The sequence below is a fragment of the Arachis hypogaea genome, chromosome 9 (genome assembly GCF_003086295.3).
Source record: "Arachis hypogaea cultivar Tifrunner chromosome 9, arahy.Tifrunner.gnm2.J5K5, whole genome shotgun sequence".
Classification (NCBI taxonomy): domain Eukaryota; kingdom Viridiplantae; phylum Streptophyta; class Magnoliopsida; order Fabales; family Fabaceae; genus Arachis; species Arachis hypogaea.
Genome location: NC_092044.1, coordinates 81,269,407 through 81,341,495, shown reverse-complemented (window position 1 = coordinate 81,341,495; position 72,089 = coordinate 81,269,407). Strand labels below are relative to the sequence as shown.

General features: G+C 38.6%; 1 protein-coding gene and 1 non-coding gene across 2 annotated transcripts; one reads left to right on the top strand and one right to left on the bottom strand.

Moving 5' to 3' along the window:
- Positions 1–21,874: 21,874 nt before the first annotated feature.
- LOC112709250 (protein FAR1-RELATED SEQUENCE 5-like) lies at positions 21,875–22,471 on the bottom strand. The gene has a single exon (XM_025761146.1). It carries the CDS (start codon positions 22,469–22,471, stop codon positions 21,875–21,877), a length of 597 nt encoding a protein of 198 aa, XP_025616931.1.
- Positions 22,472–42,037: 19,566 nt separating this feature from the next.
- Positions 42,038–42,141, top strand: LOC112713871 (small nucleolar RNA R71). Its single transcript, XR_003158832.1, has one exon. It is a non-coding gene; the product is annotated as a small nucleolar RNA R71 (small nucleolar RNA).
- The last annotated feature ends 29,948 nt before the right edge of the window (positions 42,142–72,089 follow it).

Here is a 72,089-nt window from a genome sequence, read left to right as displayed (position 1 = left end):
GAGAAATGAGAGTTAATGATAGAGAGGATCATTAGGGATTAGAGATGTTAGTTTTCATGAATTGATGTTAGTCAAATCCTTCTCAATCATGGGTATAGATCCATGGCAAATGGGTGATTGAATCCCAATCTCTTGGTGATTCAATCTCTCTCAACATAGCCAATTGCCACTCTCGTGATCTAATTGTTCATGAGAAGAGATGAAGATCAATTTTAATCCAGCCACACAATTTCCAAAATCTCAACCAAGGAGAGTTACATCTCACATACTAACCAAGGTATGTTGATTGAGGAAATCATGAGAGGATGAACTCTAAACTGAATTATGTGGCTCATTCATCAAATTCACCACATAATTCATATAGATTAACCCCTCTCTCGATGGTGGTTGAATCTTTGAAGAACAAGAGTTCCCTCTTTAGATCAACCACTAAAATTGAGAAAGAGAAGATGGGTTCACCAATTCATTCCAACCAACAGAGCTCCTCCCCCTAATGAAAGGGGTTTAGTGAATCATAGCTCCAATTTCAACAACAATTGCCATCAATCAAAGTTAAACTAAATTGCAAAGAAAGATGAAGAAGAAGAGGTAAATGCTTGAAGATTAAGAAAATGAAGAAGAGAAGTTCCAAGATGAACCAAGAGTAGCTCTCTGGGTCTCCTCTCGAAAGTACCAAAAGAGTTTTCAAATACAAGTGCTAAAAAGTGTAAAAATGACTAAGTGTAAAAAGTAGAGTAAAAGTGTAAAAAGTCCCCTAAAAGTACAAACTCAATCTCTATTTATACTAGTCCTAAAGATCTTCAAGTGGGTTAGCAAGATGGGCTTCCTCTTTGTTGAATTCTTGGCTCAATTGATGAAGTTTCTGGCCTTTGTGAGGAATAGGGGAAGTAGAGCAAGTTGGCACCAATTCTGGCCCATTGAGGGCGTTATTGGCACTAACTCCAGGCCAAATGCACGTTGGCAACGTGCAGGACAATTTCCTGGGCATGAAGTATGAGACTTGGGCGTTGCTAGCCCAAGTTGTTGCCAACAACTTGCTTTTCCTCTTCTTGGCCTTACTTTCATGCTAAATGTAGCCCAGAATTTGAGTGTCAACCTTCAGCTTCAATATGGACTATCATACATCATTGGAAAGCTCTTGATGTCTATTTTCTAATGCCACTGGAATCACCTCAATTGGACTTTCCTAGCTCAAGTTATGGTTCCTCAAAGAAGGTAAGGTCAAGCTGCCAAGTTGTTGCCAAGTTGTTGTGAATAACGCACCCTCAACCCCAAGTTGGCAACGTGCCCGTGCATCACTCTCCTAAGGCAAGGACTTGGGGCTGGCGTTGTTGCAAAACACGCCCCCCTTGTGGCACGTTGGCAACGTGCTCGACCCACACCCCAAGGCCAATCTCTAGCTTTCTTGAATTTCACTTCATGTTCTTGTTTTTAGGGCCTAAAGATGACTCTGGTTTGGCTCCAATCTTGTGCTCCACCATGGACTATTATATATGGTTGGAAAGCTCTGAATGTTAGCTTTCCAACGCAACTGGAAGTACTCAATTTGGATCTCTGTAGCTCAAGATATCTTCCATTGAAGTGGACATGTTCAGGCTGCCTTGTTTTGGTAAGTTGGCGTTGGCAACGCCCATCTAGCGTTGGCAACGTGAGTGGTGCGGCATTTGGGCGTTTGGAACTTGGTTGGCACGGCAGGTGGGCGTTTGGAACTTGGTTGGCACGGCAGGTGGGCGTTTGGAACTTGGTTGGCACCAAGACTTGGTGCCTAGCCAAGTATTCTTGTGTGGCGTTGGCAACGCCATTCTTGAGTTGGCAACGCCAGCTCCTTTTCTTCCAGGGCTCCATTTGTTACTTGGTTGTGTGGCGTTGGCAACGCCCATCTTGAGTTGGCAACGCCAGCTCCTTCTCTTCCAGGGCCAAGCTTGATTGTTTGGCGTTGTTAGCCTGCGTTGTCCTCAAAAACGCCCCTCATCTCTAGGCTGGCAACGTGCTCGAGGCTCCAAATTAGCTCTCTAAGATTGCTTGGGTGGACGTTGGCAACGCCAGCTTCAAGTTGGCAACGCCAACTTTGCTTCCTCCAGGGCCAAGTTCCTTGCTTGTGTCTTGTGTGTGGCGTTGGCAACGTGGTTTTCAAGTTGGCAACGCCAACTTTGCTCCTTGGTTGCCTCCAGGGCCAAGCTTGCTTGTTTGTGGCTTGTGTGTGGCGTTGGCAACTTGGTTCTAGAGTTGGCAACGCCAACCTTGCTTCCAGGGCCAAGTTCCTTGCTTGAGTGGGCGTTGGCAACTTGGTTCTAGAGTTGGCAACGCCAACCTTGCTTCCAGGGCCAAGTTTGCCTTGTGTTGTGGTGTTGGCAACGCCAATCCCAAGTTGGCAACGCCAACTTCTTGCCTTGGTTGCCTCCAGGGCCAAGCTTGCCTTGTGTTGTGGAGTTGGCAACGTGGATCCCAAGTTGGCAACGCCAACTTCTTGCCCAGCTTGCATCATTCTTGCTTCCATGCTTCCTTGTTTCATCACCTATCATCAACAAGGGAAATAGCTTCAAAGTCTTACCAATTCAAGCAATAAATTTCATGAGATTCATTCATACTCATTCATATATGCATTCCTTAAATCATTTGCATGAATTTGGCTAGAATTAACATGTTCCTTGATATCATCATGCATGGAAACAAAACTCATAAAATGACTTGTTTATTTAGAGAAAATGAGTGAATTTAAGCTAAAACTAACTAAACTAACTAACTAATAAAGCAAATATGCACTTGCATCACAACACCAAACTTAAACCTTGCTTGTCCTCAAGCAACAAAAGAACTATGCACAAAGATTTCTTTTAATTGGAATGAGTTGAGGAATAGCTTGTAATACCTTGGTGAGTGAAGTGATTAAGTGATAGTGGGGTGAACTCTGAATTATGTGTTCATGCAAGGGTCCCAGTGCTTATCAGTCCTTACATTTTGGAAGTCTTAGATCTTAGGACTTTCATTCAAATGATATCATGGAGATCTCTTTATATGTAATCACCTTGAAGCAGCTTATAATTTTTGTGCTTTGACCTCGACTCTAAGTGTCATGTCTCAAGGCGGCTCTTTAGATAAGCTTTCAATCAATACTCCTAAACCAGTTGGTTTTAAGGTATTAGGTGTTAAAGCACCCCCAAGGATCTACTTACTCAAGCCTCTTTCCTTGACACACTTCAACCACAAGCATTTACTAGGATAGCAACTCTTTTGAGTTTTTGTTTCTTTCTTTCTTTTTCTGCCTAGTAATTGATGCTCAGAGCCTTGGGCCATGTTCTTTTTGTTTTTGCACTTTCTTTTCTTCCTTTTGCTTTGTTTGCTGCTTCTTGGATCAATAGATTTTTGAGAATCTCTACAATACTTCTTTGAACTTTATGTCCTGCCTATGAGCTCCCATGCAAGTTTTCACAAGCATGCAACCTCAATACATGATCATACTACTAGAACCACCACTTCTCCTAATCTTTTGCTTGCCTCAAAAACTGATTTTTATTCCTCAATCCTTCTTTTCAAAGAACTTTCATGTGATGCATTCTTGAAAATTGAGTGCAAACAGGTTTTGAAGATAAGAATGTTGTGAATAATCAAGCATCTTGCTTATTATAAAGAAAGACTATGCTATGAAGGCAGGCGGGAATATAAAAAGAAAAATTATATGATGCAGTCAAACAGAGCAAATAAGGATACAATCCAACTTTCAATCACAGCAACATTTGATGTAAAATATTACTTAACAATACAACCTGTTGGAGTTCACTTGCTTTTCTTCTCATCATCATCATTGCTAGCCTTTATGTTCATCTTTTGCTTCTTTGATTGATGATGCTTAATCCCTCCAAAGGCTTGTATGACATTCTACAATGATATTAAGAGTTGCTTGTTCCCCAAGCACTTAGAAACAGTGGTTAGTCTGCATGATTTATTTGTGGGCTTTTTGAACTTACTTTGGTGTGGGAACACCAAACTTAGTACCTTGCCAATGCATCAAATTAACCATGTGTGAAACTCTTTCTTCTTTTTCTAAGGTAATAGACTAAAAACTGGGAAACAGCAAGATAATTAACTAGTCCGTCTAAATGCATGAAGCTAGCCTTATGGCAGAAAGTGAGAATGTATTTTATGATGGGATTTTTGGTGGAACACCAAACTTAGAATCCTTCATTCTCCCTTAGATTGTTTTGGTGTGCAACACCAAACTTAGCTTCTTGCAATCTAGATGAAACTAATTAACAGTTTTATTGAATTAGATATGAAAAGATGGTTACCTCTGGTTGGGTTGCCTCCCAACAAGCGCTCTTTTATTGTCACTAGCTTGACATTTGTCCCTCTTTAGGGCGGATGAAGATCATAGTATCTTAATCCTTCCCCTCTCACCGTGAGCTTCCTTCCAGTATCATTCTTGATGATTTCCACATGTTCAAGTGAGAGGATTTTGTTCACTGTGTAGTATCCAGAAAAGTGTGGAGATGTCTCTTTTGGTTGGTAAGTTAGCATCACTTTATCCCCTGGTGAGAAGTCTTCAGTGGAGATTTTCTTGTTTCTCCATCCTCTTGGCATTTTCTTCTTGGGACTCTCTTCTTTTCCAGGAGATAGTTCAGGTTTTGGAATCTCAATTTTTGGACAGTCCTTGCTATGAATCTTAAATGCTGACTTTGATTGCAGCTTCTCCTCTATTCTTTGAGCTTGTTGCAGCACCTCCACCTCTTCATTTTCTTTCCTGCATGAGCTTGGAAGTGCCTCATCAGGTGCCTCTTTCAAGTTTGGATTTATGGAATAAATCTTCATACACTCTTCCTCTTGGGTGGAGTCTTGCAAATTCTTGAAGACATGGAACACTATATGCTCATCATGCACCCTTAGCATTAATTCTCCTTTTTCGACATCTATCAATGCCCTGGCAGTAGCTAAAAAGGGCCTCCCTAGAATAATGGGAGTGTTGTCATCTTCCTTTATGTCTAGGATGACAAAGTCAACTGGGAGGAAGAATTTGTCCACCTTTACTAATACATTCTCTACAACCCCGAGTGCTTGTTGAATAGATTTATCCGCCATTTGAAGGGCTATCTTTGTAGGTTTCAATTCATGAATCTGAAGCTTTCTCATCAGAGATAGAGGCATCAGATTTATGCTTGCACCAAGATCACAAAATGCTCTCTCAATCATCATGTTGCCTATTGTGCAGGGGATGTGAAAGCTCCCTGGGTCTTTCATCTTCTTTGGCAACTTTTTCTGGATGATGGCACTACACTCCCTGGTCATCACAACCGTTTGTCCCTCTTTCAAGGATCTTTTCTTTGTCAACAATTCCTTCATGAACTTAGCATATAGGGGCATCTGTTCAAGTGCTTCAATGAAGGGTATGTTGATGTGTAGTGTCTTGAATATTTCCAAGAATTTGGAATATTGCTTCTCTTTGTTCTCTTCTTTAAACCTTTGAGGGTATGGGAGCATTGGTTGGTATGCTTTCACTGCCTCCTTCTTAGCTAATTTATCACTTTGTGTATAGGTTTCTTGCTCCTGCTTTTGTTCCTTCACCTCTTCTTTTAAGCCTTCTTTGATGTGCTCTTCCTGAGTAATGGCTTCTGTCTCCACTTTCTTCCCACTTCTCAGGGTGATTACTTTACACTCCTCCCATTTTATGGCTTTTTCTGTGTCTCTTGGGTTGGGTATCGTATCACTTGGAAGAACATTGGTTGGCCGTTCAGCTTGTTTGGCTAATTGTCCCACTTGTCGCTCAATACTCTTCATGGTGGCCTCATGTTCCTTTTGTCCCTTAGCTAAGGCTTGAGTGGTTTGAGCAAGTGCTTGTAAGGTTGCTTCAAGACTTGAAATTCTAGTCTCATAATGGTCAATTGGGGATATGATGGGGGTGGATTGTTGTTGAAAGTTGTTGGGTGGATTAGTGTGGTAATTCTGTGTGTTGGATGTTGGTGCAGGGAAGTTATTTTGGTGGGTTTGTGAGTTATGATGGGGTGGTTGATATGTGTTTTGTGGTTTTCTATATTGGTTAGTGTTGTTGGCATGGTGATTTTGGTTGCTTGTGTGACGGTTTTGATTGTGGTTGCTATTCTTTTGCCAATGGTTCTCACCCCACTTTAGGTTGGGATGATTTTTCCAAGATGGGTTGTATGTATCTCCATGAAATTCATCATGAGAATTTGAAGTGTTCTGCATGTATTGAACTTGTTCTTGTGGTTGTTCAACCGTGATCCCTTCACCTTGGCTCCATTCAAGTGAGGGTTGATTTGTTGTGTTCACTAACGCTAGCTGGAAACCATCCATTCTCTTTGTCATCATCTCCATTTGTTGTTGGATTTGTTGGTGTATTAACTTGTTTTGTGCTAAGATAGCATCAACACCTTCAAGCTCCATTACACCTTCCTTTGGGGGTGGGTTATGCTGCCTCTCTGATGAGTAATAATATTGATTGTTTGCCACAATCTCAATGAGGTCTTGGGCCTCCTCGGCAGTCTTCATCATGTTGAGTGATCCTCCTGATGAGTAATCTAGTCCCTTCCTTACTTCAAAGCTTAAGCCTTTATAGAAGTTTTGGAGCTTAACCCAATCACTAAACATGTCAGGGGGGCATCTTCTCATTAGTGCTTTATACCTTTCCCAGGCTTCATACAATGACTCCCCTTCCATTTGCCTAAAAGTCTGGACCTCTGTCTTCAACTTGATGATCTTTTGAGGTGGGTAGAACTTTGCTAGAAACTTGCCCATCACTTCATTCCAATCATTGAGGCTTTCCTTGGGGAATGATTCTAGCCATTGAGTAGCTTTGTCCCTCAAAGAGAACGGAAATAGCAACAACTTGTAAACATCTGGATGCACTCCATTTGTCTTCACTGTGTTGCATATCCTCAGAAAAACAGAGAGATGTTGATTTGGGTCTTCAAGAGGTCCCCCTCCATAAGAGCAATTGTTCTGTACCAAAGTGATGAGCTGAGGTTTTAGCTCAAAGTTATTGGCCTGAACATTTGGTGTAGTAATACTGCTCCCACAATGTCTTGGATCAGGGATAGTAAATGATGATAACACCCTTCTAGCTTGTCCACCATTATTGTTGGCCCCTCCAGGAGGGTTTTGCATCTCATCATCCATGACTTGATCTTCTCCCTCTGATTCCTCTGACCCTTCTTCACCAACTATGAACTTTCCTCTTTCTGCTCTCCTTAACCTTCGGCGGGTTCTCTCGTCCTCAATATCACGTCTACTTGTTCATGACATACACAAACAGAACCAAAATCACAAGTGCAACACGCTAGAATTAGAGTGAAATTGGGGTTAGTGAAACAAAGTATCAAACAGTTAGTGGGCTTAACAAAAACACAAAGAAAAATGCTTAATCTAAACCACCTTTCACTTAATCATTGTCAATCTTTCCAATCCCCGGCAACGGCGCCAAAAACTTGATACGTAAAAATGAGAATTTCACGTACAACCGGCAAGTATACCGGGTCGTATCAAGTAGTAAGACTCACTAAGAGTGAGGTCGATCCCACGAGGATTGGTAGATTAAGCAACTTTAGTTAAATGGTAGATTTAGTCAAGCAAACATAGTTTTGATTTCATGAGCATTTTGATTTTTAAACATAATTGCAAGAATTTAAATGGCAAAGAATGTAAAGAACTAGAATAAAGAAATGAAGTGCAAGTAAATGACGGAAACTTAAATTGCAAGAAACTTAAATAACATCAAAGGTAAATGGCAAGAAATTAAAGGGTGCAGAAATTTAAAGAGCATAAAAGTAAATGGCAAGAAGTAGATGAACAGAATGTAAATAACAAGAGTAGTAAATAGACAGAATGTAGAAAGGGATTGGGAATTGGGTAATCAAATAGCTAGAGCAAGAGAAATGAGAGTTAATGATAGAGAGGATCATTAGGGATTAGAGATGTTAGTTTTCATGAATTGATGTTAGTCAAATCCTTCTCAATCATGGGTATAGATCCATGGCAAATGGGTGATTGAATCCCAATCTCTTGGTGATTCAATCTCTCTCAACATAGCCAATTGCCACTCTCGTGATCTAATTGTTCATGAGAAGAGATGAAGATCAATTTTAATCCAGCCACACAATTTCCAAAATCTCAACCAAGGAGAGTTACATCTCACATACTAACCAAGGTATGTTGATTGAGGAAATCATGAGAGGATGAACTCTAAACTGAATTATGTGGCTCATTCATCAAATTCACCACATAATTCATATAGATTAACCCCTCTCTCGATGGTGGTTGAATCTTTGAAGAACAAGAGTTCCCTCTTTAGATCAACCACTAAAATTGAGAAAGAGAAGATGGGTTCACCAATTCATTCCAACCAACAGAGCTCCTCCCCCTAATGAAAGGGGTTTAGTGAATCATAGCTCCAATTTCAACAACAATTGCCATCAATCAAAGTTAAACTAAATTGCAAAGAAAGATGAAGAAGAAGAGGTAAATGCTTGAAGATTAAGAAAATGAAGAAGAGAAGTTCCAAGATGAACCAAGAGTAGCTCTCTGGGTCTCCTCTCGAAAGTACCAAAAGAGTTTTCAAATACAAGTGCTAAAAAGTGTAAAAATGACTAAGTGTAAAAAGTAGAGTAAAAGTGTAAAAAGTCCCCTAAAAGTACAAACTCAATCTCTATTTATACTAGTCCTAAAGATCTTCAAGTGGGTTAGCAAGATGGGCTTCCTCTTTGTTGAATTCTTGGCTCAATTGATGAAGTTTCTGGCCTTTGTGAGGAATAGGGGAAGTAGAGCAAGTTGGCACCAATTCTGGCCCATTGAGGGCGTTATTGGCACTAACTCCAGGCCAAATGCACGTTGGCAACGTGCAGGACAATTTCCTGGGCATGAAGTATGAGACTTGGGCGTTGCTAGCCCAAGTTGTTGCCAACAACTTGCTTTTCCTCTTCTTGGCCTTACTTTCATGCTAAATGTAGCCCAGAATTTGAGTGTCAACCTTCAGCTTCAATATGGACTATCATACATCATTGGAAAGCTCTTGATGTCTATTTTCTAATGCCACTGGAATCACCTCAATTGGACTTTCCTAGCTCAAGTTATGGTTCCTCAAAGAAGGTAAGGTCAAGCTGCCAAGTTGTTGCCAAGTTGTTGTGAATAACGCACCCTCAACCCCAAGTTGGCAACGTGCCCGTGCATCACTCTCCTAAGGCAAGGACTTGGGGCTGGCGTTGTTGCAAAACACGCCCCCCTTGTGGCACGTTGGCAACGTGCTCGACCCACACCCCAAGGCCAATCTCTAGCTTTCTTGAATTTCACTTCATGTTCTTGTTTTTAGGGCCTAAAGATGACTCTGGTTTGGCTCCAATCTTGTGCTCCACCATGGACTATTATATATGGTTGGAAATCTCTGAATGTTAGCTTTCCAACGCAACTGGAAGTACTCAATTTGGATCTCTGTAGCTCAAGATATCTTCCATTGAAGTGGACATGTTCAGGCTGCCTTGTTTTGGTAAGTTGGCGTTGGCAACGCCCATCTAGCGTTGGCAACGTGAGTGGTGCGGCATTTGGGCGTTTGGAACTTGGTTGGCACGGCAGGTGGGCGTTTGGAACTTGGTTGGCACGGCAGGTGGGCGTTTGGAACTTGGTTGGCACCAAGACTTGGTGCCTAGCCAAGTATTCTTGTGTGGCGTTGGCAACGCCATTCTTGAGTTGGCAACGCCAGCTCCTTTTCTTCCAGGGCTCCATTTGTTGCTTGGTTGTGTGGCGTTGGCAACGCCCATCTTGAGTTGGCAACGCCAGCTCCTTCTCTTCCAGGGCCAAGCTTGATTGTTTGGCGTTGTTAGCCTGCGTTGTCCTCAAAAACGCCCCTCATCTCTAGGCTGGCAACGTGCTCGAGGCTCCAAATTAGCTCTCTAAGATTGCTTGGGTGGACGTTGGCAACGCCAGCTTCAAGTTGGCAACGCCAACTTTGCTTCCTCCAGGGCCAAGTTCCTTGCTTGTGTCTTGTGTGTGGCGTTGGCAACGTGGTTTTCAAGTTGGCAACGCCAACTTTGCTCCTTGGTTGCCTCCAGGGCCAAGCTTGCTTGTTTGTGGCTTGTGTGTGGCGTTGGCAACTTGGTTCTAGAGTTGGCAACGCCAACCTTGCTTCCAGGGCCAAGTTCCTTGCTTGAGTGGGCGTTGGCAACTTGGTTCTAGAGTTGGCAACGCCAACCTTGCTTCCAGGGCCAAGTTTGCCTTGTGTTGTGGTGTTGGCAACGCCAATCCCAAGTTGGCAACGCCAACTTCTTGCCTTGGTTGCCTCCAGGGCCAAGCTTGCCTTGTGTTGTGGAGTTGGCAACGTGGATCCCAAGTTGGCAACGCCAACTTCTTGCCCAGCTTGCATCATTCTTGCTTCCATGCTTCCTTGTTTCATCACCTATCATCAACAAGGGAAATAGCTTCAAAGTCTTACCAATTCAAGCAATAAATTTCATGAGATTCATTCATACTCATTCATATATGCATTCCTTAAATCATTTGCATGAATTTGGCTAGAATTAACATGTTCCTTGATATCATCATGCATGGAAACAAAACTCATAAAATGACTTGTTTATTTAGAGAAAATGAGTGAATTTAAGCTAAAACTAACTAAACTAACTAACTAATAAAGCAAATATGCACTTGCATCACAACACCAAACTTAAACCTTGCTTGTCCTCAAGCAACAAAAGAACTATGCACAAAGATTTCTTTTAATTGGAATGAGTTGAGGAATAGCTTGTAATACCTTGGTGAGTGAAGTGATTAAGTGATAGTGGGGTGAACTCTGAATTATGTGTTCATGCAAGGGTCCCAGTGCTTATCAGTCCTTACATTTTGGAAGTCTTAGATCTTAGGACTTTCATTCAAATGATATCATGGAGATCTCTTTATATGTAATCACCTTGAAGCAGCTTATAATTTTTGTGCTTTGACCTCGACTCTAAGTGTCATGTCTCAAGGCGGCTCTTTAGATAAGCTTTCAATCAATACTCCTAAACCAGTTGGTTTTAAGGTATTAGGTGTTAAAGCACCCCCAAGGATCTACTTACTCAAGCCTCTTTCCTTGACACACTTCAACCACAAGCATTTACTAGGATAGCAACTCTTTTGAGTTTTTGTTTCTTTCTTTCTTTTTCTGCCTAGTAATTGATGCTCAGAGCCTTGGGCCATGTTCTTTTTGTTTTTGCACTTTCTTTTCTTCCTTTTGCTTTGTTTGCTGCTTCTTGGATCAATAGATTTTTGAGAATCTCTACAATACTTCTTTGAACTTTATGTCCTGCCTATGAGCTCCCATGCAAGTTTTCACAAGTATGCAACCTCAATACATGATCATACTACTAGAACCACCACTTCTCCTAATCTTTTGCTTGCCTCAAAAACTGATTTTTATTCCTCAATCCTTCTTTTCAAAGAACTTTCATGTGATGCATTCTTGAAAATTGAGTGCAAACAGGTTTTGAAGATAAGAATGTTGTGAATAATCAAGCATCTTGCTTATTATAAAGAAAGACTATGCTATGAAGGCAGGCGGGAATATAAAAAGAAAAATTATATGATGCAGTCAAACAGAGCAAATAAGGATACAATCCAACTTTCAATCACAGCAACATTTGATGTAAAATATTACTTAACAATACAACCTGTTGGAGTTCACTTGCTTTTCTTCTCATCATCATCATTGCTAGCCTTTATGTTCATCTTTTGCTTCTTTGATTGATGATGCTTAATCCCTCCAAAGGCTTGTATGACATTCTACAATGATATTAAGAGTTGCTTGTTCCCCAAGCACTTAGAAACAGTGGTTAGTCTGCATGATTTATTTGTGGGCTTTTTGAACTTACTTTGGTGTGGGAACACCAAACTTAGTACCTTGCCAATGCATCAAATTAACCATGTGTGAAACTCTTTCTTCTTTTTCTAAGGTAATAGACTAAAAACTGGGAAACAGCAAGATAATTAACTAGTCCGTCTAAATGCATGAAGCTAGCCTTATGGCAGAAAGTGAGAATGTATTTTATGATGGGATTTTTGGTGGAACACCAAACTTAGAATCCTTCATTCTCCCTTAGATTGTTTTGGTGTGCAACACCAAACTTAGCTTCTTGCAATCTAGATGAAACTAATTAACAGTTTTATTGAATTAGATATGAAAAGATGGTTACCTCTGGTTGGGTTGCCTCCCAACAAGCGCTCTTTTATTGTCACTAGCTTGACATTTGTCCCTCTTTAGGGCGGATGAAGATCATAGTATCTTAATCCTTCCCCTCTCACCGTGAGCTTCCTTCCAGTATCATTCTTGATGATTTCCACATGTTCAAGTGAGAGGATTTTGTTCACTGTGTAGTATCCAGAAAAGTGTGGAGATGTCTCTTTTGGTTGGTAAGTTAGCATCACTTTATCCCCTGGTGAGAAGTCTTCAGTGGAGATTTTCTTGTTTCTCCATCCTCTTGGCATTTTCTTCTTGGGACTCTCTTCTTTTCCAGGAGATAGTTCAGGTTTTGGAATCTCAATTTTTGGACAGTCCTTGCTATGAATCTTAAATGCTGACTTTGATTGCAGCTTCTCCTCTATTCTTTGAGCTTGTTGCAGCACCTCCACCTCTTCATTTTCTTTCCTGCATGAGCTTGGAAGTGCCTCATCAGGTGCCTCTTTCAAGTTTGGATTTATGGAATAAATCTTCATACACTCTTCCTCTTGGGTGGAGTCTTGCAAATTCTTGAAGACATGGAACACTATATGCTCATCATGCACCCTTAGCATTAATTCTCCTTTTTCGACATCTATCAATGCCCTGGCAGTAGCTAAAAAGGGCCTCCCTAGAATAATGGGAGTGTTGTCATCTTCCTTTATGTCTAGGATGACAAAGTCAACTGGGAGGAAGAATTTGTCCACCTTTACTAATACATTCTCTACAACCCCGAGTGCTTGTTGAATAGATTTATCCGCCATTTGAAGGGCTATCTTTGTAGGTTTCAATTCATGAATCTGAAGCTTTCTCATCAGAGATAGAGGCATCAGATTTATGCTTGCACCAAGATCACAAAATGCTCTCTCAATCATCATGTTGCCTATTGTGCAGGGGATGTGAAAGCTCCCTGGGTCTTTCATCTTCTTTGGCAACTTTTTCTGGATGATGGCACTACACTCCCTGGTCATCACAACCGTTTGTCCCTCTTTCAAGGATCTTTTCTTTGTCAACAATTCCTTCATGAACTTAGCATATAGGGGCATCTGTTCAAGTGCTTCAATGAAGGGTATGTTGATGTGTAGTGTCTTGAATATTTCCAAGAATTTGGAATATTGCTTCTCTTTGTTCTCTTCTTTAAACCTTTGAGGGTATGGGAGCATTGGTTGGTATGCTTTCACTGCCTCCTTCTTAGCTAATTTATCACTTTGTGTATAGGTTTCTTGCTCCTGCTTTTGTTCCTTCACCTCTTCTTTTAAGCCTTCTTTGATGTGCTCTTCCTGAGTAATGGCTTCTGTCTCCACTTTCTTCCCACTTCTCAGGGTGATTACTTTACACTCCTCCCATTTTATGGCTTTTTCTGTGTCTCTTGGGTTGGGTATCGTATCACTTGGAAGAACATTGGTTGGCCGTTCAGCTTGTTTGGCTAATTGTCCCACTTGTCGCTCAATACTCTTCATGGTGGCCTCATGTTCCTTTTGTCCCTTAGCTAAGGCTTGAGTGGTTTGAGCAAGTGCTTGTAAGGTTGCTTCAAGACTTGAAATTCTAGTCTCATAATGGTCAATTGGGGATATGATGGGGGTGGATTGTTGTTGAAAGTTGTTGGGTGGATTAGTGTGGTAATTCTGTGTGTTGGATGTTGGTGCAGGGAAGTTATTTTGGTGGGTTTGTGAGTTATGATGGGGTGGTTGATATGTGTTTTGTGGTTTTCTATATTGGTTAGTGTTGTTGGCATGGTGATTTTGGTTGCTTGTGTGACGGTTTTGATTGTGGTTGCTATTCTTTTGCCAATGGTTCTCACCCCACTTTAGGTTGGGATGATTTTTCCAAGATGGGTTGTATGTATCTCCATGAAATTCATCATGAGAATTTGAAGTGTTCTGCATGTATTGAACTTGTTCTTGTGGTTGTTCAACCGTGATCCCTTCACCTTGGCTCCATTCAAGTGAGGGTTGATTTGTTGTGTTCACTAACGCTAGCTGGAAACCATCCATTCTCTTTGTCATCATCTCCATTTGTTGTTGGATTTGTTGGTGTATTAACTTGTTTTGTGCTAAGATAGCATCAACACCTTCAAGCTCCATTACACCTTCCTTTGGGGGTGGGTTATGCTGCCTCTCTGATGAGTAATAATATTGATTGTTTGCCACAATCTCAATGAGGTCTTGGGCCTCCTCGGCAGTCTTCATCATGTTGAGTGATCCTCCTGATGAGTAATCTAGTCCCTTCCTTACTTCAAAGCTTAAGCCTTCATAGAAGTTTTGGAGCTTAACCCAATCACTAAACATGTCAGGGGGGCATCTTCTCATTAGTGCTTTATACCTTTCCCAGGCTTCATACAATGACTCCCCTTCCATTTGCCTAAAAGTCTGGACCTCTGTCTTCAACTTGATGATCTTTTGAGGTGGGTAGAACTTTGCTAGAAACTTGCCCATCACTTCATTCCAATCATTGAGGCTTTCCTTGGGGAATGATTCTAGCCATTGAGTAGCTTTGTCCCTCAAAGAGAACGGAAATAGCAACAACTTGTAAACATCTGGATGCACTCCATTTGTCTTCACTGTGTTGCATATCCTCAGAAAAACAGAGAGATGTTGATTTGGGTCTTCAAGAGGTCCCCCTCCATAAGAGCAATTGTTCTGTACCAAAGTGATGAGCTGAGGTTTTAGCTCAAAGTTATTGGCCTGAACATTTGGTGTAGTAATACTGCTCCCACAATGTCTTGGATCAGGGATAGTAAATGATGATAACACCCTTCTAGCTTGTCCACCATTATTGTTGGCCCCTCCAGGAGGGTTTTGCATCTCATCATCCATGACTTGATCTTCTCCCTCTGATTCCTCTGACCCTTCTTCACCAACTATGAACTTTCCTCTTTCTGCTCTCCTTAACCTTCGGCGGGTTCTCTCGTCCTCAATATCACGTCTACTTGTTCATGACATACACAAACAGAACCAAAATCACAAGTGCAACACGCTAGAATTAGAGTGAAATTGGGGTTAGTGAAACAAAGTATCAAACAGTTAGTGGGCTTAACAAAAACACAAAGAAAAATGCTTAATCTAAACCACCTTTCACTTAATCATTGTCAATCTTTCCAATCCCCGGCAACGGCGCCAAAAACTTGATACGTAAAAATGAGAATTTCACGTACAACCGGCAAGTATACCGGGTCGTATCAAGTAGTAAGACTCACTAAGAGTGAGGTCGATCCCACGAGGATTGGTAGATTAAGCAACTTTAGTTAAATGGTAGATTTAGTCAAGCAAACATAGTTTTGATTTCATGAGCATTTTGATTTTTAAACATAATTGCAAGAATTTAAATGGCAAAGAATGTAAAGAACTAGAATAAAGAAATGAAGTGCAAGTAAATGACGGAAACTTAAATTGCAAGAAACTTAAATAACATCAAAGGTAAATGGCAAGAAATTAAAGGGTGCAGAAATTTAAAGAGCATAAAAGTAAATGGCAAGAAGTAGATGAACAGAATGTAAATAACAAGAGTAGTAAATAGACAGAATGTAGAAAGGGATTGGGAATTGGGTAATCAAATAGCTAGAGCAAGAGAAATGAGAGTTAATGATAGAGAGGATCATTAGGGATTAGAGATGTTAGTTTTCATGAATTGATGTTAGTCAAATCCTTCTCAATCATGGGTATAGATCCATGGCAAATGGGTGATTGAATCCCAATCTCTTGGTGATTCAATCTCTCTCAACATAGCCAATTGCCACTCTCGTGATCTAATTGTTCATGAGAAGAGATGAAGATCAATTTTAATCCAGCCACACAATTTCCAAAATCTCAACCAAGGAGAGTTACATCTCACATACTAACCAAGGTATGTTGATTGAGGAAATCATGAGAGGATGAACTCTAAACTGAATTATGTGGCTCATTCATCAAATTCACCACATAATTCATATAGATTAACCCCTCTCTCGATGGTGGTTGAATCTTTGAAGAACAAGAGTTCCCTCTTTAGATCAACCACTAAAATTGAGAAAGAGAAGATGGGTTCACCAATTCATTCCAACCAACAGAGCTCCTCCCCCTAATGAAAGGGGTTTAGTGAATCATAGCTCCAATTTCAACAACAATTGCCATCAATCAAAGTTAAACTAAATTGCAAAGAAAGATGAAGAAGAAGAGGTAAATGCTTGAAGATTAAGAAAATGAAGAAGAGAAGTTCCAAGATGAACCAAGAGTAGCTCTCTGGGTCTCCTCTCGAAAGTACCAAAAGAGTTTTCAAATACAAGTGCTAAAAAGTGTAAAAATGACTAAGTGTAAAAAGTAGAGTAAAAGTGTAAAAAGTCCCCTAAAAGTACAAACTCAATCTCTATTTATACTAGTCCTAAAGATCTTCAAGTGGGTTAGCAAGATGGGCTTCCTCTTTGTTGAATTCTTGGCTCAATTGATGAAGTTTCTGGCCTTTGTGAGGAATAGGGGAAGTAGAGCAAGTTGGCACCAATTCTGGCCCATTGAGGGCGTTATTGGCACTAACTCCAGGCCAAATGCACGTTGGCAACGTGCAGGACAATTTCCTGGGCATGAAGTATGAGACTTGGGCGTTGCTAGCCCAAGTTGTTGCCAACAACTTGCTTTTCCTCTTCTTGGCCTTACTTTCATGCTAAATGTAGCCCAGAATTTGAGTGTCAACCTTCAGCTTCAATATGGACTATCATACATCATTGGAAAGCTCTTGATGTCTATTTTCTAATGCCACTGGAATCACCTCAATTGGACTTTCCTAGCTCAAGTTATGGTTCCTCAAAGAAGGTAAGGTCAAGCTGCCAAGTTGTTGCCAAGTTGTTGTGAATAACGCACCCTCAACCCCAAGTTGGCAACGTGCCCGTGCATCACTCTCCTAAGGCAAGGACTTGGGGCTGGCGTTGTTGCAAAACACGCCCCCCTTGTGGCACGTTGGCAACGTGCTCGACCCACACCCCAAGGCCAATCTCTAGCTTTCTTGAATTTCACTTCATGTTCTTGTTTTTAGGGCCTAAAGATGACTCTGGTTTGGCTCCAATCTTGTGCTCCACCATGGACTATTATATATGGTTGGAAAGCTCTGAATGTTAGCTTTCCAACGCAACTGGAAGTACTCAATTTGGATCTCTGTAGCTCAAGATATCTTCCATTGAAGTGGACATGTTCAGGCTGCCTTGTTTTGGTAAGTTGGCGTTGGCAACGCCCATCTAGCGTTGGCAACGTGAGTGGTGCGGCATTTGGGCGTTTGGAACTTGGTTGGCACGGCAGGTGGGCGTTTGGAACTTGGTTGGCACGGCAGGTGGGCGTTTGGAACTTGGTTGGCACCAAGACTTGGTGCCTAGCCAAGTATTCTTGTGTGGCGTTGGCAACGCCATTCTTGAGTTGGCAACGCCAGCTCCTTTTCTTCCAGGGCTCCATTTGTTGCTTGGTTGTGTGGCGTTGGCAACGCCCATCTTGAGTTGGCAACGCCAGCTCCTTCTCTTCCAGGGCCAAGCTTGATTGTTTGGCGTTGTTAGCCTGCGTTGTCCTCAAAAACGCCCCTCATCTCTAGGCTGGCAACGTGCTCGAGGCTCCAAATTAGCTCTCTAAGATTGCTTGGGTGGACGTTGGCAACGCCAGCTTCAAGTTGGCAACGCCAACTTTGCTTCCTCCAGGGCCAAGTTCCTTGCTTGTGTCTTGTGTGTGGCGTTGGCAACGTGGTTTTCAAGTTGGCAACGCCAACTTTGCTCCTTGGTTGCCTCCAGGGCCAAGCTTGCTTGTTTGTGGCTTGTGTGTGGCGTTGGCAACTTGGTTCTAGAGTTGGCAACGCCAACCTTGCTTCCAGGGCCAAGTTCCTTGCTTGAGTGGGCGTTGGCAACTTGGTTCTAGAGTTGGCAACGCCAACCTTGCTTCCAGGGCCAAGTTTGCCTTGTGTTGTGGTGTTGGCAACGCCAATCCCAAGTTGGCAACGCCAACTTCTTGCCTTGGTTGCCTACAGGGCCAAGCTTGCCTTGTGTTGTGGAGTTGGCAACGTGCCAACTTCTTGCCCAGCTTGCATCATTCTTGCTTCCATGCTTCCTTGTTTCATCACCTATCATCAACAAGGGAAATAGCTTCAAAGTCTTACCAATTCAAGCAATAAATTTCATGAGATTCATTCATACTCATTCATATATGCATTCCTTAAATCATTTGCATGAATTTGGCTAGAATTAACATGTTCCTTGATATCATCATGCATGGAAACAAAACTCATAAAAGGACTTGTTTATTTAGAGAAAATGAGTGAATTTAAGCTAAAACTAACTAAACTAACTAACTAATAAAGCAAATATGCACTTGCATCAATGGCTCACAAAAGCAAGTTGTAACTAATTATGGTTGAATAATTTTTTGATAGTATTCATTTTTGTAACTTTAGTTAGAATGATAAAAAAGTTTATTTTGGTTAGAGGTTAAAGCTAGTAATAGTAATTACCACATAACCATAGTTAATTTATTTACCATATTGAGTTAGGTTTTAGTAAGGTTAATTTTCTAATAGCTATAAATAGTGGATAACAATATGTATTCTTATGTACTCTGTGGTTTTTCTTTCAATTTTAGGTTTTGTATTTGTTCATATGACAAATTCACTTTCTCTGAGTCTTCTACTTCCACTTCAATCTTATTTTCTTCATTAAAATCATATCCAGATCACGATTTTATCAATATATACCGATGCTAATTATTTTTTATAATGTATTCTTTATCCAAGAGAGTTGATTAGATGGAGAAAGCAATGTGGATGGCAAAGAAGTCACATGATAAGCTAACCGCCCTTCAACATAAAATTGATGAGAAGCATCATGAGGAATTCGATCATACGGACCTATATGAGATGAAGAATAAATTCTGTGGTGATGTAACAAAGAAGAACACTTGTCCGTTGCAAGTAAAGTCCAAAAATTATGTGTTTACGGATTTATCCGACAAAAATAAGGACGTTGAGATTTTACACAATCTATCACCATCGTTCTGCAAAGGGATGCAAACATGCGTCGATGGAGAAGGAAAGTCGAAGCCAAAGTCAAGACTGAGTTTTCAAACAAATAGCAAACTATAAAACTGTGCAAGAACACGTGAGTAAGTTTGTTAGGCGAAAGGACAAATTGATAAGAGTTAATAATCCACCATCTATCCAAAATATGGCTTTTACACGACCAGCTAAAATGCCAAAACTTGAGCACAAAGTTCAACTATCAAGCAAGATGGCAGAAACTAGAGTAGGCAAAAGGCCTTTAACTTTTAACATAGACAATGCAAAGTTAACGAGCCTGGGGAAAAACAAATAATTTTTTAGCATAATATTCAAACATGTGTATTGTGGATAATCTCTTTATTGTGTGCATAATCTTAATTGTTCATTCAAACTACCACAAGATATGAGGTTGAGTGAGGACTTGGTCAATATGTCTATGTATATCTTTGCTGCCGATATTGATATAGCGTAAGAATTTTTTGGCTATCTTTTATTTTTTATTTTAGTTATATCTTTGTCTAACATGGTGGCTTTGTGTTAGAGAGGATTTGGTTCATATTCACGACACAACTGCAACTAGGGAAGATCTCTTTTGTCTTGTACCCGGAAAGCAAGTGTCTGAACTAGTAATAAAATTGATGGCATTGAAGATAACATCAAATATTAGCATGACAAAATTAAAGAATGTTTAGTCCCTTCCACCATCATTTGTGGTAAGTCAAAATCTTCATTATCTCATTTTAACTAAGTAAAATAAATAACTATTGTACTCAAACATACTTAGGATGACGTGTCATTATATGTGTAGGATCATGACCTACTGAAAAAATATGCACATTATATGCCACCAACTCGTGACCTTCAATTTGTAAGTTCTCGTTAATTATTTGCATATTAAAATAAAAAGTACTCAAATTTGTACTTAAACATATTACATCCTATTTGTTATAGAGATATATGTTCCAATCAAAGAGAATGATCACTGGTATCTAATGGTAATGAGCATTCCTGACAAAATACTTTATCATTTGGACTCTCACTGTAAGTTTGAAGATGATGAACCACGCAAGCATCATATTATAAATATAGTAAGTTCACCTACCATACATATAAAGCAAAACATATTATTACTTCGAATAATAAAGCACAAAATTTTTATTACAGGGAGTGGCTCTTTTTGAAATAATATTTTCAGAGAAGTATGCAGAATGTGGTATACCAGAAATAGTGAGTTTTGTGGGTTGGGAAGTCATTAGGGCATTAGGTATTCCTAGGTGTACAAATAGGTAATTGTTACATGATACGTTTTCACACAGCAATGATTCAGCTGTATGGGTTATGCAATGGATGGATGTGCAATAGGAATTCACTCCTGTGGTTCCCCCAAAGGTAACTCTTAACATAGACAATTGTACTCTTTAATTACACTAATTCATGTGTTAACACTTGGTGCTACATGTGCTAATGCTTGACTAGGCTTCCTGAAATAAAACAAAATTGAGAAGAACCCTATGTTAATGACACACTAAATAAGTGGTTAGTTAATCAACATCAGTTGAAAAGGTAAACCGGCCTCCTGTAAGAAGAGTATTAAAATAATAGTTCGACATATAGAAATTTTGGTCTTGGCCTGTTCACCAGCAGCAATAGTCATGCTTTAATCAACATAACTTTATAAAGCTATGTTCTACTCAGAGGAGGCTAAGCATCAAGCTACTAAAGAGCATCTTAGTGTGATTATTGTTTAGAGACATAATCCTAATTTGTATGTCTTTCCATGTAACATAGGATTACAAGTACAACCCTCCACTGAATAATCATTGGTTGAAAAAGAGCAAAATAAGGAAAACTGCATCAGAATATATTAAATAATCAGAAATTGGCAAGTCATTTGAGTTTCTACATTTAGAACTAGTTATATTGCAGTGGCACACTGACCTTAACCGTGAAGAAGGTTTTGATGGGTCAATGTAGAGCTGAATGGCAGACAAGGAAACATTGTAATACTGCATCATAGATTCACTTCCATTCAACACCAGAGGTACACCTGCTGCATATGCACTATATTCCTTAACAGATTCCCACAAGTCCTCAAGGATTCTTATCATATACCGACAATATAAGAAATATAACAAGTTTAGTACCAGCTAATAAGAAGCAATTAAATCATTGTCGTAACTCATTGACATATATACTTACTACTTGATCATCTTCAATGTTCACCTGATCATCCAAGTCATCCTCAAATATGTCAATTCCACGACCTTCTAACCGATCATTGCCCAATCGAACATGACAAGTTGTTCGATTGTGGCCCTCCATGCCACAATGTCCACATCGATGTTTTCTTTTATTGGATTGTGTAGCACTCCCTTTTGTCATACATATTCTTGGGTACCTTGGCAAGCCATGTCCCATATAATTGGTTCCAAGGCAAGCTCCAGAAGTATTCACTTACATATCATCTCTTGCATTATCTACATCATTGGCTAACTTTTTTTATATAGCATCTTCCTCCTTAAATTGTTTCAACAAATTCATAGTCATTTCCCGTGTAAAGATAAATCTCTCATTATCTTGACAAGCAATGTTAGCAAGTTGTCTAAACCAATCCATCAAACAACTGTATTGACTTAGCATCAAAGAATCCCACCTAAATCCGGTTGGGTTTTGGAAACCTACTTTGGCAGTCTTGGTCTACGTAGGTAAGACTAATGATCTTGGCAACTCATCTATATCTTTATGTACTAAGACACAAACTGTATGTTCACATGGTATGCCAAATGATTCCACTCTCATGCATGAACAATTGAACTCCATCTCAATGTCACAAAAGAATACATGCCACATCTCATTTGTCGTGCAGTCCAAACCAACAGAGTAAATCACATAAGAGCCAATTTGCCTCATATTTATTACCTTCATTGATGCAGCTCGTACAAGAATTTGTTGGAACATATAAAATATTGATAGGGTGTAAACATTTGCAGTACTCCTCTCTAACTGTTCAAAACACGTCTGCATACTGGGTTTCCCATTCACAGATGTGAGGTCAGCCTGGGCCTCTTTCCACCGAATATGGTCAATACATTGATTAAAGTGTTGAATGAACTCAACCAGATTGTATCTTGAATTGACATACTTTTCAATGATCGAGTTTACTCCCTCGCACCGAGAAGTAGCCCGAAAACCAGCAAAAAACTTCCTTCTTATATGTGCAGTTTCCCATGAATGTCTCTTTTTATACATATCTAGGATCCAATTCTTGTTTTTGACTCCAAATTCCTCAACCATTTCAACCTACTTTTGACAAAATACATCAATTTCATAGTCACCTAGCATATACTTTTTAAACATGGAGGTTAATTGGGGTTTGCCAATATTACATGTTGCATTGTAAATCAAATGCCATGCACATAACCTATGATGTGCATTAGGAAACTCTTTCTCAATGGTGAACTTCATTGATGAATCACCATCTGTGATAATCGAAACAGGTGCTTTCTCGTTCATTGCCACCTTCAATTGTTGTTACAACCACCTATATGTGTCTTTTTCCTCATAGCAAATTAAAGCTGCAGCAAAAACAATTGTTTGGCTGTGATGATTGACACCAGAAAATACCACCAATGGACACATACATTTATTCCTCTTATAGGTAGCATCAAAAGCCAACACATCACTAAAGAATGAGTAATCTGCCCTGATGAGACCATCGCACCAAAATAAGTTACGCAAAGTACCATCGGCATCCATGTGATGATTAAAATATAGAGAAGGGTCATTTGTTGCTTGATCTTCCAGATACTTCAAAGCTGCATATGCATCACTCGGTAACTGGCGCCTGGTGGACGAAATTGTGATTCATACTTAAATTGTTATTCGAAATTGATTCCCCAGTAATGGCCCCAAAAACTTGGTGCTCAATACCATGGTCTAAACATAATTTCACAACTTCGTTCAACTAACCAGCAAGTGTACTGGGTCATCCAAGTAATAAACCTTACATGAGTAAGGGTCGATCCCACAGAGATTGTTGGTATGAAGCAAGCTATGGTCATCTTGTAAATCTTAGTCAGGCGGATAATAAATGGTTATGGAGTTTTTGAATAATAATAATAAATAAACTGAAAATAAAGATAGAAATACTTATGTAGATCATCAATGGGAATTTCAGATAGGCGTATGAAGATGCTGTGCTCCTTCAGAATCTCTGCTTTCCTACTGCCTTCATCCAATCCTTCTTACTCCTTTCCATGGCAAGCTGTATGTAGGGCATCACCATTGTCAATGGCTACATCCCATCCTCTCAGTGAAAAAGGTCCAAATGCTCTGTCACGGCACGGCTAATCATCTGTCGGTTCTTGATCATGTCGGAATAGAATCCCTTGATTCTTTTGCGTTTGTCATCACACCTAAAAATCGTGAGTTTGAAGCTCGTCACAGTCATTCAATCCTGGAATCCTACTCGGAATACCACAGACAAGGTTTAGACTTTCCGGATTCTCATGAATGCCGCCATCAATTCTAGCTTATACCACGAAAACTCTGATCTCATGGAATGGAAGGCTTGGTTGTCAGGCGAGGGCAACCATGCGTCGTGCATCAGGAATCCAAGAGATACACACTCTAGCTTTTGCTTGTAGAACGGAAGTGGTTGTCAGGCACGCGTTCATAGGGACGGATGATGATGAGTGTCACGGATCATCACATCCATCAGGTTGAAGTACGAGTAGTATCTTAGAACAGAAATAAGATTGAAATTGAATAAAAAATAGTAGTAATTTCGTTAAAACTTCGAGGTACAGCAGAGCTCCACACCCTTAATCTATGGTGTGTAGAAACTCCACCGTTGAAAATACATAAGTGATGAAGGTTCAGGCATGGCCGAATGGCCAGCCTCCAAAACGTGATCACAAGATGAAAAATACAATTCAGGATCTAGGATCGGTCAAAAGACCCTGAATATAATAGTAAAATGTCCTATTTATACTAGACTAGCTACTAGGGTTTACAGAAGTAAGTAATTGATGCAGAAATCCACTTCCGGGGCCCACTTGGTGTGTGCTTGGGCTGAGCTTGAGCTTTACACGTGCAAAGGCTTCTTTTGGAGTTGAACACCAAGTTGTAACATGTTTTTGGCGTTCAACTCTGGTTCGTGACGTGTTTCTGACGTTTGACTCCAGAATGCAGCATGGAACTGGCGTTGAGCGCCAGTTTACATCGTCTAATCACGAATAAAGTATGGACTATTATATATTTCTGGAAAGCTCTGAATGTCTACTTTCCAACTCTTTTGAGATCGCGCCATTTGGAGTTTTGTAGCTCCAAAAAATCCATTTCGAGTGCAGGGAGGTCAGAATCCAACAACATCAGCAGTCCTTTGTCAGCCTCCTTATCAGAGTTTTGCTCAGGTCCCTCAATTTCAGTCAGAAAATACCTAAAATCACAGAAAAACACACAAACTCATAGTAAAGTCCAGAAATGTGAATTTAGCATAAAAGCTAATGAAAACATCCCTAAAAGTAGCTAGATTATACTAAAAACTATCTAAAAACAATGCCAAAAAGCTTATAAATTATCCGCTCATCACAACACCAAACTTAAATTGTTGCTTGTCCCCAAGCAACTAAAAATCAATTAGGATAAAAAGAAGAGAATATACTATAAATTCCAGAATATCAATGAATATTAGTCCTAATTAGATGAGCGGGACTTGTAGCTTTTTGCCTCTGAACAGTTTTGGCATCTCACTTTTTCCTTTGAAGTTTAGAATGATTGGCATCTATAGGAACTTAGAATTTCAGATAGTGTTATTGATTCTCCTAGTTAAGTATGTTGATTCTTGAACACAGCTACTTTTATGAGTCTTGGCCGTGGCCCTAAGCATTTTGTTTTCCAGTATTACCACCGGATACATAAATGCCACAGACACAGAGCTAGGTGAACCTTTTCAGATTGTGACTCAGCTTTGCTAAAGTCCCCAGTTAGAGGTGTCCAGGGTTCTTAAGCACACTCTTTTTGCTTTGGATCACAACTTTAACCACTCAGTCTCAAGCTTTTCACTTGGACCTGCATGCTACAAGCACATGGTTAGTGACATCTTGATTTAGCCACTTAGGCCTGAATTTTATTTCCTTGGGCCCTCCTATCCATTGATGCTCAAAGCCTTGGATCCTTTTTAACCTTGCCTTTTGGTTTTAAGGGCTATTGGCTTTTTCTACTTACTTTTTCTTTTTCTTTATAATTTTTTTCGCCTCTTTTTCTTTCTGCAAGCTTTTGCTTTTTCACTGCTTTTTCTTGCTTCAAGAATCAATTTCATGATTTTTCAGATTATCAATAGCATTTCTCTTTGTTCATCATGTTTTCAAGAGCCAATAATTTTATCATTCATAAACAACAAGATAAAAAATATGCACTGTTCAAGCATTCATTCAGAAAACAAAAAGTATTGTCACCACATCAATATAATTAAACTAATTTCAAGGATAAATTCGAAATTCATGTACTTCTTGTTCTTTTAAATTAGGAATATTTTTCATTTAAGAAAGGTGAAGGATTCATGGAATTATTCATAGCCTTAAGACATAGTTACTAAATACTAATGATCATGTAATAAAGACACAAAACATAAACACACATATAGCATAAAAACCAAAAAACAGAAAAAATAAGAACAAGGAATGAGTCCAGCTTAGTGATGGTGGTGCTTTCTTCTTGAAGAACCAATGATGTCCTTGAGCTCTTCTATGTCTCTTCCTTGCGTTTGTTGCTCCTCCCTCATTGCTCTTTGATCTTCTCTAATTTCATGGAGAATGATGGAGTGCTCTTGATGTTCCACCCTTAATTGATCCATATTGTAACTCAAATCTTCTAGAGAAGTGTTGAGTTGTTCCCAATAGTTGTTGGGAGGAAAGTGCATCCCTTGAGGCATCTCTGGGATTTCTTGGTGATGAGCTTCCTCATGCGTCTCTTGGGATCTGTGGGTGGGCTTTCTTGTTTGTTCCATCCTCTTCTTAGTGATGGGCTTATCCTCCTCAATGGGGATGTCTCCTTCTATGATAACTCCACCTGAGTAATATAGATGACAAATAAGATGCGGAAAAGCTAGCCTTGCCATGGTGGAGGACTTTTCGGCTATTTTGTAGAATTCAAGGGAGATGACTTCATGAACTTCTACTTTCTCTCCAATCATGATGCTATGAATCATGATGGCCCGATCCACAGTAACTTCAGATCGGTTGCTAGTGGGGATGATGGAGCGTTGGATGAACTCCAACCATCCTCTAGCCACAGGCTTGAGGTCCAGTATTCTCAATTGAACCGGCTTGCCTTTGGAGTCTCTTTTCCATTGAGCTCCTTCCACACATATGTCCATAAGGACATGGTCCAACCTTTGATTAAAGTTGACCCTTCTAGTGTAGGGGTGTGCATCACCTTGCATTGTAGGTAAGTTGAACACCAACCTCATATTTTTCGGACTAAAATCTAAGTATTTCCCCCAAACCATTGTAAGATAATTCTTTGGGTTCGGGTTCATACTTTGATCATTGTTCCTAGTGATCCAAGCATTGGCATAGAACTCTTGAACCATTAAGATTCCGACTTGTTGAATGGGGTTGGTCAGAACTTCCCAACCTCTTCTTTGGATCTCATGTCGGATCCCCAGATATTCATTTTTCTTAAGCTTGAAAGGGACTTCAGGGATCACTTTCTTCTTGGCCACAACATCATAGAAGTGGTCTTGATGGGCTTTGGAGATGAATCTCTCCATCTCCCACGACTCGGAGGTGGAAGCTTTTGTCTTTCCTTTCCCTTTTCTAGAGGTTTCTCCGGCCTTAGGTGCCATTAATGGTTATGGAAAAACAAAAAGCTATGCTTTTACCACACCAAACTTAAAATATTGCTCGCTCTCGAGCAAGAGAAGAAAGAATAGATGAAGAAGAAGAAGATATGGAGGAGAGGGAGAGAAGGTTGTGTTTCGGCCAAGGAAGAGAAGAGAGGGTTGTGTTGTGTGAAAATGAAGAAGAATGGAGGGGTATTTATAGTGGAGGGAGAGGGGTTAAGGTTTGGGGGTGGGTTGGGTGGGAAAGTGATTTTGAATTTTGAAGGTAGGTGGGGTTTATGGGGAAGAGTGGAAAGATGTGAGTGGTGAAGGGGGGTAATTGAAAAGAGAGATTGAGGTGATTGGTGAAGGGTTTTTAGGGAAGAGTGTTTATGGGGAAGAGACGATGAATGTAAAGAAGAGGAAAAAAGGTGAGTTGAGGTAGGTGGGGATCGTGTGGGGTCCATAGATCCTGAGATGATCTTATGGGGTGATGAGCGGATAATTTATACGCTTTTTGGCATTGTTTTTAGATAGTTTTTAGTATAATCTAGCTACTTTTAGGGATGCTTTCATTAGTTTTTATGCTAAATTCACATTTCTGGACTTTACTATAAGTTTGTGTGTTTTTCTATGATTTCAGGTAATTTCTGGCTGAAATTGAGGGACCTGAGCAAAACTCTGATAAAAGGCTGACAAAGGACTGCTGATGCTGTTGGATTCTGACCTCCCTACACTCGAAATAGATTTTATGGAGCTACGAAACTCCAAATGGCACGCTCTCAACGGCGATGCAAAGTAGACATTCAGAGCTTTCTAGAAAAATATAATACTCCATACTTTATTCGTGATTTGATGATATAAAACGGTGCTCAACGCCAGTTCCATGCTGCATTCTGGAGTCAAACGCCAGAAACACGTCACGAACCAGAGTTGAACGCCAAAAACACGTTACAACTTGGCATTCAACTCCAAAAGAAGCCTCAGCTCGTGTAAAGTTCAAGCTCAGCCCAAGCACGCACCAAGTGGGCCCCAGAAGTGGATTTCTGCATCAATTACTTACTTCTGTAAACCCTAGTAGCTAGTCTAGTATAAATAGGACTTTTTACTATTGTATTCAGTGTCTTTTGATTGTCTAGCCTTTTGACTAATCCTGGATCCTGAATTGTATTTTTGATCCTGTGATCACGTTTTGGGGGCTGGCCATTTGGCCATGCCTGAACCTTCATCACTTATGTATTTTCAACGGTGGAGTTTCTACACACCATAGATTAAGGGTGTGGAGCTCTGTTGTACCTCAAGTTTCAATGCAATTATTACTATTTTCTATTCAATTCCACTTGTTCTTATTTTAAGATATTCGTTACACTTCAACATGATGAATGTGATGATCCGTGACACTCATCATCATTCTCACCGATGAACGCGTGACTGACAACCACTTCTGTTCTACCTTAGACCGGGCGCATATCTCTTGGATTCCTTAATCAGAATCTTCGTGGTATAAGCTAGATTGATGGCGGCATTCATGAGAATCTGGAAAGTCTAAACCTTGTCTGTGGTATTCCGAGTAGGATTCAGGGATTGAATGACTGTGACGAGATTCAAACTCGCGATTGTTGGGTGTGATGACCAACGCAAAAGAATCAAGGGATTCTATTCCAACATGATCGAGAACCGACAGATGATTAACCGTGCCGTGACAGAGCATTTGGACCTTTTTCACTGAGAGGATGTGATGTAGCCATTGACAACGGTGATGCCCTACATACAGCTTGCCATGGAAAGGAGTAAGAATGATTGGATGAAAGCAGTAGGAAAGTAGAGATTCAGAAAGGACACAGCATCTCCATGCACTTATCAAAAATTCCCACCATTGAATTACATGAGTAACTCTATCTTTATTTTCTGCTTTATTTATTATTTGAAAACTCCATAACATTTATTATCCGCCTAACTGATATTTACAAGATGACCATAGCTTGCTTCATACCAACAATCTCCGTGGGATCGACCCTTACTCACGTAAGGTATTAATTGGACGACCCAGTGCACTTGCTGGTTAGTTGTGCGGAGTTGTGACTAAGTGTGATTCACGTTTGAGAGCGCTACCAAGTTTTTGGCGCCATTGTTGATGATCACAATTTCGTGCGCTAAGTTTTTGGCGCCGTTGCCGGGGTTGTTCGAGTTTGGACAATTGACGGTTCATCTTGTTGCTCAGATTAGGTAATTTTCTTTTTATTTTCTTTTCAAAAAGTTTTCAAAAATATTTTTTCAAAATTTTTCCCTTTGTTTTCGAAAATTATTCCAAAATTTTTACGAATGAATTCTAGAGTTTCATAGTAACATGTTGAAGCCTGACTGGCTGTAAAGCCATATCCAAATCCTTTTGGATTGAGGCATCCACTTGTCAACATAACGGGTATGTATATGGAGTTGGATAAAATATCAGCTGTTGCATGCCTGATTTATATCTTCTAAAGCTGGCTGGCTATTAAGCCATGCCCAACCTTTGGATTGGAGCTTTAGACTAACATTGAAAGATTCCTGGAATTCTTATTAAAAATTTTGAATCTCTTAATTTCTTCTCCTATATGTTTTTTTTCGAAAAAAAATAAATGAAAATACAAAAAAATGATAAAATCATAAAAACCAAAAATATTTTGTGTTCTTGTTTGAGTTTTGCGTCATGTTTTAAGTTTGGTGTCAATTGCATATTCATATTGTTCTTGCATTTTTTGAAAAATTCATGCATTCATGGTGTTCTTCATGATCTTCAAGTTGTTCTTGGTAAGTCTTCTTGTTTGATCTTGATGTCTTCTTATTTTGTGTCTTTTGTTGTTTTTCATGTGCATCTTTGCATTCATATTTTCTTTGCATGTTTTCTTTGCATAAAAAATTTTTCAAAAATATGTTCTTGATATTCATCATGATCTTCAAAATGTTCTTGGTGTTCATCTTGACATTCATAGTGTTCTTGCATGCATCATATGTTTTGATCCAAAATTTTCATGTTTTGAGTCATATTTGTGTTTTTCTCTCTCTTCATTAAAAATTCAAAAATAAAAAATATCTTTTCCTTATTTTAATCCTAATTTTCGAAAATTTGAGTTGACTTAGACAAATTTTTTTTTAAAACTTAGCTATTTCTTATAAGTCAAGTCAAATTTTCAATTTAAAAAAAATTCTATCTTTTCAAAACTTTTTCAAAAATCAAATCTTTTTCATTTTTATCTTATGATTTTCGAAAATTTAAAAATAGTTTTCAAAAATTTTTTCTTAATTTTATCTTTATTTTCGAAAATTATGCTAAACAATTGATGTGATTGATTCAAAAATTTGAAGTTTGTTACTTTCTTGTTAAGAAAGGTTCAATCTTTAAATTCTAAAATTATATCTTTTAGTTTCTTGTTAGTCAAGTAATTAATTTTAATTTTTAAAAATTAAATCTATCTTATCTTATCTTTTATATCATATCTTTTTCAAAATTTTATCTTTTTCAAAAATTTGATTTTAAAATATCCTTTCTAACTTCTTATCTTCTTATCTTTTCAAATTTGATTTTCAAATCTTTTTCAACTAACTATTTGACTTTTTGTTTGTTTCTTATCTTTTTCAAAACAACCTAACAACTTTTCTCTCTCTAATTTTCGAAAATACTTCCCTCTTTTTCAAAAAAAAAAATTCTTTTTTTAATTAATTAATTATTTTAAATTTTAAATTTAATTTCATTTCTTATCTTTATTTTCGAAAATCATTTGACTCCTTTTCAAAATTTAATTTCGACAATTTCTCCCTCTCTCATCTTTTCCTATTTATTTATTCATTTACTAACACCTCTCTTCACCTCCCTTCATCTCAAATCACTGCCCCTATCCTTACCCTTGTGTTTGGATTCTCCTTTCTTTATTCCCTTCTTCTTCTACTAATAATAAGGAACCTCTTTACTGTGACATAGATGATTCCTCTTCTTTTTCTATTCTCTTCTCTTTCATATGAGTAGGAAAAAGGAAAAAGGCATTCTCGTTGAAGCTGATCCAAAACCTGAAAGGACTCTGAAGAGGAAACTAAGAGAAGCTAAATTACAACAATCCAGAGACAACCTTGCTGAAATTTTCGAACAAGAAAAGGAGATGGCAGCCGAACTTAACAACAATAATGCAAGAAGGATGCTTGGTGATTATACCACACCTACGTCCAAGTTTGATGGAAGAAGCATCTCAATTCCTACCATAGGAGCAAACAATTTTGAGCTGAAACCTCAATTAGTTGCTCTAATGCAACAGAACTGCAAGTTTCATAGACTTCCATCAGAAGATCCTTACCAGTTCTTAACTGAGTTCTTGCAGATCTGTGAGATTGTTAAGACTAATGGAGTAGATCCTGAAGTCTACAGGCTCATGCTTTTCCCTTTTGCTGTAAGAGACAGAGCTAGAACATGGTTGGACTCTCAACCTAAAGATAGCCTGGACTCCTGGGATAAGTTGGTCACGGCCTTCTTGGCTAAGTTCTTTCCTCCTCAAAAGCTAAGAAAGCTTAGAGTGGATGTTCAAACCTTCAAACAAAAAGATAGTGAATCCCTCTATGAAGATTGGGAAAGATACAAACAGATGACCAAAAGATGTCCTTCTGACATTTTTTCAAAATGGACCATGATAGATATATTCTATTACGGTCTATCTGAGTTCTCTAAGATGTCATTGGACCATTCTGCAGGTGGATCCATTCACCTAAAGAAAACGCCTGCAGAAGCTCAAGAACTTATTGACATGGTTGCAAATAACCAGTTCATGTACAATTCTGAGAGGAATTCCGTGAATAATGGGATGCCTCAAAGGAAGGGAGTTCTTGAAATTGATGCTCTGAATGCCATATTGGCTCAGAACAAAATGTTGAATCAGCAAGTCAACATGATATCTCAAAGTCTGAAAGGATGGCAAAATGCATCCAACAGTACTAAAGAGGCATCTTATGAAGAAGAAGCTTATGATCCTGAGAACCCTGCAATAGCAGAGGTAAATTATATGGGTGAACCTTATGGGAACACCTATAATTCATCATGGAGAAATCATCCAAATTTCTCATGGAAGGATCAACAAAAGCCTCAACAAGGCTTTAATAATGGTGGAAGAAATAGGCTCAGCAATATCAAGCCTTATCCATCATCCTCTCAGCAACAGACAGAGAACTCTGAACAGATCACCTCTAACTTAGCAAACTTAGTCTCTGATCTGTCTAAGGCCACTTTAAGTTTCATAAGTGAAACAAGATCCTCCATTAGAAATCTGGAGGCACAAGTGGGCCAGCTAAGTAAAAAATCACTGAAACCCCTCTTAGTACTCTCCCAAGCAATACTGAAGAAAATCCAAACAAAGAGTGCAAGGCCATTGATATAATCAATATGGTCGAACCTAGAGAGGAAGGAAAGGACGTGAATCCCAATGAGAAAGACCTCATGGGACGTCTCTCAAGCAAGAAGGAGTTCCCTATTGAGGACCCACGGGAATCTGAGGCCCATATAGAGACCATAGAGATTCCATTAAACCTCCTTCTGCCATTCATGAGCTCTGAAGACTATTCTTCAACCTAGAGAGGAAGGAGAGGACGTGAATCCCAATGAGAAAGACCTCATGGGACGTCTCTCAAGTAAGAAGGAGTTCCCTATTGAGGACCCACGGAAATCTGAGGCCCATATAGAGACCATAGAGATTCCATTAAACCTCCTTCTGCCATTCATGAGCTCTAAAGACTATTCTTCCTTTGAAGAGGATGAAGATGTAACTGGAGAGAAAGTTGCTCAGTATCTAGGAGCTATTATGAAACTGAATGCCAAGTTATTTGGTAATGAGACTTGGAAAGGTGAACCTCCCTTGCTCATTTGTGAACTAGATACCTGGGTTCAGCAAACTTTACCTCAAAAGAGACAAGATCCTGGCAAATTCGTAATTCCCTATACCATAGGCACCATGACCTTTGAGAAAGCTCTGTGTGACCTAGGGTCAGGCATAAATCTTATGCCACTCTCTGTAATGGAGAAGCTGGGGATCATTGAGGTACAGCCTGCCATATTTTTATTGTAAATGGCAGACAAGTCAGTAAGACAAGCTTATGGATTGGTAGAGGACGTGCTGGTAAAGGTTGAAGGCCTTTACATCCTTGCTAATTTCATAATCTTAGACTCTAGGAAGGAGGAGGATGAATGCATCATCCTTGGAAGACCTTTCCTAGCCACAGCAGGAGCTGTGATAGATGTTAACAGAGGAGAATTAGTCCTTCAATTGAATGGGGACTACCTTGTGTTTAAGGCTCAAGGATCTTCTTCTTTAACAATAGAGAGGAAGCATGAAAAGCTTCTCTCAGTACAGAGTCAAACAAAGCCCCCACAATCAAACTCTAAGTTTGGTGTTGAGAGGCCACAGCCAAACTCTAAGTTTGGTGTTGAATCCCCACATCCAAACTCTAAGTTTGGTGTTGGGAGTCTACAACATTGACCTGATCACCTGTGAGGCTCATGAGAGCCCACTGTCAAGCTATTGACATTAAAGAAGTGCTTATTGGGAGGCAACCCAATTTTTATTTCTCTAATTTTATTTTATTTTCATTGTTCTTTTATGTTTTATTAGGTTCATGATCATGTGGAGTCACGAAAAAAATATTAAAATTAAAAATAGAATCAAAAATAGCAGAAGAAAAATCACACCCTATAGGAGGGACTTATTGGCGTTTAAACGCCAGTAAGGAACATCTGGCTAGCGTTCAATGCCAGAACAGAGCATGGATCTGGCGTTGAACGCCAGAAATAAGCAGCATCCTGGCGTTTAAACGCCAGGAATATACCCTGAGGAAAGCTGGCACTGAATGCCAGAAACAAGCATGGAACTGGCGTTCAACGCCAGAAACATGCTGCAGTTGGGCGTTGAACGCCTAGAACATGCATCACCTCAGCGTTTAAATGCTAGAATTGCATGCAAAGGCATTGTACATGCCTAATTGGTGCAGGGATGAAAATCCTTGACACCTCAGGATCTGTGGACCCCACAGGATCATCTCAGGATCTGTGGACCCCACTGGATCCCCACCTACCATATTCTCCCCTCTTCTCAACATTCATCCTCTCTTTCCAATAAACACTCTTCCCCAAAACCCTTCACTAATCACCTCAATCTCTCTTCCCAATTACCCCCTTCACCACTTACATCCATCCACTCTTTCCCATAAACCCCACCTACCTTATAAATTCAAAATTTCTTTCCCACCCAAACCCACCCTAAATAGCCGAACCTACTTCCTCTCCCCTCACTATATAAACCCCTCTATTCTCCTTAATTTTCACACAACACAACTCCCTCTCCTATACCTTGGCCAAATACACCTTTCTCCACTCTCCTCCATATTTTCTCTTCTTCTTCTTTTTTTCTTTCTTCTCTTGCTCGAGGGCGAGCAATATTCTAAGTTTGATATGGTAAAAGCATAAGCGTTTTGTTTTTCCATTACCATTGATGGCACCTAAGGCCGGAGAAAAACCTCTAGAAAAGGGAAAGGGAAGACAAAAGCTTCCACCTTCGAGTCATGGGAGATGGAGAGATTCATCTCTAAAGCCCTTCAAGACCACTTCTATAATGTTGTGGCCAAGAAGAAGGTGATCCCCGAGGTCCCTTTCAAACTCAAGAAAAATGAGTTTCTGGAGATCCGACATGAGATCCAAAAGTTGGGAAGTTCTGACCAACCCCATTCAACAAGTCGGAATCTTGATGGTTCAAGAGTTCTATGCCAATGCATGGATCACTAGGAACCATGATCAAAGTATGAACCCAAATCCAAAGAACTATCTTACAATGGTTCGAGGGAAATACTTAGATTTTAGTCTAGAAAATGTGAGGTTGGCATTCAACTTGCCTATGATGCAAGGAGATGCACACCCTACACAAGAAGGATCAACTTTGATCAAAGGTTGGACCAAGTCCTTAGGGACATATGTGTTGAAGGAGCCCAATGGAAAAGAGACTCCAAAGGCAAGCCGGTTCAATTAAGAAGACTGGACCTCAAGCCTGTGGCTAGAGGATGGTTGGAGTTCATCCAACGCTCCATCATCCCCACTAGCAACCGATCTGAAGTTACTGTGGATCGGGCCATCATGATTCATAGCATCATGAATGGAGAGGAAGTAGAAGTTCATGAAGTCATCTCCCTTGAATTTTACAAAATAGCCGAAAAGCCCTCTACCTTGGCATGGCTAGCTTTTCCTCATCTTATTTGCCATCTATGTTACTCAGCTGGAGTCATCATAGAAGGAGACATCCCCATTGAGGAGGACAAGCCCATCACTAAGAAAAGGATGGAGCAAACAAGAGAGCCCACTCATAGAACCCAAGAGACGTATGAGGAAGCTCATCATCAAGAAATCCCGGAGATGCCTCAAGGGATGCACTTTCCTCCCAACAACTATTGGGAACAACTCAACACTTCTCTTGAAGATTTGAATTACAAATGGATCAATTAAGGGTGGAACATCAAGAGCACTCCATCATTCTCCATGAAATTAAAGAAGATCAAAGAGCAATGAGGGAGGAGCAACAAAGGCAAGGAAGAGACATAGAAGAACTAAAGGACATCATTGGTTCTTCAAGAAGAAAGCACCACCATCACTAATGTGGACTCATTCCTTGTTCTTATTTTTTCTATTTTTTGGTTTTTATGCTTTATGTTTGTTTATGTTTTGTGTCTCTACTTCATGATCATTAGTATGTAGTAACTATGTCTTAAGGCTATGAAATATTCCATAAATCCTTTACCTCTCTTAAATGAAAAATGTTTCTAATTCAAAAGAACAAGAAGTACATGAATTTCGAAATTATCCTTGAATTTAGTTTAATTATATTGATGTGGTGACAATAATTTTTGTTTTCTGAATGAATGCTTGAACAGTGCATATTTTTTATCTTGTTGTTTATGAATGTTAAAATTGTTGGCTCTTGAAAGAATGATGAACAAAGAGAAATGCTATTGATAATCTGAAAAATCATAAATTGATTCTTGAAGCAAGAAAAAGCAGTGAAAAAGCAAAAGCTTGCGAAAAAAAAAAAGCGAGCAGAAAAAAAAGCCAATAGCCCTTAAAACCAAAAGGCAAGGGTAAAAAGGATCCAAGGCTTTGAACATCAATGGATAGGAGGGCCCAAGGAAATAAAATCCAGGCCTAAGCGGCTAAATCAAGCTGTCCCTAACCATATGCTTGTGGCATGCAGGTCCAAGTGAAAAAGCTTGAGACTGAGTGATTAAAGTCGTGATCCAAAGCAAAAAGAGTGTGCTTAAGAGCTCTGGACACCTCTAACTGGGGACTTTAGCAAAGCTGAGTCACAATCTGAAAAAGGTTCACCCAGCTATGTGTCTGTGGCATTTATGTATCTGGTGGTAATACTGCAAAACAAAATGCTTAGGGCCACGGCCAAGACTAATAAAAGTAGCTGTGTTCAAGAATCAACAAACTTAACTAGGAGAATCAATAACACTATCTGAAATTCTAAGTTCCTATAGATACCAATCATTCTAAACTGCAAATGAGAAAGTGAGATGCCAAAACTGTTCAGAAGCAAAAAGCTACAAGTCCCGCTCATCTAATTAGAATTAATATTCATTGATATTTTGGAATTTATAGTATATTCTCTTCTTTTTATCCTAATTGATTTTCAGTTGCTTGGGGACAAGCAACAATTTAAGTTTGGTGTTGTGATGAGCGGATAATTTATATGCTTTTTGGCATTGTTTTTAGATAGTTTTTAGTATAATCTAGCTACTTTTAGGGATGTTTTCATTAGTTTTTATGCTAAATTCACATTTCTGGACTTTACTATGAGTTTGTGTGTTTTTCTGTGATTTCAGGTAATTTTTGGCTGAAATTGAGGGACCTGAGCAAAACTCTAATAAAAGGCTGACAAAGGACTGCTGATGTTGTTGGATTTTGACCTCCCTGCACTTGAAATAAATTTTCTAGAGCTTTCCAGCAATATATAATACTTCATACTTTATTCGTGATTAGATGACGTAAACTTGCGCTCAAAACAGATCACGAACCAGTGTTGAACGCCAAAAACACGTTACAACTTGGCGTTCAACTCCAAAAGAAGCCTCAGCTCATGTAAAGTTCAAGCTCAGCCCAAGCACACACCAAGTGGGCCCTGGAAGTGGATTTCTGCATCAATTACTTACTTCTGTAAATCCTAGTAGCTAGTCTAGTATAAATAGGACTTTTTACTATTGTATTCAATGTCTTTTGATTGTCTGGTCTTTTAACCGATCCTGGATCCTGAATTGTATTTTTGATCCTGTGATCACGTTTTTGGGGCTGGCCATTCGGCCATGCCTGAACCTTCATCACTTATGTATTTTCAACGGTGGAGTTTCTACACACTATAGATTAAGGGTGTGGAACTCTACTGTACCTCAAATTTCAATGCAATTACTACTATTTTTTATTCAATTCCGCTTGTTCTTATTCTAAGATATTCGTTGCACTTCAACATGATAAATGTGATTATTCGTGACACTCATCATCATTCTCACCGATGAACGCGTGACTAACAACCACTTCTGTTCTACCTTAGACCGGGCGTATATCTCTTGGATTCCTTAATCAGAATCTTCGTGGTATAAGCTAGATTAATGGCAGCATTCATGAGAATCCGGAAAGTCTAAACCTTGTCTGTGGTATTCCGAGTAGGATTCAGGAATTGAATGACTGTGACGAGCTTCAAACTCGCGATTGTTGGGCGTGATGACAAACGCAAAAGAATCAAGGGATTCTATTCCAACATGATCGAGAACCAACAAATGATTAGCCGTGCCGTGGCAGAGCATTTGGACCTTTTTCACTGAGAGGATGGGATGTAGCCATTGACAATGGTGATGCCCTACATACAGCTTGCCATGGAAAGGAGTAAGAAGGATTGGATGAAAGCAGTAGGAAAGCAGAGATTCAGAAAGGACACAGCATCTCCATGCACTTATCTGAAATTCCCACCATTGAATTACATGAGTAACTCTATCTTTATTTTCTACTTTATTTATTATTCAAAAACTCCATAACATTTATTATCCGCCTAACTGAGATTTACAAGATGACCATAGCTTGCTTCATACCAACAATCTCCGTGGGATCGACCCTTACTCACGTAAGGTATTACTTGGACGACCCAGTGCACTTGCTGGTTAGTTGTGCGGAGTTGTGACTAAGTGTGATTCACGTTTGAAAGCACTACCAAGTTTTTGGCGCCATTGTTGATGATCATAATTTCGTGCACCATGGGGTCCACAGATCCTGAGGTGTCAAGGATTTACATCCCTGCACCAATTAGGCATGTAAAACGCCTTTGCATATAATCCTGGCGTTTAAACGCCGAAGTGATGCTTATTTTGGGCATTAAATGCCCAATTGCAGCATGTTTCTGGCGTTGAACGCCAGTTCCATGCTTGTTTCTGGCGTTCAACGCCAGCTCTCCTCATGGTATATTCCTGGCGTTTGAATGCCAGGATGTTGCTTGTTTCTGGCGTTCAACGCCAGATTCATGCTCTGTTCTGGCGTTGAACACCAGCCAGATGCTTCTTACTGGCATTTAAACGCCAGTAAGTCCTTCCTCCAGGGTGAGATTTTTCTTCTGCTGTTTTTGATTCTGTTTTTAATTTTAGTATTTTTTTCGTGAATCCACATGATCGTGAACCTAATAAAACATAAAAGAACAATAAAAATAAAATAAAATTAGATAAATAAAAATTGGGTTGCCTCCCAATAAGCACTTTTTTAATGTCAATAGCTTGACAGTGGGCTATGATGGAGCCACACAAGTGATCAGGTCAATGTTGTAGACTTCCAACACCAAACTTAAAGTTTGGATGTGGGGAGTCAACACCAAACTTAGAGTTTGGTTGTGGCCTCCCAACACCAAACTTAGAGTTTGATTGTGGGGGCTTTGTTTGACTCTGTACTGAGAGAAGCTTTTCATGCTTCCTCTCCATGGTTAAAGAAGAAGATCCTTGAGCCTTAAACACAAGGTAGTCCCCATTCAATTGAAGGACAAATTCTCCTCTGTTAACATCTATCACAGCTCCTGCTGTGGCTAGGAAAGGTCTTCCAAGGATGATGCATTCATCCTCCTCCTTCCTAGTGTCTAAGATTATGAAATCAGTAGGGATGTAAAGGCCTTCAACCTTTACCAACAGTCCTCTACCAATCCATAAACTTGTCTTACTGACTTGTCTGCCATTTGCAATGAAAATATGGCAGTCTGTACCTCAATGATCCCCAGCTTCTCTATTACAGAGAGTGGCATAAGATTTATGCCTGACCCCAGGTCACACAGAGCTTTTTCAAAGATCATGGTGCCTATGGTGCAGGGTATTACGAATTTACCAGGATCTTATTTCTTTTGAGGTAAAGTTTGCTGAACCCATGTATCTAGTTCACCAATGAGCAAGGGAGGTTGACGTTAGGATTTTTGCTAGTAAAGAATTTTATAAAAATATAGTCACGTTGTGAGTATAGATTCTAATTCAACAGAAAATCCCTTCGTACAAACGTTTTGGTTGTCACAAGTAACAAACCCTTAAATAAATTGATAACCGAAGTATTTAAACCTCGGGTCGTCTTCTCAAGGAATTGCAGGGAGGTATGTTCTTATTATTGGTTATGAAGATTGTAAATCGGGATTTTTAAAGATGAGGAACAAGTAATTTAAATGGCAGCTAAAACAAATAAATAACTGTAAAATAAACTTTTGGCAAGGTATGAGAAATTGGAAGTCCTATCCTAGTTATCCTTATCAATGATGATGAAAATTGAATCTTAATTCCACTTAGTTAACCTTTGCTAGTGCAAGGGAAGGTCAAGTGACTAATTAGTTTGATCTTCAAATCCTAGTTAATTCCTAGAAAAAGATTGGGATTATAGAAATTCAAGCTAATTAGCAAAGATAGCGATTATCGATCACGTTGAGTCTAATAACTCCTGAGTTACTAATTTCTTAACCAAGACCAAAAGGAGAAAAATCTAAATTATTTATATAAATAAAAGACAGCAGTCATAAATCTGAAATACCTCAATTGCATTAATAAAAGCAGTCAAATCTAACATGGAAAAGTTCATAAGCCAAATAGGAAACATAAGTAATACAAGCATCAAAATATCTGAAAGTAAAAGAGAAATAAAAAGTAAAAGGAATATTGAACCTGTGATGAAGAAGAAAAATTGGGAGTTGAAATAATAATAAAAATTCCTAATTTCTAAAAATCCTAATCCTAATCCTAAGAGAGAGGAGAGAACCTCCCTCACTGAAAACTAAATCTAAACTATGAAAAGTGCTTTCTGAAAATTTGCTCCCCATTGTTCACTTTATTCCTTCACTTTACAGCCCTTGGTCTGTGTTCTCTGGGCTTGGATCTGGGCCAAAAAGAGCCCATAAACTGCTGGAAACAAGATATGTAATTTCTGGTAAGTGGCCTCTGTCACGCGTCCGTGTGGGTCACGCGGTCGCATCATTTGGAGTTTTCCTTGTCACGCGGTCGCTTCAGTCATGTGTCCGCATCATATGCGTTTCGCTTATGGCGCGCGATCGCGTCAATCACGTGGTCGCGTCACTGCCATTTCGCGCTGGCATGCGACCGCGTCGTCCATGCATTCGCGTCACTGCCAGTTTCTTCAAAAACTTCATTTTGCGCTTTCCTTCCATTTTTGTATGTCTCCTTTCCATCCTCTAAATCATTCCTGCCTTAGAAGATCTGAAAATACTTAACACACAAGTCACGGCATCGAATGGCAATAAAAGGTAATTAAAATTAATATTTTTAAAGCCTAGGAAACATGTTTTTCACATGCTTCACGTAATAAGGAAGGGAAAGTAAAACCATGCAATTTCACATGAATAAGTGGGTGAAGGATTGAATAATTCACTTAAATTTAGCACAAAATATATCATAAATATGGGTTTATCAGAGGTTCACCTTCCCAAGTCTCATTACCAAACAACTTGGCATTCAGCTTCATGATAGCCCCTAGATATTGAGCAAATTGCTCTCTAGTTACATCTTCATCCTCTTTAGAGGAAGAATAGTCTTTAGAGCTCATGAATGGCAGAAGGAGGTTTAATGGAATCTCTATGGTCTCTATATGAGCCTCAGCTTCCTTTAGGTCCTCAATAAGGGACTCCTTCTTGCCTGAGAGACGTCCCATGAGGTCTTCCTCATTGGGATTCACGTCCTCTCATTCTTCTCTAGGTTCGGCCATGTTGATTATATCAATAGCCTTGCACTCTCGTTTTGGATTCTCTTCAGTATTGCTTGGGAGAGTACTAGGAGGAGTTTCAGTGATTTTCTTACTCAGCTGGCCCACTTGTGCCTCCAGATTTCTAATGGAGGACCTTGTTTCACTTATGAAACTTAAAGTGGCCTTAGACAGATCAGAGACTAATTTTGCTAAGTTAGAGGTGATCTGTTCAGAATTCTCTGTCTGTTGCTGAGAAGATGATGGATAAGGCTTGATATTGCTGAGCCTATTTCTTCCACCATTATTAAAGCCTTGTTGAGGCTTTTGTTGATCCTTCCATGAGAAATTTGGATGATTTCTCCATGATGAATTATAGGTGTTTCCATAAGGTTCACCCATATAATTTACCTCTGCTATTGCAGGGTTCTCAGGATCATAAGCTTCTTCTTCATAAGATGCCTCTTTAGTACTGTTGGATGCATTTTGCCATCCATTCAGACTTTGAGAAATCATGTTGACTTGCTGAGTCAAAATTTTGTTTTGAGCCAATATGGCATTCAGAGCATCAATTTCAAGAACTCCCTTCCTTTGAGGCGTCCCATTATTCACGGAATTCCTCTCAGAATTGTACATGAACTGGTTATTTGCAACCATGTCAATAAGTTCTTGAGCTTTTGCAGGCGTTTTCTTTAGGTGAATGGATCCACCTGCAGAATGGTCCAATGACATCTTAGAGAACTCAGATAGACCATAATAGAATATATCTATCATGGTCCATTCTGAAAACATGTTAGAAGGACATCTTTTGGTCATCTGCTTGTATCTTTCCCAAGCTTCATAGAGGGATTCACCATCTTTTTGTTTGAAGGTCTGAACATCCACTCTAAGCTTGCTCAGCTTTTGAGGAGGAAAGAACTTAGCCAAGAAGGCCGTGACCAGCTTATCCCAGGAGTCCAGGCTATCTTTAGGTTGAGAGTCCAACCATGCTCTAGCTTTGTCTCTTACAGTAAAAGGGAAAAGCATGAGCCTGTAGACTTCAGGATCTACTCCATTAGTCTTAACAGTCTCACAGATCTGCAAGAACTCAGTTAAAAACTAGTAGGGATCTTCTCATGGAAGTCCATGAAACTTGCAGTTCTGTTGCATTAGAGCAACTAATTGAGGTTTCAACTCAAAGTTGTTTGCTCCTATGGCAGGAATTGAGATGCTTCTTCCATCGAACTTGGACGTAGGTGTGGTATAATCACCAAGCATCCTTCTTGCATTATTGTTGTTGGGTTCGGCTGCCATCTCCTTTTCTTGTTCAAAAGTTTCAGCAAGGTTGTCTCTGGATTGTTGTAATTTAGCTTCTCTTAGTTTCCTCTTGAGAGTCCTTTCAGGTTCTGGATAGCTTCAACAAGAATGTCTTTTTCCTTGTTCCTGCTCATATGAGAAAGAAGAGAACAGAAAAGGAAGAGGAATCCTCTATGTCACAGAAAAGAGGTTCCTTATTGTTAGTAGAAGAAGAAAGGGAATACGAGTGAAGAAGAATGAATAATCCAAACACAAGGGTGAGGATAAAGGCAATGATTTGAGATGAAGAGAGGTGAAGAGAGGTGTTAGTAAATGAATAAATAAATAGAATAAGATGAGAGAGGGAGAAATTTTCGAAAATAATTTTTAAAAAGGAGTTAATGATTTTCGAAAATTAAGATAAGAAATAAAATTAAAATTAAAATTTAAAACAATTAATTAATTAAGAAAATTTTGAAAAAGAGGGAAGTGATTTTCGAAAATTAAAGAGGAAAAAGTAGTTAGTTGGTTTTGGAAAAGATAAGAAACAAACAAAAAGTTAGTTAGTTAATTAAAAAAAAGATTTGAAAATCAAATTTGAAAAGATAAGAAGATAAGAAGATATTTTGAAATCAAATATTTTAAAAAGATAAAATTTTGAAAAAGATATGAGATAAAAGATAAGATAAAAAGATATGATTAAAATTAAAATTGATTACTTTGCTAACAAGAAACTAAAAGATAAGATTCTGGAATTTAAATATTGAACATTTCTTAACAAGAAAGTAACAAACTTCAAATCTTTGAATCAATCATATTAATTGTCAGCATAATTTTCGAAAATAAAGATAAAACTAAGAAAAAGATTTTTGAAAAATATTTTGAAGGATTTTCATAAATTAATAAGAAAAATGAAAAAAAATTCAATTTTTGAAAAAGTTTTGAAAAGATAAAATTTTTAAAATTTGAAAATTTGACTTGACTTACAAGAAACAAGTAGTTTTAAAAATTTTTTACTAAGTCAACCCAAATTTTTGAAATTTTGAGAGAAAAAAGGAAAAGATATTTTTTTATTTTTGAATTTTTAATTATGAGAGAGAAAAACATAAAAAATGACTCACAACATGAAAATTATGAATCAAAACACATGATGCATGCAAGAACACTATGAATGTCAAGATGAACACCAAGAACACTTTGAAGATCATGATGCACATCAAGAACATATTTTTAAAAATTTTTTATGCAAAGAAAACATGCAAGACACCAAACTTAAAAATCTTTAATTCTTAGACAATATGAATGCAAAAATGCACATGAAAAACATCATACAACACAAAACAAGAAAACATCAAGATCAAACAAGAAGACTTACCAAGAACAACTTGAAGATCATGAAGAACACTATGAATGCATGAATTTTTGAAAAATGCAAGAACAATATGAATATGCAATTGACACCAAACTTAAAAGTTGACTCAAGACTTAAACAAGAAACACAAAATATTTTTTATTTTTTTGATTTTATTATTTTTTTTGTATTTTATTTTATATTTTTCGAAAAATATATAGGAAAAAGGAAGTAATGAATTCAAAGTCCTCAATCAAAATCCTATGAATTAGACATGGCTTAATAGCCATCCAAGCTAAAACATGTTATATGAAACTCTAGAATTCATTCTTGAAAACTCTGAAAATTTTTGAAAATAGGTGATAAATTTTTGAAAGATTTTTGAAAAATTTTTGAAAATAAAACAAAAAAGAAAATTACCTAATCTGAGCAACAAAATGAACCGTCAGTTGTCCAAACTCGAACAATCCCCGGCAACGGCGCCAAAAACTTGGTGGACGAAATTGTGATTCATACTTAAATTGTTGTTCGAAATTGATTCCCCAGTAATGGCCCCAAAAACTTGGTGCTCAATACCATGGTCTAAACATAATTTCACAACTTCACTCAACTAACCAGCAAGTGTACTGGGTCGTCCAAGTAATAAACCTTACGTGAGTAAGGGTCGATCCCACAGAGATTGTTTGTATGAAGCAAGCTATGGTCATCTTGTAAATCTCAGTCAGGCGGATAATAAATGGTTATGGAATTTTCGAATAATAATAATAAATAAACTGAAAATAAAGATAGAAATACTTATGTAGATCATCGATGGAATTTCAGATAGGCGTATGTAGATGCTGTGCTCCTTCTGAATCTCTGCTTTCCTACTGCCTTCATCCAATCCTTCTTACTCCTTTCCATGGCAAGCTGTATGTAGGGCATCACCGTTGTCAATGGCTACATCCCATCCTCTCAATGAAAAAGGTCCAAATGCTCTGTCACGGCACGACTAATCATCTGTCGGTTCTCGATCATGTCAGAATAGAATCCCTTGATTCTTTTGCGTTTGTCATCATGCCCAACAATCGCGAGTTTGAAGCTCGTCACAGTCATTCAATCCCGGAATCCTACTCGGAATACCACAGACAAGGTTTAGACTTTCTGGATTCTCATGAATGCCGCCATCAATTCTAGCATATACCACGAAGACTTTGATCTCACGGAATGGAAGGCTCGGTTGTCAGGCGAGGGCAACCATGCGTCGTGCATCAGGAATACAAGAGATACACACTCTAGCTTTTGCTTGTAGAACGGAAGTGGTTGTCAGGCACGCGTTCATAGGGACGGATGATGATGAGTGTCACGGATCATCACATCCATTAGGTTGAAGTACGAGTAGTATCTTAGAACAGAAATAAGATTGAAATTGAATAAAAGATAGTAGTAATTGCATTAAAACTTCGAGGTATGGCCGAATGGCCAGCCCCCAAAACGTGATCACTGGATCAAAAATGCAATTCAGGATCCAGGATCGGTCAAAAGACCCTGAATACAATAGTAAAATGTCCTATTTATACTAGACTAGCTACTAGGGTTTACAGAAGTAAGTAATTGATGCAGAAATCCACTTCCGAGGCCCACTTGGTATGTGCTTGGGCTGAGCTTGAGCTTTACACGTGCAGAGGCTTCTTTTGGAGTTGAGCGCCAAGTTATAATGTATTTTTGGCGTTCAACTCTGGTTCGTGACGTGTTTCTGGCGTTTGACTCCAGAATGCAGCATGGAACTGGCGTTGAGCGCCAGTTTACATCATCTAATCACGAATAAAGTATGAATTATTATATATTGCTGGAAAGCTCTGGATGTCTACTTTCCAACGCCGTTGAGAGCGCGCCATTTGGATTTTTGTAGCTAGAGAAAATCCATTTCGAGTGAAGAGAGGTCAGCATCCAACACCATCAGCAGTCCATTGTTAGCCTCCTTATCAGAGTTTTGCTCAGGTCCCTCAATTTCAGTCAGAAAATACCTGAAATCACAGAAAAACACACAAACTCATAGTAAAGTCCAGAAATGTGAATTTAGCATAAAAACTAATGAAAACATCCCTAAAAGTAGCTAGATTATACTAAAAACTATCTAAAAACAATGCCAAAAAGCGTATAAATTATCCGCTCATCAGCGCCTCTACTTTGCTATTTTATTATACATGTCCATTTGCGTGAAAGACAAATACTCGTAGCCACCTTCCTAATTTGCTAATGCCCGATATATCTGCCCAATAGTAATTCCACCCTTTTTCATGTTAATCATGTGGCAAATATCATCCTCGGACATGAATCTATGCCCACGAAGCAATCCAGTCAACTGAGGATCAAGAAGTGGATGATTGTGTTCATCAGAAAAATATGAAATAAACCAACGACCACCAGATGCATCGAAAGAAATTTCCATCATTGCACTACAGCCACACCTTGTCTCCAGCGTGGGTTTCTTCTTACAGTTTTCAATGCCATAATTATTTTGTGGTCTAAATCCTTCACGATGACTGACGAACAGAATTTTGCCTGGTCTAGAATTTCACAATTAAGTTCTCGTTGAAAGTATAGTTTCTAAACCAACAAGAATCCTTTCGTACAAAAGCTTGGTTGTCACAAGAAACAAACCCCTAATAAAATCGATAACCGAAGTATTTAAACCTTGGGTCGTCTCTCAAGGAATTGCAGGGAAGTGTTCTTGTTATTGGTTATGCAAAGGTATATTTTGGTGTTTTTAAGTTAAGAAGCAAGAATAGTAAATGGCAAAAGGAATAAACTAATAACTAGAAAAGCTCTTGGCAAGGTATGAGAACTAGATGTCCTATCCTAGTTATCCTTATTAATTATGATGAGAATTGTTCATTGCTCCCACTTGGTCAACCTCTGACTATGAAGGTATGTCAAGTGGATAAATCAATTTGATTTCCCAGGTCCTAGTCAAATCCTATGAAAAGACTAGAGTTAGCGGAATTCAAATCAACTAGCAAACATAACAATTATCCATCAACAAAGGAGTTTGATAACTCAAGTGTCACCAATTACTCAACCAAAGCCAAGAGATTCAATAACAACAAATCGAGAAACAAACAATAAACATGAAATATCTCAAATTGCATTAATAAGAGAAATCAAATCTAACATGAGAATTCATAAATTTAAGTAATAGAATAAATAAAAGTAGAAGAGAAACTAAATTAAAGGAACATTAAACCTAGAATTGGGAAGAAATAAACCTAAAACTAATAGAAATCCTAAATCCTAAAACCTAGAGAGAGGAGAGAGCCTCTCTCTCTAGAAAACTACATCTAAGACCTAAAATTATGTGAATGAAAAGTGTCTATATGATTCCCCCACTTTGCAGCCTCTAATCTGTATTTTCTGGGCCAAATACTAGGTCAAAAACAGCCTAGAAATTACTCCCACCGATTTCTGATACGTCCACCACGTGGCTCTGTTATGCGTACGTGTTGCCCACGCATACGCGTCACTTGTCTGCGGCACAATCCACGTGTGCGTGTCACCTAACAGCAAAACAACTATGGTAAATTATATATCGTTGAGAAGCCCCAGATATTAGCTTTCCACCGCAACTAAAACGGCCTCATTTGGATCTCTGTAGCTCAAGTTATGGTCAATTGAGTGCGAAGAGGTCAGGGCTAACAGCTTTGCAGTTCCTTCAGCTTCTTGTACTCCTTCCACTTTTGCATGCTTCCTTTCCATCCTCTAAGCCATTCCTGCCCTGTAATCTCTGAAAACACTTAACACACATATCATGGCATTGAGTGGTAATAAGAGAGGATTAAAATTAGCTAAATTAAGACCAAAGAAACATGTTTTCAATCATAGCACAAAATTAGGAAGAAAATTGTAAAACATGCAATTAGCATGAATAAGTGTGAGAATAGTGGATAAAATCCACTCAATTAAGCACAAGATGTACCACGAAATAGTGGTGCATTAAATCTCCCCACACTTAAACATTAGCATGTCCTTATGCTAAGCTCAAGAGAAGCTATAAGAGTGAAGAGGAATGGTAGAAAGTATGAAATGCAACCTATCTATATGAGTGCAACTACATGCAAAATGCTTTTACCCACTTGGTGAAAAGTAAATAAATCCTTCAAGAAGAAATATGAACTGGATCTCACTAATTCAAATTATAAAATAAGGTACAAGTAAAGTTGCAAAAGAAAATAGCTCAGGAAAACCGGGAACAAGGAATCGAGTATCGAACCCTCACTGGAAGTGTATACACTCTAATCACTCAAGTGTTTGAAGTTCGATTCTCTCAATTCTCTACTAACCTTGATTTCTAAGACTTGCTCTTCTTCTGCCAATCAAAAGAAATCTAATACACCAATACACAAATCAATAGGTCTTTTGAGGGTTGTAATGGGGTTAAGGTAAAGGTAGGATTGTATTTGGTCAAGTGGACTGAAATCTAAACCCTTAATTAACCTAAACTTCTCACCTAACTTAGGACAATCCATATAATCATAATATAAAATCAATAACTACCCATTAACTATGTTTACTACATATTCATGCATTCCAATTTTGAGTACAATACATATGCATTGCTATCACCATTTACTTTGGGGCATTTTGTCCCCTTTTTATTTTTTTGCTCTTTTTCTTTTCTTTTTCTCTTTTTTTTTTCTTTTTCTATTTTTCTTTTCTAGGTATTGAATGCATAAACATGTTCTTAACATTCTTGTTCATATTTTCTCAAGAATACACAACACCCAATTCTCAAACCAAATATTGGCAAACCCAATTTCTCCACACTTAATTCGTGAGCACTGTCACTAGTCTAAGCTAACCAAGGATTCAAACTAAGGACATTATTATTTTCCGCTTAGAGTTAGTGATGACCTAAAGTAAAGAAAAAATGGGGTAGAATAGGCTCAAATTGGTTTGAAAAGGATAATGAAAGGGTAAAGCCATATGGGTATGTAAGCTCAGTGAAACAAAGGCCTCAATCATATAAGTGCATGCATACATCAAACAATGAAAATATAGAATTGAGCAAGACATAGATTACAATTATAGAGAGAACAACACACACCAAAAATAAAATATTGGTTGATAAAATGCAACCAATCAAATAGGCTCAAAATCTCACTGGTTTTGTGTGTTCGAGCTCTAAAACCATATTCCAAATTAAATTTCTTCAAACAAGTTTAACAAAAATTTTAATTCAAATTAGTGAAATGCTATAAAGAGTTTCTGGAAAAAGAAAATATTACCTCAATCAAGTAGTGGTAAAATATGCATAAAATCAAACAAACATGAAATCAAACATGCAAATGCAACAATGAACTAACAAAGAAAAAATAAAAATTGGTGTTGAGAAGAAAGTGACTAACCCACAGAGATCGGTATCGACCTCCCCACACTTAAAGATTGCACCGTCCCCGGTGCATGCTAAGATGTGCAAGTGGAAGGGTTGCTCTAACTGATGCTTTTTCTCCGAAGAATGTACGCCAAGCACTTATTTATTACTCCAGTTAGAAAATTTTCTTTTTTCCTCTTGGTGGCCAGCTTGAAAGAAGAGAAAAAAAAGGAAGGGACAGAACCCACAAGCAAAGATATGAAAAGAGATAAAACATATGTGGGCTAGTGCCAAATAATAAGGTTATCAATTACATGTTAGGTACAACATGTAAGTGAGAAAATAATAGAAGCACAGGGCATGTCAACTAAATAGCAAACAAGTCGAGGGGCATCCAAAATAATGCAAGAAATATGCAACAGTGGAATAAGAACATTTAACACCAATAGAAAAATAATAAACATAGAAAAGAAAATAAAAACATGCATACAGTTAAAATGCAATGAATGAAAGAATGTAAATATAATGAGGAAAAGAAAATGAGAAGAAAGAGGGAGGAGATGAAAGTAGGAAAGAAGGAGGAAAGAATGAGACATGAGAGGGAAAAGTAGAAGAAGTGGAATCGGCGAAGCGACGCGTAAGCATCGCCCACGTGTACGCATGGGTGTGCATAAGAAGAGGCGACGCGTAAGCGTCATCCACCCTTACGCGTCGGTGAGCGGGAATCCAAGTGACGTGTAAGCATTGGTCATGCGTACGCGTGAGCACTGGTTGTGCTAAACACAGAATACCAGCAACTAGGCAGCACAACTCTCGGCCAAATCACCCATTGACGCTGATTTTCTATCCACGCGTACGTGCTGCTGACGCTTACGTGTGGGTTGACTAAAATATGGTTGATGCGCACGCGTCACCCACGCGTACGCGTGGGTTGGCTCGTGCACAAGGCACCCTTCTTGCACAGCTCCCACGCAACTTTCTGTAAGGTTTAGCGTCGCATTTGACGCACACGCGTGGAACGCGCTTTCCTTCCTCCTTTTTTTATGCAGAATGCAACATGAAGGTGCTGATGTAGATATTATGACTGGATATTTAATAAAAATAGAATAAAATAAAATTAAGGATAAAAATGAAAGATCATACCATGGTGAGTTGTCTCCCACCTAGCACTTTTAGTTAAAGTCCTTAAGTTGGACATTTGATGAGCTCCTTGTCAGGGCGGCTTACGCTTGAACTCTTCCAGGAATCCCCACCAATGCCTATAATTCCAATAGCCTTCGGGATCCCAAAATAGGCGCATAACGCCTTCAAGAAAGTTGAAGTATGTGACCAGGCCCCAAGAGTGTTGATTGCTAGAATGAATCCCGGGGTCCCAAACCTTGCTTTTGCACCTGTCTTTGTGTTGATCACCATTGTTCCAACTGGGTGGCAAGCAATCTAAATTCTCACTAAAGTGGCCAAACAACTTCTTGGACCCATTCAATCGAGCTCTACACCAACCTTTGCATTTCAACTTGGAGCATACAACCATAGTGAACCTTGCATGATAGCTCCTATCACTTACCATCTCCCTCTTACGCTTAATGCCACAAAGAGCTCTAAGTTGACCATCCGTCTCCAGTAGCCCATATTCAAGTGGGAAAGTAAAGGTTAAGGACAAGAATTTTACCCACTTGAATGTTGTATTGGATGGTAGTGGTTTTGGGAGAGGTGTTTCTAATGATTGTGCAAGCTCCACTCTCTTGTACTCTTCTTTGAATTCTTCCACCTCTTTTCAAGCCTCCTCAATTTCAACCTCTTCCTCTTGGTAGTTTTCCTCCAATCCAGTCTCTTCTGTGTTGCCTACTAAGGGCATGGGAGGCTGTGCTTCTTCTTCTTTAATCTCCATCTCTTGATCAACTTCTTCAAAATCTTCAACCATGATATGCCTTGGAGGTTGTACACCCTCTTCAACATCAACATCAAACACCTTGGAAGGAGGCTCTATGATTGGGTTTTCCCATTGAGGTTCCGTATCTCCCAAATCTTCAACCACTTCTTCCTCTTCAGCTATTACGGCTTCCTCCACTTGTTCCAATACAAAGCCACGTTCCTCATGTTCCACCGGAGTTCCCGATCTCTCCTTCATGCTATGTTCTTCATTTGATTCCCCACATGTAGCCATGGGGGTACTTTGAGTGCTTGAGTATTGGGAGGCTAATTAATTTATTAACTCGCCCAAGGCGGCCACAAAATTTAACACATTCCCTTGGAACTCTTGTGTCGTCCCGTGCATCTCTCTTTTCTTTGGAAGAAGAACATTTGTAGTGTCATCCATGGGAGACCGGGATGGATAAGAAGGTTCATTAATTGGGAGGAAAGGTTCATGATACGAGGGTGGCCCATCATAATAAGGATGTGGCGGTTCAACACTCTCCATCTTGTCCACTTATTGCGCAACACACTTCAATTCCTTGCTTTCCAGTTGAGATTCTATAGCTATAGAAGCTTCGTGTGCTTTACGGCTTACCACTTGCTCCAACTGATGAACGGCTGCTTGAAATTGATCCAGTGTGTCCTTGAGATGATCCCGTGACTCTTGTTTCTCTTGGATAACATAATTGGTATCATAAGGCTCTTGGATTGATGGATATGAACATGGTGTATATGGAGGTGGAGGTTCTTAGGAGTAATTAGGTTGAAATTGGGGTGGTTCTAGATATGGTTCATATGGCTCATAAGGTGGCTGGTATGGTGGATAAGGATTAGGATCATATGAGGGTGTTTGGTAGTAGGGAGCTTGTGAGTATGGTGGTTCAAACTTATGTTAAGGAGGGGGCTTATTGGTATAATGTGGTAGGGGTTGATTGTCACGGAAGGGTCCACCATAACCATTGCCTTGATATCATCACAGAATAGTTGTTTCTTGTAACACATTGGAGGAGTTTGTTGCCAAGAGGGTTGATCAAATCCTTGTGGCGCCTCCCTTCTTTGGTCGTTCCAACCTTGATGCATGTTCTCATTGTAATCTCCTCTTCCTGCAACACAATGGTAACCAAACTCATAGCCAAAGAGGTGAGAGTTCATAGTAGCTAAAGAAAATAAAAACAAAAACTAGTAAAAATAAGCAACTAAGTCCTAAACTAACAAAAATAACAAACAAACAAAAAGCAAATATTTACAATAACTAATAATAAGGCACACATTTGCAATTCCCCAGCAACGGCGCCATTTTGATGATCAGATTCTTGCGTGGTCTAAAATTTCACAATTAAGTTCTCGTTGAAAGTATAGTTTCTAAATCAACAAAAATCCTTTCGTACAAAAACTTGGTTGTCACAAGTAACAAACCCCTAATAAAATTGATAACCAAAGTATTTAAACCTCGGGTCGTCTCTCAAGGAATTGTAGGAAAGTATTCTTGTTATTGGTTATGTAAAGGTATATTTTGGGGTTTTTAAGATAAGAAGCAAGAATAGTAAATGGCAAAAGGAATAAACTAATAACTAGAAAAGCTCTTGGCAAGGTATGAGAACTGGATGTCCTATCCTAGTTATCCTTATCAATTGTGATGAGAATTGTTCATTGCTCCCACTTGGTCAACCTCTAACTATGAAGGTATGTCAAATGGATAAATCAATTTGATTTCCCAGGTCCTAGTCAACTCCTATGGAAAGACCGGAGTTAGTGGAATTCAAATCAACTAGCAAACACAACAATTATCCATCAACAAAGGAGTTTGATAACTCAATTGTCACCAATTACTCAACCAAAGCCAACAGATTCAATAACAACAAATGGAGAAACAAACAATAAACATGAAATACCTCAGATTGCATTAATAAGAGACATCAAATCTAACATAAGAATTCATAAATTAAAGTAATGGAATAAATAAAAGTAGAAGAGAAACTAAATTAAAGGAACATTGAACTTGGAATTGGAAAGAAATAAACCTAAAACTAATAGAAATCCTAAATCCTAAAACCTAGAGAGAGGGGAGCCTCTCTCTCTAGAAAACTACATCTAAAACCTAAAATTATGTGAATGAAAAGTGTCTATATGATTCCCCCACTCTGCGGCCTCTAATCTGTGTTTTCTGGGACGAAAACTGGGTCAAAAACAGCCCAAAAATTGCCCCAGCAATTTCTAATACGTCCAGCATGTGGCTCTGTTACGCGTACGCGTCGCCCACGCGTACACGTCACTTGTCTGCGGCACAATCCACACTTACGCAAGGCAACTATGGCAAATTATATATTTTTGCGAAGCCCCAAATGTTAGCTTTCTAATGCAACTGAGACTGCCTCATTTGGACCTCTGTAGCTCATGTTATGGTCAATTGAGTGCGAAGAGGTCAGGGTTGACAGCTTTGCAGTTCCTTCAGCTTCTTGTATTCCTTCCACTTTTGCATGCTTCCTTTCCATCCTCTAAGCCATTTCCGCCCTGTAATCTCTGAAAACACTTAACACACATATCATGGAATCAAATGGTAATAAGAGAGGATTAAAATTAGCTAAATTAAGACCAAAGAGATATGTTTTCAATCATAGCACAAAATCAGGAAGGAAAATGTAAAACATGTAATTTACATGAATAAGTGTGAGAATAGTGGATAAAATCCACTCAATTAAGCACAAGATGTACCACAAAATAGTGGTGCATCAATGACATACAAAGTTTCTCAACTTAAGTATGCCCGCACAACTCTTTCTAGTCTTGTTCTTCCGAGCAATAAAGCCTCTTGTCCTTGAATATCTATTGTAGAACTCAAATGCAATGTCGACATCAGAATAGTGAAAGTGACATACGTCTTCGTCCCTGATGTTCCAAAATTCAATCATCCTCATGTCCTCGAATGAATCAATGTTATACCCTTCATCGAAGCCGTGATCATCAAAGATTGGTTCCACATTTGTGTCGTCCTCATCCATATACTCTTTGTCAACTTCCTCATGTTTTTCTTCGTTCTGTCCGTACTGGTCATATGATATATGCTCAATATTAACCTTTTCATGAGAAAATTCCTAACCCATTACTTCCTAAACACTAATACACAATTCAAAATAAGTTTGTATATAAACTGCCAAAAATGATAAGAACAACTATTTTTAAAATAGAAATCAAATTTCTTATATATCCTACACACATTTATGCTTAAACCACCCATGTAAATTAAAAGAAAAAATAACTACTCCAAAACTTTTTTTTTTCTTTCATGAATAGCTCAAGTTTTTTAATAATTTTCCAAGAGAAGAAGAATTTTTATATCATATTCTGGTTAGCTTTTAGAATCTAATCCATACAAAAAAGTTTGAGTGGAGTATGAATAAATAAATAACTTGCACATATTAAGCTAACAAGACATGGTTTCCTCAAAGAGGATAACTTCACTGACATACTGAAGAGCTCCAGGAGTGAAGAGGAGCTCCCTAAGAGCCCACAAAAATTATACATATGATATGGTTTTGTTATATTCGATGCAAAGTTCTAATTCAATCAAAAGCAAAAAGAAGAGAAAATTGCAGTTCTTATTCAAATTGTGTAGGTTTGGTTAAATCAAAAGGACAAGTGTGTTTTTTCCAATGCAGATTCAATACAGAACAACCCCACCAAAATTTACTTACCCAAGTAACTGAAACTTTGACACAAAACAATCAGATAGCAATGCATGCTCAAGTAACACAGCACAATTAGATGAAATGGAAAACAACCCCACTAAAAAAAATCCCTTAACCAATTTTGCGGTAATATAGAACACATTTATATCTACAAAATACAATTATTTCAACTTCCAAAGTTTAATTTAAAAATAAAATATAATAAAATTGATGACATAAGTAATTTCTAAGGACAAATAAATGGGTCTAAAAAAATTATGTAAGTCTCAATTTACATTTAGATCTAAAACTTGACTATCTCACTACCTATTTTCTTTCATTTCTTGCACACAGAAGTCATTTACTATTATTTTTTGTCCAATTACAGTAATACCGAATTTCCTTCCTACTAATATTAAAATCCTTAGTTATTTTTTTCATCATTATTTACACTATGTGAAGCATTGCAAGTTGAATAACAGCTAAAATAATAGATTCCTTCAAGAACTTTCTTCAACATAGGAGGGATCCTGCCCTTCAACCTTAGACTTCAATATTCCAGTTCAATGAATTGAATTTATTTCTACATAACTAAGCGTTAAATCACATATTTTAGAATATTTTACAAAGTATGGTTTCTATTAGTAATATGTATCAACATATGGAAAACTTTTACATTATAAAATGGTTTTCATAGAATACTTCTACATTATAATATTACTTTAACTATCAATGTTTCTATAAAATATCTCAAAAATCCCATTACACCAACAGCAAAACAGTGTGGTAAACAAACTACAATCTTATCGGCAATAAAAGAGAGTTGTACATACACACAGCAAGCAAAACTTAACAGATAGAAAATGAGATGCATACTAGTAAAAGAAGTTCACAAAGCTTTGCTATCTCTGACTTCAGTAGGAGTATTAAGCACCTCTGTTGTTTCAACTTATATATTCAGCATCACTACCTTGACATTTTCCTGCCATTGGATAAAGCAAATAGATAGGGTCAGAAATGTATTAATGAGGAATAATTACATTATAGGAAAAGGTCACATTGAGAATGATACCCCTAAAAGTCCTGCTCAATGGCACTCAGACATAAGAAAAATTCAACTACCTAAGAGCTATGTACACAGGCTACACATTTTCTTTTCACATACCATTATATCAACATTAATTTTAGTTCACCCAAGAGATTAATTTTATTTGCAAATTATCTTATGTATGATATTAAATGTGTTGTGGAGGGTCATCTCCTACAAGCAATACAATCTATACATATAACTCAAGCTTAGGTTTATTCTTATCAAAATAATACAAAGTAAATAAATATTCAGCTACATTATAGTCATATCTCCATACCATGTGACACAATATTAAATAAATGCAGCTAAATTTTAAGATCAATCATTTATTAGATAATGAAAAACTTTAAGCTCATCATTTTGGTTTCTGATTTTTTCATTTTGATAACTAAAATGTAGATAACCAGAACCAACAGAAGCAAAGCTAACTCCTAAGATGAGTTCTTGATTTGGGAGATTTGGATCCAAATATGGTGGCAAAAACTCTTTAAGCCCTAAATACGAAGCTGTGCATAATAATAATATCATATCACTATGGCCAACTAGCTAGTAAGAAATTAAATTTAATATGCACATACGGAATCAATCAAATTAAAGTTGTTACCAATAAATAAGAAGAAACAACACATGTGAACCAAAAAATTAGAAGAAAAATAGAATCGCTGATAAATAATTAAAACAAAGTTTCTTCTAACATATATCAAACACACATTGAAATTAAACTTCATTCAAATTCACAAAAAATTTGCCATAGAAAAAGCAAAAAAACAAAATAAAGTAAATAGAATCTAAGTTTGGAAAGAAGCAAGAAATATATATATATATATATATATATATATGGTGAAAACGATTCCTAATAGAAAGCGAGAGAAGCAGGTTGCGCAGCAACGAGGAAGCCGGTTGTGCGGCGGCAGCGAAAGGGCATTGCGAGGCGACTGCAGAAGCAAGTTGCATGGCGAAGATGAGCGGACGAGAGAGATGACAGAGGGAGAGGAAGAGACAATGGCAATCACTATTGAAAGAGGGACAAAACCCTATTAGAGCAAACGGTTACAACATTGAATCTGGGATCAAAATTAAAAAAGGAAAAAGTGTAAAAGTTAATAAATATAGGGGTCAATTTCTAATTTTTAGTTTTTCCAAAAATAAAAAAATGAGGTTTAATTTATAAATATTTTTAAGTGGGTTAATGGTACTCCCACATAAAATATGAAGTAAGGAATCCGTTGCCTTTTTTTCCAATTTTAAAGATATTAAATTTGAAAATGGGAAGAACTGATTCTAAAATTTTTAATTTAAAAAATAATTGCATCACACAGATCAAAACTTTCAATTTGTAATTTAAAAACTTTTAAGAGTTAAATCTCAGAGTGGTCTCTAAACTTGCACTCTAGCCTCAAAGTCGTCCCTAAACTTGCATTGGCCCCAATAACAAAGGTGACTCACGGTCGTCCCTGAAGCATTTTTCGGTGACGGAAAGATGACTTGGATTGACGGATGCCATGTTGGAAGCTAGGCTGGACTTCCAAAACGACGTCATTTTTAATTTGGCACCCAAATTGCATTGAAATGTCGTCGGTTAGTGTATACAGAGGGGATTTAATATGCAGTGACTACTTCTCTCTCAATCCAACACAGTCTCTTCCTCTTCTCCTTATTTTCTTCAATGGTGCCACTTTGAGAGGGATTTTTGCTTGCCTTCTATCTCAAGAAAAGCAAGCATATTCTGATTATCTTGTCTCTATCGCACATATAGTGGTCTGACAGGAAGCATCTTGATTGTTAGAGGTAACCAAAATAGAAAGGAAAAACAAAATAGTTATCGTCCACTCCTTTGTTTTTGTTGATCATGGCTTTTTGTACATTGTTAAGTCGTTATATATTCATTCGTTCATCGTTTTCTTATGTGGTTTTTCTAGAAATTTTTATTATGGTTTTCTTCGTATCTTCTTGTTGCGTTTTTATTGTTTGTTTTTTTGCTGTAATGATGGTAGTTATGGTTGTAATGTGCTGAAAATAGAAGTATGTAGGTTGTTTATGTATGCAGTTTATGTGTTTCCATAGAGGGTTTGGGACTGGGGTTATTGTGCTTTCCTGGTTGATGACAATTTTGATGATCATTTCTTATTTGCAGACGGGTCTCATAACTATTGTGTGTCACCATAGGGGATCCTTTATGACGAGTGAAGATGGTTTCATCTCATACACCAGGGACCATATTTCAGAGATTCCGAAACTTGACCCTGATCGGCTAGATGTCTTTTTCATTAGGAATTACTACAAAGAGCTTGGGTATGATAAAGCAGAACACTGTTGGTGGCTAGTTCCAAACAGACCCTTAGAGACTGGCCTAAGGGAACTTAATTCTGATGCTAAGCTCCTGGAGATGTGCTTCCTTGCTGAAAGCAACCACAGAGAGGTGCATGTGTACTATGAATATGGGATATCTATTCCAATGTACATGGAAGAACCACCATTTAAAAGGGCAAGGAGGTGGTGGTTGAAGTCCCTACCCAACCAGTTTTGCTAAGAATAGGACCAAGCTCCAAGGCCATACCTCCACACCTAGTTCCAAGCCTATGTATCAACCACCCTAAAACTACAAACCTACCCAAGAGGCAACCTCTACCATTCCGAACCCAATTTCTATGGCTGCTACCCCTGCCCCACCCAACCAAGACATGGACCATACTCAAGTACCAGTTGCAACCACCAAATCAACCCCAATTCCCAAATCTACCATTCCGAACCCAATTGCTATAGCTGCTACCCCTGCCCCAGCCAACCAAGACATGTATCATAATGAAGTACCAGTTGCAACCACCAAATCAACCTTAATCTCCAAAAGTACTCGAACACCAGTGCCTAAGCCAAAACTGGGTAAGATTTTCCAACCCAAATTGCCTTCAAAGATTGGGACAGAGAAGAAAGGTGCTACTTTAAAAAAATTTCAAAGAAAGGCGAACCAAGAACAACAGTCTAGCCAAAGGTCATGTGACAAGGCAAACAACTAAGGGCAAGGGAAAGCAAGTTAATATGGTTGTGTTATCAGAATCAGAATCTTCGGACTATTATGAAAGTGCAGAAGATAGTGCTTTCAATCCCGGAGCTGAGAAGAGTTCCAGTGATGAAGAGGTCACCAATACAATACTGAAAGCTAAAAAGAATGAGGTAAATAGGAAGCATCTTAAAAAAGTTAGACTTAATAAATTGAGGAAGGAGATACTACAAGCTAAAGATGGATTAGTACCTGATGATGATTCGGGAGAAGATGATGAGTTATTTTTTGGACCAACGAAAAACCATAGTCCTAATGTTGGAGGTTATGATTCTCATTATGAATATCATGATGAGTCAGATGGGGCAGATTCTTGGTATTTCGAAGAAATGAAGACACCCCCTTAACTCAGAGGATGAATTTGCTTAAGTTGAGGACGACGACGCATTTCCTGTTTTCAGAGAAGGAACAAGGTTTGGGGAACTCCGATTAGAGGTAGGGATGAAATTCAACATGAAAATGGATTTTAAGGAGGCTGTGAGGGATTATTGCATCCAGGAAGGTAGAAGAATTAGATTCAAGAAAAATGATAATGTACGATGCAGCGCTTTATGTAAGGGTGAGGAATGTCCATGGGTTATCTATACCTCTAAGGATAGTGAGGGTGTTTGCTGGAAAGTTAAAACCTTCAATGATGATCATACCTGCCCAAGGGAGACAAAAAAAAAATAGATTAGCTAACAGAGGGTGGTTAGCAAGCAAGTTGGTGAAGAAGCTTGGGAAATTTCCAAAATTTAAGCACTTTGAAGCTTTAACATACTTCAAAAGCAAATATGACTTGGACTTGAACAAGTCTTCCCTAACAAGAGCACTTGGAGATGCAAGGCACATTGTGTATGGTGATGCTACTGCACAATATGGGATGGTGAGAGACTATGGCGAGACTCTCCTGAAGTGCAAACCTAGTTCTACTGTGCACATCACAACAATTCTTCATCCCAACCCCGCAGAAGAGCCCACTTTTGAGAAGATGTATATTTGTCTAGATGGGTGCGAGAAGGGGTTTAGGGCGGGATGCAGACCTCTAATAGGGTGATGAGCGGATATTTTATACGCTTTTTAGGGGTGTTTTAATATAGTTTTAGTAGGATCTAGCTACTTTTTAGTATATCTTTATTAGTTTTTATGAAAAAATCACATTTCTGGATTTTACTATGAGTTTGTGTGTTTTTCTGTGATTTCAGGTATTTTCTGGCTGAAATTGAGGGACCTGAGCAAAAATCTTATTCAGAGGCTGATAAAGGACTGCTGATGCTGTTGGATTCTGACCTCCCTGCACTCGAAGTGACATTTTTGGAGCTACAAAAATACAAATGGTACGCTCTCAATTGCGTTGGAAAGCAGACATCTAGAGCTTTCCAGCAATATATAATAGTCTATACTTTTCCCAAGTTTAGATGATGCAAACTGGCATTTAACGCCAGCTTTCTGCCCTATTCTGGTGTCAAACGCCAGAAACAAGTTACAAAGCAGAGTTAAACGCCAGAAACAGGTTACAAACTGGCAATTAACTCCAAGAATAGCCTATGCACGTGAAAGCTTCAATGCTTAGCCCCAGCACACACCAAGTGGGCCCCAGAAGTGGATTTCTGCACTATCTATCTTAGTTTACTCATTTTCTGTAAACCTAGGTTACTAGTTGAGTATAAAAACTACTTTTAGAGATTTATTTTGTACCTCATGACATTTTTACATCTGAATTTGTATCTCTGATGGCGTGAGTCTCTAAACCCCATGGTTGGGGATGAGGATCTCTGCAGCATCTCAATGAATTAATGCAAATATTTCTGTTTTCTATTCAATCTCGCTTGTTTCTATTTTAAGATATTCGTTCGCATTTCAACCTGATGAATGTGATGATCCGTGACAATCATCACCATTCTCAACATATGAACGCGTGCCTAACAACCACTTCCGTTCTATCTTAGATTGAATGTATATCTCTTGGGTTTCTGGTTCATGAGTTTGACTGCCTCTCCTGACAACAGAGCGTTCAATCCGTGAGTCCAGAGTCTTTGTGGTATAAGCTAGAACCAATTAGCAGCATTCCTGAGATTCAAAATGTCTAAACCTTGTCTGTGGTATGCCGAGTAAGATCTGGGAGGGGATGTCTGTGACGAGCTTCAAACTCACGAACGTTGGGCGTAGTGACAGACGCAAAAGGATCATTGGATCCTATTCCAACACAAGTGAGAACCAACAGATGATTAGCCATGTACATGAACCCTTTTCACTAAGAGGACGGCTGGTAACCATTGACAACAGTGATCCACCAACATACATCTTGCCATGGAAGGAGACCTGCGTGCGTGAAGAAGAAGACAATAGGAAAGCAGAAATTCAAAGGACAAAGCATCTCCAAAACTCCAACCCATTCTCCATTACTGCGTAACAAGTATTTATTTCATGCTCTTTCACTTTTTACAATTAAAACTAAAGAACCCTATTGATATCCTGACTAAGAATAATAAGATAACCATAGCTTGCTTCAAGCCAGCAATCTCCGTGGGATCGACCCTTACTCACGTAAGGTATTACTTAGACGACCCAGTGCACTTGCTGGTTAGTTGTGCGGAATTACATAGTGTGAGTGTAATTTTCGTGCACCAAGTTTTTGGCGCCATTGCTGGAGATTGTTCGAGTTTGAACAACTGACGGTTTATCTTGTTACTTAAATTAGGAAAAAAATTTGTCTTTTTGGTTTAGAATCACTAGGATTGCATCTTTTATTATTCCTTTTAAAAATCTTTCAAAAATATTATTTTTCTTCATTAGTTTTTAATTTTTCTTTGAGTCTTTTGTTTGAGTTTAGTTTCATATCTTAAGTTTGGTGTCAATTGCATGTTTTTATTTTTCCTTTAAATTTTCGAGTTTCTGTTCATTGTTCCTGCTTGAGCTTCAAGTTGTTCTTGCTATTTTTCTTGTTTGATCTTTAGTTTGTCTTGTTTTGTGTCTTTTCTTGTTTTTCTTGTGCATTTTCAAATTATCAGTTTTCAAAAAAAATTATATATATTAAAAATATTTTTTTTAAAATACATTAAATTTATAGCTCAGTTGGCTAGAGCGTTGTGCTTGTGTTCTTGGTAATTGGGTATCTTCCTTTTAAAACTTTTTCAAAAATAATTTTTCTTTGATTAAATCTTATGCCAAATTTCAAGTTTGGTGTTCTCTTGTTATTTTTTCTTTAATTTTCGAGAATTTATTTTTAGTTTTCTAAAAGTTTTAAGTTTGGGGTTCTTTTTTTGTGTTCTTGAGTCTTGAAATTTTGTTCGTGATGCTCTTGTGAGTCTTCAAGGTGTTCTTGAGTCTTCTTTGTGTTTTGATCTTAAAATTTTTAAGTTTGGTGTTCCTTGGTGTTTTCCCTCCAAAATTTTCGAAAAACAAGGAGCATTAGATCAAAAAATTTTAAGTCTTGTGCCTTTTGTGTGTTTTTCTCTTTCCTCATAAAATTCAAAAATAAAAAATATCTTTTCCTTTAATTCCTCATAATTTTCGAATCCCTTGGGTTGACTTGGTCAGAATCTTTCAAAACATATCCTTTTAAGATTTTTAAAATCATATCTTTTTCAAAAACATCCTAACCACTTTCTCTCTCCTCACTTTTTCGAAAATCCTCATAAAATATTTTCAAATCTTTTTTTATTTTTTTTATTTTATTTATTTATTTTATTTTATTTTTTTGAGAAAAGGTTTTTAATAAATAAATTTAATAAAATTTTTATCTACATCATCTCCCTTACTCCATCATGGACCTAAGTGGAAATGAACAGTCCAGAAGGACTCTAAGGTCATATGCTAACCCCACTACTACTTCATATGGGAGTAGTATCTGTATACCCTCCATCGGAGTCAGTAGCTTTGAGTTGAATCCTCAGCTCATTATCATGGTGCAGCAAAATTGCTAGTATTCTGGTCTTCCACAGGAAGAACCTACTGTGTTTCTGGCACAATTCTTACCAATTATTGACACAGTATATGATAAGGAAGTAGATCAGGATGTCTACAGATTATTACTGTTTTCATTTGTTGTAAAAGGCCAAGCTAAGAGGTGGTTAAATAACCAACCTAAAGCTAGCATAAGAACATGAAAACTGTTGTCAGACAAATTTCTAAATCAATATTTCCCTCCTAAGAGGACGACACAGCTAAGGCTGGACATCCAAGGCTTTAAACAAGAGGATCATGAATCCCTTTACAACGCCTGGGAGAGGTACAGAGAAATGTTAAGGAAATGCCCCTCTGAAATATTTTCAGAATGGGTGCAGTTAGACATCTTCTACTACGGGCTTACAGCAAAAGCTCAGATATCTCTAGACCACTCTGCTGGTAGATCTATACACATGAGAAAAATAATTAAAGAGGCTCAAGAACTCATTGATACAGTTACTAGAAATCAGCATCTGTACTTAAGTAGTGAGTCCTCCAGAAATGAAGAGGCTAAGGCAGTGTCCACTGAATTTTGTCCCCTAGAACAAGTTGATAAAATCAATCAGCAATTATGTTATCTGATAGAATAGTTGGCAAAACTTAAAAAGATGTTACAAGACAATAAGGATGCTAACAGAAACATGGAAGCACAACTTGACCAGACAAAACAGCAGTTATCAAAACAGATAACAGAAGAGTGCCAAGCAGTTCAATTAAGGAGTTGAAAAACATTGAATACCTCAGTTCAAAGTAGCAGAAAGCCAAGAAAAGAACAAATAATAGAGGATGAGCAAACTGCTACCCAAAATCCCTCTGAGGACAGTAAGAGCCCAGAGAGGAATGATTCTAGCATTCAAACACCAGAAAAGGGTGAAAAACTGGCGTTAAACGCCCAGTGAACGCCCAGTTCTTGTGTTCAAATGCTAGAAAAGGGAGAAAAATCGGCGTTAAATTCCCAATCCATGTTCAGTTTTGGCGTTCAAATGCCAGAAAAGGGAGGGAATATGGCGTTAAACGCCAATCCAGCCCCCAATCCTGGCGTTCAAACGCCTATGAGGGGTCAGACACTTGCAAGTGCTGATAATAACTCCCTCAAGAAGGCTTCTCAACTTACCTCTGTAGGAAATAAACTTGCAGCAACCAAGATTAAAGAATACAAAGCCAAAATACCTTATCCTTAGAAATTCTGCCAAGCAGAACAGGATAAATAATTTGCCTGCTTTGTAAACTATCTCAGGACTCTTGGAATCAAAATTCTGTTTGCAGAGGCACTTGAGCAAATACCCTCTTTTGCTAACTTCATGAAAGAGATCCTAAGTCATAAGAAGGATTGGAGAGAAACTGAAAAAGTTTTTCTCACTGAAGAATGCAGTGCAATCGTTTTAAAGAGCTTACTAGAGAAGCTTAATGATCCTGGAAGCTTTATGATACCATGCATATTAGAGGGTACCTGTACCAAGACAGCTCTATGTGATCTTGGGGCAAGTATCATAATTCCTACATCTACTATCAGAAAGCTTGGCTTGACTGAAGAGGTCAAACCAACCAGAATTTGTCTTCAACTTGCTGATGTCTCCATTAAATACCCATCAGGCGCAATTGAGGATATGATTGTCACAGTTGGGCCATTTGCCTTTTTCACTGACTTTGTAGTGTTGGAAATAGAGGAGCACAAGAGTGCAACTCTCATTCTAGGAAGACCTTTCCTAGCAACTGGACGAACCATCATTGACATCCAAAAAGGGGAAGTAACCCTGAGAGTCAATGAGGATGAGTTTAGGCTGAATGCTATTGAAGCAATGAAGCACCCAGACACATAAAAAAACTGCAAGCGTGTTGATATTATTGATTCCCTGGTCCAGGAGATCAATATGGCTGAGAGTCTCGAATCAGAGCTAGAAGATATCTTTAAAGATGTTCAGCCTGATCTGGAGAAACCAGAGGAAGTAAAAGAACCTCTAAAAATTCCTCAGGAAGAGGAGAAACCTCCTAAACCCGAGCTCAAACCATTACTACCATCCCTAAAATATGCTTTTCTGGGAGAAGGTGAAACTTTTCCTGTAATCATAAGCTCTGCCTTAGAGCCACAGGAAGAGAAAGCACTAATTTAGGTGCTAAGGACACACAAGACAGCTCTGGGGTGGTCCATTAGTGATCTCAAGGGCATTAGCCCAGCTAGATACATGCACAAGATCCCACTGGAGGATAATGCCAAACCAGTGGTTCAACTGCAAAGGCGGCTGAATCTAGCCTTGAAGAAGGTGGTGCAGAAAGAGGTCACTAAATTACTAGAGGCTGGGATTATTTATCCCATTTCTGACAGCCCCTAGGTGAGCCCTATCCAAGTTATACCCAAAAAGGGAGGCATGACAGTGGTTCATAATGAAAAAAATGAACTGGTTCCTACAAGAACAATTACAGGGTGGCGTATGTGTATTGACTACAGAAGACCCAATACAGCCACCAGAAAGGATCATTTTCCTTTACCCTTCATATACCAAATGCTAGAAAGGCTAGCAGGTCATGACTATTACTGCTTTCTGGATGGCTACTCAAGCTAAAACCAGATTGTAGTAGATCCCCAGGATACAGAGAAAATAACATTCATATGTCCATCTGGAGTATTTGCCTACAGAAGGATGCCATTTGGTCTGTGTAATGCACCAGCAACCTTTCAGAGATGCATGCTTTCTATTTTCTCTGATATGGTGGAAGAATTTCTGGAAGTCTTCATGGACGACTTCTCAGTAGTAGGAGATTCATTCAGCTCCTGTCTTGACCATCTAGCACTTGTTCTGAAAAGGTGCCAAGAGACCAACCTGGTTTTAAACTGGGAGAAATTTCACTTTATGGTGACTGAAGGAATTGTCCTTGGGCACAAAATTTCGAACAAAAGCATAAAGGTAGATCAAGCTAAGGTAGAGGTAATTGAAAAATTACCACCCCCACCAATGTTAAGGCAATTAGAAGTTTCCTGGGACATGAAGGATTCTACAGGAGGTTTATAAAGGATTTTTCAAAAATCGCAAAACCTCTGAGTAACCTGCTAGCTACTGATACACCATTTGTCTTTGACACAGAGTGTTTGCAGGCCTTTAAAACTCTGAAGGCTAAGCTGGTCACAGCGCCTGTCATTTCTGCACCAGACTGGACATTACCATTTGAACTAATGTGTGATGCCAGTGACCATGCTATTGGTGCAGTATTGGGATAGAGACATGACAAGCTTCTGCACGTCATTTACTACGCTAGCCGTGTTCTAAATGACACACAGAAAAATTACACAACCACAGAAAAGGAATTACTTGCAGTGGTTTATGCCATTGACAAGTTTAGATCCTATTTGGTAGGATCAAAAGTGATTGTGTACACTGACCATGCTGCTCTTAAATATCTACTTATAAAGCAGGATTCAAAAACCAGGCTCATAAGATGGGTGTTGCTTCTGCAAGAGTTTGATATAGAAATAAGAGACAGAAAAGGAACAGAGAATCAAGTAACAGATCACCTTTTCCTGATAGAACCAGTAGAAAGGACGTCTCTACCACTCACTAAGATCTCTGAAACCTTCCCAGATGAGCAACTCTTTGCCATTCAGGAGGTGCCATAGTTTGCAGACATCGCAAACTATAAAGCTGCAAGATTCATTCCCAAGGAGTTCAGTAGGCAGCAAGAGAAAAAATTGCTTTCTGATGTGAAGTACTACTTGTGGGATGAACCATATCTCTTCAAGAGATGCGTAGACGGACTAATCCGTAGGTGCGTGCCTAGAGAAGAGGCACAGAAGATTCTATGGCATTGCCATGGATAACAATATGGAGAACATTTCGGAGGTGAGCGAACAGCCACCAAAGTCCTCCAATGTGGCTTCTACTGGCCTACAATCTATAGAGACTCCCGAGAGTTTGTACGTAACTGTGACAGTTACCAGTGAGCTTGTAATCTGCCTCATGGTTACGCCATGCCTCAATAAAGGATCTTAGAGATTGAGTTGTTTGATGTATGGGGTATTGACTTCATGGGTCCTTTCCCACCATCATACTCAAACACTTACATTCTGGTGGCAGTAGACTATGTATCTAAATGGGTGGAGGCAATTCAACACCCACTAACGATACTAAGATAGTACTGAAGTTCCTCCAAAAATATATCTTTAGTAGATTTGGTGTCCCTAAAGCACTGATCAGTGATGGAGGCACTCATTTCTGCAATAAGCAGCTTTATACTGCCATGATCCGATATGGAATTAGCCACAAGGTGGCAGCTCCATATCATCCACAGACCAATGGGCAAGCTGAAGTCTCTAATAGAGAACTAAAAAGAATCCTGGAACAGACTGTAATTGCCCGTAGAAAGGATTGGGCAAAGAGCTTGGATGACGCTCTGTGGGCATACAGAATAGCATTCAAGACTCCTATAGGAACCTCTCCATACCAGCTTGTGTGTGGGAAGGCCTGTCACCTGCCCGTGGAACTGGAGCATAAAGCATACTGGGCAACCAAATTCCTAAACCTTGATGCCAAATTAGCTGGAGAGAAAAGATTGCTCCAGCTGAATGAGCTAGAGGAATTCAGACTCAATGCTTCTGAAAAAGCCAAATTTTACAAGGAGAAAGCAAAGAGATAGCATGATAAGAACCTGTCATCTAGAGTCTTTGAGCCAGGACAAAAAGTTCTGTTGTTTAACTCTAGGCTCAGGCTATTCCCTAAGAAACTAAAATCCCGGTGGAGAGGACCACATGTGATTACAGGAGTGTCACCATATGGATATGTGGAGCTTCAGGATATTGATTCTGATAAAAATTTCATTGTTAATGGACAGAGAGTCAAACATTATCTTAAAAGCAATTTTGAGCAAGAATGCTCAAAACTGATACTAGATTAAAGCTCAGTAAGGACCAGCTAAAGACAATAAAGAAGCGCTTGCTGGTAGGCAACCCATCCATTACTGTAGTTTATTTGTTATTTAAATAATAATTATAGGAGTTTAATAAGTTATCATCAGAACTAATTCTCATTTACAGGAGTTCACAGAGTTACAGAAGGATTCAAAGCAGAGAAAAAAAGCTCACTGGTACGAAAATGCCAAAAAGAGGCACGTTCTGGCATTTAATGCCAGCTAGGTACCCTGGCTGGCATTAAACGCCCAAAACAAGCAACTTCTGGGTGTTAAACGCCAGAATGGGTGCCATTCTGGGCGTTTACAGCATCCTGGGCGTTTAGAAAAATGCCCAATGATAAAGACTTTCTGGCGTTTAATGCCAGCCAGGGTACCTGGCTGGGCGTTAAACACCCAAAATAAGCAACAATTGGCCGTTAAACGCCCAAAACAAGCAGTGTTTGGGCGTTTAACGCCAGAAATGTGGAGGGGAGGTGATTTTGTTTTCCAACCCATATTTTTTTATTTTTTCATCCATAATCTCTTGCATAAACATATTTCAAATCCTCATCTTTCAATTTCAAATTTCAAAAAAAAAAATAACTCTTAATCCTAAAAATCTTTTCTTCTTTTCAAATCTTTTTCAAAATGCATATATCTTTTTAATTTCTCTTCAAATCTTTTTCAAAATTCATATATATTTTTAATATCTTTTCAAATCTTTTTTTCAACTTATCATACTATCTTTTCAAATTTAAATTTATCTTTTTCAAAACTCTCTCTTATCTTATTTTAAAATTACATCTTTTGCATATCATAATTATCTTTTTACAAATCATATCTTCTATCATATCTTTTTCAAAAATTTTCGAACCCACCTCCTCCCTTTTAAATTAGCATTCGGCCACCCCCTCTCCTTCACAATTCGAATTTGGCTCTCCTCCTTCTCCTCTCCTTTCCTTTCTTTTACTTGAGGACAAGGAAACCTCTAATTTTGGTGTGTTTTGCATGATCACTGAGCTAAGACTCACTAAGATCATGGCTCCTAAGGGAAAACAAACCACTTCAAGAGGCAAGAAAGAGAATAATCCAAGACCACTTTGGAATCAAGAGAGGTTATTAACCAAGGAACATTCGGTCCATTACCATAAAATAATGGGTCTAAGGTCAGTGATGCCAGAAGTAAAATTTGATCTGAAAGAAGATGAATATCCGGAGATCCAAGAGAAAATTCGAAGCAGAGGCTGCGAAATTCTAGCTAATCCTGAGACAAAAGTGGGTAGAAACATGGTTCAGGAATTCTACTCAAATCTGTGGCAAACAGAGAGGCAAAGAATGACTGGAACTTCTTTCTATACCTTTTGAACCATGGTCAGAGGGAAGATGATCTACTTCTACCTTGACAAAATAAGAGAGGTCTTCAAGCTACCTCAACTACAAGATGATCCAGAATCCTTTAATAGGAGAATGGTGTGTGATGATAGGCGCTTGAACCAAATTCTAGAGGACATATGCATCCTTGGAACCAAGTGGACAACCAGCACAAAAGGTGTTCCAAATCAACTCAAGTATAGTTTCTAAACCAAACAATAATCCTTTCATACAAAAAGTTGTTTGTCACTAGTACAAACCCCTAAAATTTATAAATCGAAGTATTAGACCTCGGGTCGTTCTCCCTAGGAATTACAATAAAGTGTCTTGTTATTGGTTGTGAGTTATAATTGGGGTTTTTAAGATTTTAGACAAGAAATATAAGTGGCAAAGAAAATAAACTAACAACTAGCAAAGCTCTTGGCAAGATATGAGTACTAGAAGTCCTATCCTAGTTATCCTCCTCAATTGTGATGACAAATTGTCCATTACTCCCACTTAGTTAACCATGGAGGAAAGTCAAGTGGATGAATCAATTTGATTCCTCAAGTCCTAATCAACTCCTAAAGGAAAGACTAGCTTTAGAGGCATTCAAATCAATTAGCAACTTCTAATTGTCAATCAACAAGGGAATTAGATAACTCAAGTGTCACTAATTACTCTACCTAGGCCAAGAGGAACAAAACCTACACTAAAATCCAACCAAGCATTTCATCAAACACTTGGAAGGCACAAAAGAAAAGCATAGTAAATTGAGAACAAGAATAGAATCTAACAACAATTATTGCAAAGAATTAACAACAACAATAAAGGAAATCACAATTATCATGAATTACCTCAAATTGCATTATTGAAAGAAAACAAAGAAACAACAATCTATCCAAAACAAAATGAAGAATAACAATTATTAAAGCACATAACTAGAAAGAAGAAGAGGGGAAGATTAAGAATTGATAAAGAAGAAGTGAATCAAAGCATGAATTAAACCTAGATCTAAGAAGAGAGATTAACCTAAACCTAATCCTAATTTTAGAGAGAAGTGAGAGCTTCTCTCTCTAAAACTACTCTAAAACTAAAACTATGACTAATGGTAATAAACTAACTCTCTTCTCCCTTCAATCCTTGATCCTTTTATTCCTTTCTCTCAGCAATTGGCGCCAAAATGGGTTCAGAAACCCTTCCAAAGCGCCAAGCACATGTTGTTTTAATGAAGTCATGTGCCGACTGCGACGCGTGCACACACGGTACGCGTGCGTGCCCCTGGCCAATTCTGCAATGTGCGCGCGAGCGCCTTGAGCGCGTGTGCGTGCTTGGCTGATTTCACTTCTTTGACTTTTCATGCTTCTCTCCACTTGTATGCTTCCTTCCTTGCTCCCTTTGATCCATGCCTAGCCTATTTCAATCCTGGAATTACTAGCAAACACATCAAGGCATCTTATGGAATCAAAGTGGAATTAGAATTCATCAAAATAAGGCTTAAAAAGCATATTTTTACACTTAAGCACAAATACGGGAGAGATTACAAAACCATGCTAATTCATAGGTTAAATGCGAGAAAAGGTCATCAAAATACTCTAAATTCAATACAAGATAAACCGTCAAATTGGGGTTTATCAGGGATCTCAAACCAATTGCTAGGGGCTGGCTGGATTTCATTAGGCGTTCCATACTGCCTACCAGCAACCGCTCCGAAGTCACTATCAAGAGAGCAGTGATGATCCATTGCATTATGCAAGGAAACAAAATGGAAGTTCATCAACTGATTTCTTGTGAGCTCTACACAATTGCAAATAAGAACTCTAAGGACGCCAAATTGACTTACCCAAATTTGATTTCTCTGCTATGTAAAGAGGCTGGGGTGAAGATGGGAGTAGATGAGTTCATCCCAGTCGAACATCCAATCACCAAGAAGTCAATGGAAGGACAAGTCTAAGAAAACTCTATTAATTGGAGGGCGCAGGAGTTCCTCCCAGAAATCCCTCAGATTGACTACTGGACCTACCTAGAAGCATCTGTTACCAAGCTGCAAGAAACTATGGATCAACTCAAGGAAGAACAGTGGTGCGCGTAACTTCTGATCATCAACAATGGCGCCAATGGACTTGGAGCTCTCAAACGTGAATCACACTTTGTCACAACTTCGCACAACTAACCAGCAAGTGCACTGGGTCGTCCATGTAATACCTTACGTGAGTAAGGGTCAATCCCACAGAGATTGTTTGTATGAAGCAAGCTATGGTCATCTTGTAAATCTCAGTTAGGCGGATTCAGATGGTTATAATGGTTTTCGAATATAAAGATAGATAAAGCATGTAATAAAGATAGAAATACTTATGTAATTCATTGGTGGAAATTTCAGATAAGTGTATGGAGATGCTGTGTTCCTTCTGAATCGCTACTTTTCGATTGCTTTCATCCAATTCTTCTTACTCCTTTCTATGGCAAGCTGTATGTAGGTCATCACCGTTGTCAATGGCTACTTCCCATCCTCTCAGTGAAAATGGTCCAAATGCTCTGTCATAGCACGACTAATCATCTGTCAGTTCTCGATCATGTCGGAATAGAATCCAGTGATTCTTTTGCATCTGTCACTACGCCCAACACTCGTGAGTTTGAAGCTCGTCACAGTCATTCAATCCCTGAATCCTACTCGGAATACCACAGACAAGGTTTAGACTTTTCGGATTCTCAAGAATGGCCGCCAATAATTCTAGCTTATACCACGGAGACTCTGATTAAGGAATCCAAGGGATACGCGCTCGATCTAAGGTAGAACGGGAGTGGTTGTCAGGAACGCGTTCATAAGGACGGATGATGATGAGTGTCACGGATCATCACATTCATCATGTTGAAGTGCAGCGAATATCTTAGAATAAGAATAAGCTGAATTGAATAGAAAATAGTAGTAATTGCATTAATACTCGAGGTACAGCAGAGCTCGACACCTTAATCTATGGTGTGTA

Excerpts from the sequence above, each read along its gene's own strand:
- LOC112709250 (XM_025761146.1), bottom strand. The coding sequence starts at position 22,471 with ATGGTTGAGGAATTTGGAGTCAAAAACAAGAATTGGATCCTAGATATG.